We start from the raw sequence: 72,089 nt of genomic DNA, 5'->3' as shown, positions 1-72,089 counted from the left end.
CTTTCCACAGGCTTATTTCTTTAGCAAGGAAAGCAGATGTGACTGCAGAAGTAGGCACAAGGAGGTGGAGGGAAGAGCCATCATTTCATAAGCACATTTTTAATTGCAGCACTTTTTTTTTAAGTTGTCTGATAAACTATTAAAATTTCCTGGTAATCAGTAGTGAATTAGCACTGATATCTTTATTCCTGAAAGAAAAAATATGAATGAAAATTTCGTTTGTGTTTTATATTTAAACAAAGAGTGTGATATTACATAAATTGGAGATTATTTGCCAAATAACCAATTATGTCCATTTTATAATTCTTTTCCTTTGAGAAGTTCACCGTTTAAAAAACATTCTAAACTTTTTCCTGTAGCACTGAGTGTAGTGAAATTTAACAAGCTGTTTATCTTAAACATGCTAGTCATGTGTAACTCATCTCTAGGATATACAATGTTAAATTCACCAGATTCTTTTCTACTTGAGGCTTGGAGTACCTTTTATTCATAATTTTTTTTCTTTTCTAGTGAATGTTTTTATTTCACACAAAAATGTTACCATTAAAATATGGCCTTTCTTTTTCACTAATCAAACCTGATATCTTAACAAAATAAGAACTTTTAAAGTGAATAACTACTGAGAATCCAATTGCTTCCATATCAAAGAGGCAGACTTTGTTATGCAGAAATCCAGTCTATTGTGGATTTATTGGATACCTGTAATTTTGTTAAAGATATAACAAGTTAGTAAGTTGATTACATACATAGCAGCTACAAACTCATCATACTGAACTTTTAGGTATCTGCACATGGGCTTTAGCAAACCTACGAAAGAAAGAGTTTTGATAAAGGAACTATTCTGTTCATATATTTAAAGGCGACTTTTGAATCATTCTCTCTGCTGTTTCTTCATCTCCTCTCAAATACAAGTAAATAAGTTTATTTATATTAGACAGCAAATCAAATAAAGTACCAAAGAAGAGTATGAGCAGCTGAGGAGAGTTGAAAGTTACCCTGCTATGGAAGGTGGGATAACAGACTAATATAAGTGACATTTTGCAGAATGTAATTACATTACTTTTAGTGTTGTACTTACTGCATCAAACATAAAATCATCCTGGATACTTTGTATCAGTTTTTTTAACTCAGGAAGTTTATCATGAAATTAGTATTTGCCTACATAATTTAAAAGTTCCCATTGAGAAAACTTTAACAAAATTTTATTAAACCTTGAAAACATCTCTCCCACCCCAAAAAGACATCATTTAAAAATGGAATGAAAAACACATCTGGTATTGTGTCTTATAGAGCCTCTTGCTCTTGTACTGACCGTTTGTAAAGCTAGTTCATTAAACTGTTATTCTGGGCTATGTTATAAGATAATAGAGCAAATTTAAGGCATCTAAAACAATAATAATGCCTTGATGCAGAGTCAGTGAACTGTGCACTGGGTAGAGGTTCATTGACTATGAGTTATTATGGGTTATCCCCACCACTGGTTTCCCATGCCATTGGGTTCTTATGATAGTACCTGGGCAGACAATTTTCATTGTTTGTTTTCTTTTAAACAGCCAAATCAGAGATGCATTTGTGATGTTTCTAACAAATGCACGTTACAAAATTCATAAAGTGATCATTCCTTAGAACCGTAATATTAGTGAAAGAAAACAAAACAAAAACAAATCCTAACTGCTTTGGTAAAAAGAAAAAGTAGGAATTAGTGATGGATGGGGTGGCTTGGCATGAAATTGCTACTCAATAAATCCCAATGAGTATTGAAGGAGTGGAGAAATAAATACTTAACTACCAATAACTTAAGCAACTTTTTCAAATGCCCTGATGATTCCTCCATATTTTAGGCCCAAAGGGGTTAACTAGGCACCCATCCCATGAAAAGCTGTAATATCTACTCTAGGAGATAGTAAAATGGATAAAGCATAATATAAAACATAATAGTAACTGAATTATCACAATATGTGCATAATTAGTAGTGAAAAGTGGGATGAAAATGCTATGAAAGAGATCCAGATAAAGTGTAAAGATAATTGTTAGTTATATTCCATTGTGACCAATCAGTATCTCCCAAAGAATAACTTTTTTTTTTGAGACAAGGTCTTGCTCTGTCACCCAGGCTGGAGTGCAATGGCGCGATCTCAGCTCGCTGCAACCTTCACCTCCCGGGTTCAAGCGATTCTCCCGCCTCAGCCTCCTGAGTAGCTGGGACCACAGGTGCACACCATCACACCTGGCTAACTTTTGTATTTATGGTAGAGACAGGGTTTCACCATGTTAGCCAGGCTGGTCTAGAACTCTTGACCTCAGGTGATCCACCTGCCTCAGCCTCCCAAAGTGCTGGGATTACAGGCGTGAGCCACTGCGCCCAGCCGAGAATAACTATTAACACACTCTCGTAATAAAACTACTGCTTATTTACTACCACCATGGACTGTCTTCCAGATGCCTGGCACTTTGCTTCTGTTACTTCTGATTTATTAATGCATAATAACCCAGCAAAGAAAGTATTATTATTCTCATTTTATACATGAGAAAATGGGGCATAGAAAGATAAAGAAGGTAATTTTCTGAAAATCACATGGCTAATCAGCTCCAGATCCAGAATTTCAATCTGTACCTCCACTATCTGTGTTCCATTGTCTCACACTCTTGCAAGAGACAAACCTAGTAAGTCCCTGCCTCTGCCTTTCTCTTCTTTTTACAGCCATGGCCCCCTTCACTTGACTCTCAAGAGTTCATTATGCTCTGTCCAACCTCACTCAATTCCCCCACTCTGGAAAGGAGTTTTTTTTTTCTTTTCCAACTTTTTAGTTTTGCCAGTACATGTGCACATTTGGTACATGGGTAAATTGTGTGTTGCTGGAGTTTGGTGTACAAATGGGTTCATCATCCAGGTGGTGAGAACAGTACCCAATAGGTAGTTTTTTTGACTCTTACCCTCCTCCTACTCTCCCCCCGTCAAGTAGGCCCTAGTGTTTCCTTCTTTGTGTCTATGTGTACTCAGTGTTTAGCTCCTACTTATAAGTGAGAACAGGCAGTATTTGGTTTTCTGTTTCTGCATTCATTCATTTAGGATAATGGCCTCTGGCTCCATGCATGTTGCTACAAAGGCCATAATTTCATTCTTTTTTATAGATGCATAGCATTCTATGGTGTATATGTACCACATTTTCTTTATTCAGTCCACCATTGATGAGTATCTAGATTGATTCCATGTCTTTGCTATTGTGAGTCATGCTGCAATGAACATACAGGTGCATGTGTCTTTTTGGCAAAATTATTTATATTCCTTTGGGAATATACCCGGTAATGGAATTGCGGGGTTGAATGGTAGTTCTGTCCTAAGTTCTTTGGGAAATCTCAAAGTGCTTTCCACAGTGGCTGAACTAATTTACATCCCCCTAGCAGTGTATAAGAATTCCCTTTTTTCTGCATCTCACCAACATCTGTCATTTTTTGACTTTTTAATAATAGGCATTCTGACTGGTGTGAAATGGTATCTCATTGTGGTTTTCATTTGCATTTCTCTAGTGATTAGTGATGTTGAGCATTTTTTTCTATGCTTGTTGATCACGTGTATGTCTTCTTTTGAGAAGTGTCTCTTCATGTCCTAGAAAGGAGAGATTTAAGAAACTAACTTGCCGGGCGCGGTGGCTCACACTTGTAATCCCAGCACTTTGGGAGGCCAGGGCAGGTGGATCACAAGGTCATGAATTCAAGACCAGCTTGGCCAAAATGGTGAAACCCCGTCTTTACTAAATATACAAAAATTAGCTGGGCGTGGTGGCGGGCACCTGTAATCCCAGCTACTTGGGAGGTTGAGGCAGGAGAATCACTTGAACCCAGGAGACGGAGGTTGCAGTGAACCGATATCGTGCCACTGCACTCCAGCCTGGGTGACAGAGTGAGATTCTGTCTCAAAAAAAGCAAAAAAAAAAAAAAAAAAAAAACAAGGAAACTAGTTCAGCACTCTGAAACCCAGCTCCAAGTTACCTCCAGTGCTTGTCTGGGAGAAGTAGGTGAGATTTGAGCTTCATCCTTGTGCCTAAAACCCAGTTCCCACATGATAATTTTTGCCCTCTTGTTCAGAGTGCCCAAGTTGCTGCCTGGGAAGCCTAGTAATCTAGGCCTTCTAGGACTGGGTCCCTGGATTGGCCCAGTTATCCCTTTCTTTCTCTGGACTGAAATTCTTCCCTTGAATTCCAACCAGGGGTCTGAGGCACTCCAGCTGATGACAGTTCACTCCTTTTGTGGATACCCTGGTATTGCCTGCATCAATCTCTTGTTGCTGCAGATTCTCTAAGATGAGGCTTCTGATGATGGGACTCCTGTACACCTCCCCATCCTCACCTTCATCACTGCATACCTCAGTCATATGGAACTACTTGCAAATCTCTAAATTTGGCCTGCCATGTTTTTCTGAAGAATTTGGCATAAACTGCTCCCTCTTTCTGGATGCTTTTTCTCACTCTTTCTCCCCCTGTTTTCAATGTCTGCCCTTATTTAGGGCTCAACTCAGCTTAGATAGCACCTCCTCCAGGAAGTTGTCCCATGTTTTCCCAAGGCATTTGGGTTTACGTCTCAGTTTCCTTACTAGGCTAAGAGCAACTTGAGATTGTCATTATTGTATCTCCAGAAACTAAGCCAGTGCCTGACACATTATAGATACTTCACAAGTATTTTTTTTCATTGATATAAAACTACTTACAAGGCAATTTACAAGGACCATAAATATCAAACAAGCAATACTTGGATGATACTGATCTCTAGTTCCTTATTCCTTGATACAGTAATTTCCCCCTTGATGTAATATTTTAATAGACTAGCTGACTCACATGAATCTTTTAGGCAACCATGAGTATTTTAGTTCCAGTACATAAGAATTCTAAGACCTGTTGAGAGAATTATTTCAACTTGTAGTTATTGCAAGGACTAGCAGGGTGCGTTTGTATGACTTACAGATGAAGAAACTGAGACCTAGAAAAGTGTCAGATCTGAGGCCTCAGATAATGGAACATTTGAAATTATGTTCAGGTAATGATTTTACTGAAGTAGAATGTTAACATTTGGGACATGTTTCTTATTAAGATTATTCTTTGTCTATGAGTCTTATGAAAGACAAAGCATTTCTCCCTGGGAATTTTAAAAATTACTTCAGTAGATATGGTCCCAGTGGGGAGTGGGGGAATCTCTTTTCTACATATTGGAAGTAATAAACACCACTTAATTACATTATTGAATAATCTGGAAGGTAGCAGATTTATAGTACCATTGTCTATAGGTCACCTGCCACCACTCTACATCCATAGTGTAGGCTCTTGGTTAGCCATGTAGCTAGCAGTGCTATTCTGAGAAGGGAGAGAATCTTTGTCTGGGAGTAGTGATGACATACCCAGAAGATATAATGAGTATCGCATGTGGAATGGGGACATTACAAAGACCTAGAGCACAGGGTCTGAAACATGGCAGGAGTTTCCTGGCCACATTCTCAAATGATTAGGAACATTTTGTCCTTGTATACTTTGTGGAAATCTACTGTATAGTTACCATTCTTTAAGCACAGTTGTCTTCTTTTAGTGGAAAGAAAGGATTTCTCTGTGACATGTTGAATTTGTGTTCCTTTAGGCTAAACTTGGATATACAAAATGTTTTTTAATTAGACAATTTCTGACTGTGTTATTGGAATGAAAAAGAAGAGAAAGATCAAGCTTTCTGGTCCACCTAGTCTGGCACTAACATTTATCTCACACTCCCTCCTTCAGCAAGCTCTTAGAAATCTAGATTATGCCAAGCACTGTGCTGGGCACTGAAGTATTAAAGATGACTGTAGTTAGCAATGAGCAAGGCATTGTCACTGCTTCCAAAGGGCCTTAGAGCCCTGGGAAGGGGAGTGGAGGGGACTGGTTGCCATTAACCAGGGTGAGTTTTTCTTTTCACCCAGTCTTCCTTTCTGGATTCAGAAAGCAAAAATGGCCCTTCAAGAACAATGCAAGGAACAAAATCCTTTCTTTCACGTAGCTCTCTAATTTTCTTCTTAAATACACTGAAAACTCTCAGCTGGAATCTGCAGCTTCCTGACCATTGGTGAGGGAAGATTAATAAATTGCCACCCTGCCAGGGAACTTGGGCACGTGTGAGTACTTCCCACTCTGCTTGCATTCCCCATGAGACTTCTGGGCTTGTATGAATTCATGTATAGAAGAGACAGACATTTTATTCTTGGATGAACTTGGAAGAGATGAATTAGCATTTTAGGCATTTAAACTATTTTAATAGTTTTAGGCATTTAAACTATTCCTTAGTCCTCTTTAAACTATGAAGGGAAATACATTTTATCCCATGCAAATACATAGCCAACCTTTTTTTATTTAATTGAGTTCATGAGTCAGTCTCCTATTCTATTTTTATTTACTTATTTGGTAGTTTTGAGGAAATTTTTTCTATTTTACTAACCACTTTAAAATCCTTCTTCAGATTAAGATCAATATCTGAGGCTAGAATTTAAACCCCAGAAAAGACAGTGAGTAAAGAATCTTTAATTTATGAAACTGAACAAGTTGACTTATCCAAACATCTCTAGGGCTTTAATGGAGGATATCTATAATTCTCTGAATTGTATTCCTTTCACAGTGATATTTTGTAATTCCATTCTATTACCCTTGCTTAACATTAATGAGATAAAAAGATCACATTATGGCAATTGATGTTCTTCAAATTGAATGCACGTTTCCATGTACAAAGCTGTCTGCTAATTTAAAAAACATAGCATGTAACACAGAATCATGACCATGGTCATCACTCAGCTGGGACCAGATAGCATTTTTTATCTATTCATTGGATTTAACAAGGCATGAGATGGAAGCAGAATACAAACTATGGGTAGATTATCCCGTATCCCTCCTTTTGGCCAATTCTTGGCAATCTCAGCAAGGAAACTGAGGCTTCATGTTTCCATGGAAATAAACCTCAAGGTCAAAGGGGCATATGGAAGGTCAGACAATGACAAAGGAACATCTGAGAGGCCATCTGGATGAGTGACCTGACATAATTAGTCATTAATCCCACTCTGGGGAACAATGGAGCTGGCAGAGAGTGTGTTTGGGCTTTGATCGTGGTCTGGGTGATCTCATGGGGAAGAGGGAAAAAAGCCCCACTTGGTAACTAAGCAGATTACCCTGGCATGCTGTTAACTAAAGAAGGGGTGGCCGCGGAGGCCAGTGGGATATGCATTTTACATATTAGACTACATTTCCCTTTACTTACCACAGGCCCCTCTAGGGCCATGTGGCTTTCGGATTAGCTTCTGGGTAGCATTTTTTACAGTTTACAATGGAAAGAGAGCAAGATTCCCAAAATACGTTGCTTAAAATTCTCAGGCAACAGATGGGAAGATTGCTGAAGAGCCAATGGCATTAGCTAGCTTGGTGTACAGGTGTCAATATTTACTAAGCAAAGTTTGCCAGGGTGCCTTTTGGGACAAAGCAGAGAGAATAGTTAATCAGTAAAACAATAGCAATCAGTCCGTTGTCTGTTTTTAGCAGAATGGTTAGAATTATAAGTTGTCTTAAATGGTAAGAAGTACTCATCAGCATCTGTCTTTCTCTTCAGCTCTTCTTTTTCATGTTTATTAATCTCAGCTGACTTTGATCAGCTACCCCTCACATGTAGCTAGAATCCTTCTATTTGAGGGTTGGTGATGTTTTGGGATTGGTTCTGTGCATTTTTGTAGGATGTAAAAATGCTAGCAGTCTTTATAAATGCCTGTATTTCAGCAACTGCTGAAATCACCCTCTGCCCCCTAGAGATAACTGATTATACCTGCTGTTTAAAGGATGGTGACCAGATGAGGTAGTAAATATATTGGATCAAAGTCTCTTTATTAGAACAGCTTTCTGAATAATGAAATTTAAAAGTCATTGTGAGCTTTTAAATTTTGAAACCAGAATCTGATTAGTCATTTGGGTGTTATGTTATGGAAAACTACACGAGACAGTAGAAAGGGTACTGGGCTGAGAGTCAGGAGATAAGACATGTTCTTTTCCTAACTCTGCAACTAATTTACTGTGCAGTCATTTTTGAGCATTTCTTTATCTGTAAAATGATAAATTACACTATATCAGGAATAGAAACCATATTTTCTCTTGTAATGCCAGTACAAGATGATAGGTTAGTGGCTGCCTGGACATCCACTGATAATTGTGAAAGACTCAGAGGAGTATCTAGGCTTAGTGCTAAAGAGTGGTTAGTAATGTCTGCATTGGTGTGGGAAGAGAAGTGCCAGCATGAGCACTTAATATGTATATCTCCAGATTCGATTACTTTTATATCACCTGCAGTTCTAATTTTAAGAAACTTGGGGAGAGATTATTTATCTAAATACTTTTAAAAACTCTTTAAAGTTGTGGGACACATCACTATTTGTGGTAGTAGCAGTAGAAGCAGCAGCAACAGCATAGGACTCTTGAAGTAGGTAAGATCTGGAAGTCATTGTGCATGCAAAAATCAGATTAGCTTGGTTGACAAAATGTAATTATAGCTCCTCAAGCAGAATGTAAGCATCCAAGTCATAGGGACCATTAATGAAATCAAAATGACAAATCAATGCTGAATGTAACCAATGACAGAAAATATCCCTTAAATAGTGTTATAGACAATTTCCACATGGCCTTGCTTCTTCTGTCCATTAGAAGGTGGGTTTTGGAAGTACATCTCAAACTGGTGATGCAGAATTTTGTCCCTCCTTCTTATCCATTGAATCTGTTATATCAGGGTCTGCTTCTCTTCTGTGACATGTTAATTCACAGGAGTGATTTATTCAAGCATTCTCATTGATGCAAAAGATCTTTTATTTCTCTTCTATGATAAAAGGTACCTTAAATCAGCATACACTACGACTTGAGTAATCATAATAACTTGAGTTATTTATGGTAATATACTAACATCTTTTGTTTATGGAATGTCTACCTGTGAGAATTTTACAAATGGAGTTTCAAGTGTTTTGAAAATTTTAATACTCAGTTTCCACTAAAACCACGAGTCCCCCAACCACGTTCTCCGTTGAGTTCATGAGTTCTAGGAAACCAAGTTGTCTGAAGACAGCCATATTTTGGGAAGAGCTGACTTTTGCTTCTTTGGCTTAAACTTCCTCTAGCTGCTTCAGCTCACTGCTAGAGAAGTTTGTGAATAGGTACTAATGTGCCCAGCATTCCTGATACTCAGAGGGAATCATTTATGAACATCCCTTCCTCATTACAACATAATTATTTTCAGAATAATTAAGAAATAAACAATAACTCATGGCCACAAAATAAACACAATGAAGAGAATTTTGTTCTCATAATTTGATTCTCTTTTTTTATGAAATGGTAAATGGAATATTTCACAATTTTTGTGAGCCAATCAAGAAAGGATTTTAAAGCTTGGTTTTCACTGCTTATCGTTCAAGACTAACACTAGCTATTCGCAAATTTTGTGTGTGTGTGATTAACCTCATTTGCAACAACAACAAAAAAATCAGAGAAGAAAAAAATCCACACAGCTATCCCTGTTTAGTTCATATCTACTATTTAAATGAAAGACTTCGTAGTCTCTTAGGGGTTGCAGACATAAGTTACACAGGCTCAAATAATTTTAACCTGTTATGAACTACTTTCTAAATAACATGTATAGCTGAGTCTCTGTGTGTGTTGTAGTATAGCTGTAAAACTGGGAGCTCTATGTTAACTTCCATGTCAAAAATAATGCCTGTTAAATGAGGAGTAACAAAAAATGTGATCACTTACAGCTTTCACATTAGAATTCAAACAGCAATCACAATAATTGCTTGGAACTTAGAGAACATATTTTGGGAAGAAGCGTTTTATCACTGACATGGGTAAGAATTGTGCACTCATGGTGAAAATAAAAAGTGAACTAATTTTCGGCCAGCTTTATTATTTTTAAAAAAATTCTCTACAATGCAGCCTCTTCCTGCCTGTGTTAAACGCTGTTTTGCCTTTCACCCTTGGTACTCCACTGAGTGTGGGAAAGGACTGCCTGAATCCATCACAGGGAGTTGCATCCCACCACCTTCTTACACAAGTGTAACAGATCCTGAGGGTTCTCGGCCTGATTTGAGAAGATTATGGGGATTTTAAAATGATGAGATGCAAATTGTTTCCCAAGTTATCAGGATATAATTTGTATCAATATCCCCACATCTTCTATTAACGTTTTGTTCCAAAAGCCTCACATGTGATGGAAGGGTAAAGCCAGACATCCCATTTATGTACAGTTCCCACAGTTAACTTTGTCTCTTTCCTAGTACTTTACAGCACAGGTCCACTTTCCCACTTCATAAAACTTCTTCCCAAGACCACTCCCCTTCAGTTCTTAATTTCTACAGGTCTCTCTAACATATTTTCTATTCAGTATTTACAATTTATGATCATTTCTTAGTACATCACCAAACAAATCCAGATTTCTTCTCTACTTTTCAGAGAAGACTTCTCAGACCCTTAGGTAGAATTAATTTCTTCCTTCACTGAGATCCTAAACACTTTGCTCAAACCTCTGTTCTTATTATGCATATCATAATTATTTATTTATATAAATGTTGAACTTCCTCCTTAGAATGTAAACTCTCAAACAGTAAACATTTGTTTTTTTCTCTCTAGTATCTTCTATAGCTGAGCAATAGTCAGTAATCAATAAACTATTGTAAAAATAGTGAACGATTGAATGAAAATTTAAATTGGTGTTCTCTGAGACTAACTCACTGCAATCTTCTTGTCCTGTAGATTTTGTCTAAACATATTTCTATTTTTTTTCTGAAAAAATCATGCCTTGACTTTTATAGGATTTATTTTTATATACAAGTAATATCTTTATTTAATGATCTGTCTTGCTCTTTGCTGTGTCTCTAGTACCTAATACAGTGCCTGGCACCAAGCAGATGCTCAAAAACAGTTATTGAATAGTTGTAAATATGGAGACCAAAAAAGCAAAATAATGCAAGTTACAGATGCTATCAGTGTTTCCTCCAGTTGGACAAACATTTCTATGTTTCTTAGGGAAAACAAAAGAAAAAATTGGTGAGAGGGGTGATTGAGGGAAGATTACAGAGTTGGGAATGTGCTATCAAACTCCAGTGCCCGTGCCAACTGCTTTTCAGTTCTTACCCTCTCCAGTGGAAGCAGGACTCCTGGAACGATCTGTGTGAACCCAGGGAGATTCAACATGACATTTTTGCTTCAGGTCCACTTGGACAGGCCCCACTCTCCAATTCCTGCTACAAACACTTCTTCTGCCAGGCTCCACTGTACTCCCAGGTCCCTCCAGAGCAGAGGGGCTCTGGGAAGCTAACACTATACTGGGCTCACTTTTAAAGGTGAAGCTATCTTGTTGTGTATGTGTGTGTGACCCTCTTTTGAGGTTATTTTTTTGGTGCCCCAATGACTAACAGGTTTTTTTTAAACGTCTTATTTAGGACTTGTCTCCCTTCTTCTGATTTGACTGGTGATCATTTTTTTCTGTCTCTCTCATCAAACATACTTAATCTTCCCCTAAAACCTGATTCTATCTCTTATAGCATATCTTTCACAACAGTCTCCAAGATTTGTTCTTTCTGCTGACCCTACTTATCTTTTGCTACTAATCATGTTTCAGATCTGGGACTGCAAACTGTGTCATTCATCCAGAATACTTATTTTGTTTGAGCCTGAGGGGCTTAATGCCTAGGTGATGGATTGGTAGGTGCAGCAAACCACCATGGCACACGTTTACCTATGTAACAAACCTGCACATCCTGCACATATATCCTAGAACTTAAAATAAATTTAAAAAGAAGACTTTTAATAATTGAGAAAATTTCCAGAAATCTGTAGATTTTGAGTTTCTTCTTAAAATCAGAGTTGGAAATTCTTGGTCTACTTTACCACAGAAAAACAACTAGCTGAGGATCTGTCATTACTGTCATACAGGATGGGCACGCTCCACTTTGCCCCCTGCCCCACCTCTCTGCCTCAGCTTGTGTTGATCATTTATTGTCTAGACCAAGGCATTGGAGAAAGAGTCAACTAAGGATGTACAGGCCATCTTCCCATCACCTTACTACTAACATCTACTCACTTTTAAAGATCTAGATAAAGAATCTCTTACTCAATGACATTGCCCTTCTCTCCTCCAAGCAGAATGTATTCATTCATTCTCAAGCATTTGCCAGGCAATGGGGATTCAGCAGTAAAACATTCAGAAGACAAGACAGAACTAGATATATCACTTTGTCAGTCATTGGCATCAGTTGGTGTTTCAGGCACAGGATAGTGTACTGTCACCAAGAAGTAGAAGTACATAGAGAAGAAAAGAGGAGAAAGGTTTATGCCATCTCTGTTCGTAATTACTGCCTTTCTCATGCCATTTTCATGGTACACAGGAATTATTTTTTTTTACAATCATTTAATTTTTTTCCCCAAGTATTTATTTCAAAATAATTCAGAAGTATGGGATGTGACCGAATAGTATAATGGATATACCCTTCACCTAGATTCACCTAGTTTGCTATGTTTGCTTTCTCTTTCCCTCCATCTCCTCTTTTTCTCTCTCCACCATTTGAAAGTTATTTGTAAATATCACTCTATTTCACCACTAGATACTTCAGAGTGCATCTCTTAATAACAAGGACATTTTCCTTCACAGCCACATTCAGAATATTTAATGTTGAAACAAAACTATTATCTAATATACTTGTTCCTATTTAAATATTCCTCCACTGCCCAATAATTTCTTTTAAAGGTGTTTTTTGATTCAGGATCCAATCAATAGTCACTTGTTGTATTTCGTTGGTATATATCTTTTGTCTTATTTGATCTAGAAAAGTTTCATAGCCTTTTGGGAGGGGGCATAATGGGAGTGTAATATGGTTTGGATATTTGTCCCCTCCAAATCTCATCTGGAAAGGTGATTCCAAATGTTGGAGGTGGGACCTGGTGGGAAGTGTTTGGGCCATGGAGGTAGATCCCTCATGAATAGCTTGGTGCCCTCCCCATAGTAATGAGTGAGTTCTCACTTAGTCCACACGAGATTTGGTTGTTTTAGAGTCTAGGAGTTTCCCCTTCTCCTTCTTGTTCCTTTTCTTGCCTTGTGATATGCCTGCTCCTCTTGGCCTTCTGCCATGACTGTAAGCTTCCTGATGTCTCACCAGAAGCTGAGCAGATGTTGGTGCCATTCTCGTATGGCCTGCAGAACCATGAGCCAAAGGATATCTTTTTTCTTTATAAACCACCGAGTCTCAGGTATTTCTTTATAGTAATTCAAATGGACTGACACAGAGTAGGTTTTGTGGTGTTGACATTTTTAAAGAATTCTGGACAGTTGTTTACAGAATGTGCTTCCATTTGAATTTGTCTGACTTGAATGTTTCTTTATGATTAATTTAGGTTAAACATTTTTTGGCAAGAATATACATAGATGATATTGTATACTCTTTATCACATCACATCAAAGGTACACAATGTCAGTTTTTTCCTATTACTGTTGATGTTAAATTTGGTAATTTAATAATAGAGTGTCCCTCAACTCAATTTTTCCATGTACTGCTCTCAACAAGTTTTCATCCCATAATTCTAGCATCTAATGATGATTCCTAACTGAGTCAATTATTGTTATGATGCTAGATGCCAGTAAATGAATTACTTCCTGTTTCTTTATTTCCCTCTACATTTATTAGCCAACTTTTTAAAAGAATAAAGAAAACTTCTCCTTTTCTCCCTCCCTAAAAGCAAAGGAAAAGAAAAACCCTTTATAAGTATCAGTGTGGACTCATGGAATGTCTTTTTCTTTCTTTCTTTAGACAGGGTTTCACTCTGTCACCCAGGCTGGAGTACAGAGGTATGCTCTATATTCACTGCAGCCTTGACTTCCCGAGCTCAGGTGCTCCTCCCGCCTCAGCTTCCTGAATATGTGGGACCACAGGAACATGCCACCAAGCTCAGCTAATTTTTTGTATTTTTAGTAGAGATGGGGTTTTGCCATGTTGCCCAGAGTGGTCTTGAACTCTTGGGCTCAAGCAATCAGCCTGCTTCAGCCTCCCAAAGTGCTGGTATTACAGGCATGAGTCACCAAGCCCAGTGACTCATGGAATTTTTTAAAACATTGAATGTGTAAAAGTTTATTCCTATCACTCTTCATTTTGACTTTCAGAGGCAATTGCTTATTTATAAGCTGTGTTCCCATTGGCCTGTGAACCTCTTGAATATGAGTCATAGAATATGTCTTGCAGATTTTTTTGCATTACCTAACACACATATGGAACCTATATATATTTATCAAATGATTGAGTTAATATAACTACCAAGTTGTCTATCAAATTTGTTCATGCTTTTAGCAATTAAAGTAATAAGATACTATTTATTATTTTTTATTTGACAAATATGAAAATATGCTAATACTCATTTTTCATATTAACTTTTTTAGGTTTAAAAGGCCACTCATAATAGTCTACTGGAGGATAACTAACATGTACTTAAAGTCTTTAAAATATACATTTTCTTTGACTCAACAATTTCACTTCCAGTGATATAAAGGATGCCATTTTTGAGATATCAAACCAATGTGTTTTGTGGTAATCCCCTTTTAGAGTTGTTTGGCAGCTGCCCTACCCAATGGATCAGAGGAATTCATTGCCATGTGGAAGTGGGTGGGGGGCTGCCAAGAACAAGGGAATCATTGCTTGACTTTAAGTTTCAAAACAGAGGTTATTAAATCCATAGAGAATTAATAGCTTAAAAGCAAATACTTTTGACTTTCAAAAGCCAGGCTTTAATGAGAAATGGGAAGAATTCCATGTTTCAATGAGTCAGAGCTTAAAGGACTGACCACAGAGTAGATGATAAAGCAGAAAAAGATCTGGAAAATTATGCAAGACTTTCCTGGGGCCAGAGAGGAGGACCCAGAGACAAAGGGAGGGGCAGCAAGGAGTCAAACGTGAATGTCCTTTTTTCCACCCTTATGGGTTGAACACCACAGAAAGAGCACATTTTTGAATGGGAAGCCAAGAGCATGTGCTTTGATTCTCATTTGCTACCCCTTCAGGAGAATTGCAGAATGGCCTGCACCAACAGGAGAGTAGAAATGGCAACATGGCTAGCTTAAAGCAGAGAGGGGTCAGGGCTCCATAGGCTGTATGTGGTTGACAAAGAGTCAGAGATTGTCATAGGCCCAGGGAAGAACACTGGGCACAACTGAGAATTAAAGTCTTAATTTTAAAGACTTTGTGTCTTCAAAGGAGTAGAGGTGATACCAGGCAAACAGGCAGCCCAAAGCTGGACTCAGAGGTAAGCATCAGTGTGCCGAGGGTGGGGCAATATCAAGCCACAAGACCTACCCCTGGGAATGGCCCATGCCAGAAAATAGATCAAGGGTTTATCATCTGCAGACTTGGCAAGTGGGGATGCATGACTTCAAACTGGTACAAGAGACCAGAAAGATGGTCTCTATGGATTGTAGAGCTATCTGAATACGTAAGCTACCCCTGTACTCAGACACCATCTTGTAAAGAAGGGAAAGTTTAATATTTGTTGAAAGGCTATGGAATGAAGGAAAAAAATTAAATTACAAAAACATTTATAGTGACATCTTATTTTTGTTAAGAAAAACTACATTTATAAATATGGGTGGAAAAAAGTCTCTGTGTGTGTGTGTATCATATATGTGTATATATACATATATGTATATGTGTATATATACACATATACGCTTGTATATGTGTATATATACATATATGTATATATACACATATACGCTTGTATATGTGTGTATACACATATACATATATGTATATATACACATATATAGATATACACACACATACATACATATACACATGTTAATAATAGTTACTACAGGATGGTGGAAATACAGGTGATCTGAATTTATTTCTTTTTTTTTTTTATTGTACCTTAAGTTCTAGGGTACATGTGCACAACGTGCAGCTTTGTTACATATGTATACATGTGCCATGTTGGTATGCTGCACCCATTAATTCGTCATTTACATTAGGTATATCTCCTAATGCTATCCCTCCCTCCTTCCCCCACCCCACAACAGGCCCTGGTGTGTGATGTTCCTCTTCCTGTGTCCAAGTGTTCTCATTGTTCAATTCCCACCTATGAGTGAGAACATGCGGTGTTTGGTTTTTTGTCCTTGCGATAGTTTTGCTGAGAATGATGGTTTCCAGCTTCATCCATGTCCATACAAAGGACATGAACTCATCCTTTTTTATCGTTGCATAGTATTCCATGGTGTGAATTTATTTCTTTAAATTTATTTGTATCTCCTAGTTTTCTACAATGAATAGGAATTTGTTATGTAATAATTTTTGAAAATAGTATTTTTAGGTTTCTAGTGAATTGCGAATACTTTGAGCATGAATAGTAAACAATTTGGTTTTAAAAATGTGTTTTTGTATACATTATTTTAAAAATATAGGACATTTAGAGTTAAATTTCACATGTATCCTTTACCAAAAACATATTCAATGATTCGATTCTAAATGTGGAGTCATTAAATATTTGGCAATCATATTCTTTATTTTTGAAAAAGATTCAACTTTCTTGCTGAATCGTTGTCCCTATATTTGTTTCTTTGCCCAAGTTCACTTACAGGGCAAACTATAAGATGCTTTTTCTATTGGCAAGCTGGTCACAAGAAGATTATTAAATTTTAGGGTTGGTTAGGACCATCTACTCTGAAGTCCCATACCGAGTGAAATAAATACTTCCTACTTTGTTCCTACATGGAACAAAGTAAATTTAAAAAGTATAGTAAAAAGTATAGTTTAAAAAAAGAACTCTGTTTTTATTACATAAGTGGGAAAATTTCAATTTGTCTCCCTGTCACAAAATTCTTTGTCTTATTGTTAATGGTCCAAGATCAAAGCAAGGTCTGAGAGTAGGCGTTCTGCAGTTGTTTGGGGTTAGGTCAGTTGTAGCAGCTGTTTGCATTTAAAGTTAAGTTTCTGTTCCATATCCTACCCATCCAATCATAAAAGGGTAAATGAGATGAGATTGGCCAGCAATTTATATCTGGGTCAAAACTTAAGAGGATTGTCAATGTACATGGCTCGGGAGCCGGAATATTGTCTACTTTTGAGGTACAGTGCATTTTCATCATGCTATTGAATGGCTTTTGTTTTTGTTGCTTTTTTTGTTTGTTTGGTTATTTGCTTTTTAGGCTTTGTTGTTGTTGTTGTTGTTGTTAAAGTGGATGTGCCTTTAAGCTTTGTTTAGTCTTGGCAATAATAGATCTTTTTGCTTTAAAGAAACAAAGCTTATAAAAAATCTTACAAGGCATTTTGGACATCAAATGGCTCTTACAAATGATTTAATTATAAGTCAATCAAGAACATGTGGATTATATTCTCTTCCTAAATACTCATTGGTTTAACATTGCAGGCAAGCTCTTAGAGTGCTTCAGAATATTTGTTGCTATTTATTGGCTTTCCAAATAGGAATGAAGTGATGGAGAAAATAAAAATTCAGGCCAGGGACTGTGGCTCACACCTGTAATCCTAGCACTTTGGGAGGCCGAGGTGGGCAGATCACAAGGTCAGGAGATCAAGACTATCCTGGCCAACACGGTGAAACCCCGGCTCTACTAAAAATACAAAAATTAACTGGACATGGTGGCGTATGCCTGTAATCCTAGCTACTCGGTAGGCTGCGGCAGGAGAATCACTTGAACCTGGGAGTCAGAGGTTGCAGTGAGCCGGGATCACGCCACTGCACTCCAGCCTGGCGACAGAGAGAGACTCCGTCTCAAAAAATAAAATTAAATTAAAAAAACAAAATTTAGATCCCTTTCTCCAATCACCTCAAACTGTTAGAAGAACAGTTTTTGTATAAGCATTCATTCATAGGCGGAAGTAGTAGTTAATGGAACAAAATTTGGCCAATGACATGCTCTATTTAAAAACGTTCTTTTTGTTAGAGTGGTCAAAACTATAACTTACTCCTTTGTGAAGATAGCTTAACCTAGGGCTTTCTTAGTTAGGGTACATCATGGCATTGCACGTTGGCACATGTTTTTCAGTGATATTGACATGCATTGCTTAAATGAATGAAAATTTTTACTGTATGTAACACATTTTCTAGAAACTATACTTTCTTATACCAGTTCATAGACTGATGCATGTAACCTTGCTCTTGAAAAATGAAATTATATTATCTTTTTGCCATATTTATTGAAAAAGGATTTAATTTTATTTCTATTTTTTTCTTGCTCTTTTTCTTTGAATAGGAACATCAGCTGACCTGTGCCTGAAACTCTTTCTGTATACATTTTCTAAGAAATGTTAAGGTGTGGTAATTGCTAAGGTGGACAATTGCTCAGGTGTGGCATTAGCTCAGTCCATGCATTGATATGTAAACCTATTGGCAAATTCTCTTTTCAAATGACTTAGTCATATAATCATATTGATTTAGCTGATATGGTTATTCTTCTTTCACACTACTGCTAACCAAGAATCAAATTCCCTGCTATAGCCTCCTAGGCCCTGGTCTGGGGCTTTGGCCTCCTTTTGCACCCTTCTCTGTCTCACTGTTCTCCAGCCACTCTAACCTACCTTCTGCTTCTCAAAGGAAAGCAGCAAGCATGCTTCCACCTGCGCTTTCCCAGGCCTCAGCACTGGTGGGCCTCAGAGATGCTTTCCCTGTCCACCTATTCGAAGACACTGCATGTCTACTCTCTTGAAAATTCTCCTTCCATACTTAATTTCCTACATTGAATATGTCACTATTTGGATCATTTTAATGCAGTTATTTTTTTCCTACCAGCTTCCCTTCATTAGAAAATAAGATTTAGTGGAGCTTATTGTCTTGATCAATGATGTGAGAAGGAGGTTGGCACATAGTAGGTTCTAAATCAACATTGTATAATGAAGAAATAATGAACAAACCAATGTTACTTTCATATAACCCTTGCAGAAGTCTGTATATATTTTTTTAAGGAGATGGGTTGCTGTAAAAAAATGGAAAGAATGACTCAAATAAAGAACTTTAATGCTGGGGCTTCTGCTGGAGATTAGGACCCTTAAGTGTGCTCCATGTTTTCCTCTGGTCCAGAGAATTTCACCTCTGGTTGAAGAAAGAACCTTATCCCCACCAAAGGATAGTGCCCAATGGAGAGGAAGCATCTCTAGGACCATTGCTGGAGAGATGGATTAGCAACAGGGAACAAATGGCTATGTCACAGCATAAAGAGAACACTGCTGAAGAGGTGGTGGCCAGGAAAGCCACACTGCATGTTCCTGAAGCTTCTAAGAGATGGAGAGTTGATAATGGGTGAGTGATCTTCATGATCGAATCTACTCAGAAGAAAGGGAAAATAAGAGCTGTCTGGAGTTTTGGTAATTTGTCCTGCAGGGCTTGCCAAGAGAGAAATTATTATAATTTAAAAAATCAATATTATTATTATGCTACCTCTTAATTATAGTCCCCAGGTTGTTGTATTCTGGCAAACTTCATTATATATTTTCAAATAAAACCTGCCCCCACGCTGCTTCCAAGAACCAACTCCCCTTGGGTGCCACAGCTATACTCATCTTCATTTGAGCTCAATATCCTGTTTTTGTAATATAGTCCCCTTCCTCTCATCACTTGAAAACATTTCGAAAGTAAATTGACTTTTTTTTGGTGTGACCTCCTCCTTTCATGTCCCTAAAAGAATTAAAGCTGGGCAGCAAAAATAATATTGCTTACATTTTTACAAAAATTATTATTTACAAAAATTATTATTTGAATGTAGAAGATTTTCAGTCTATGAACTATAAAGTTTTATTTTGTTCCTACTAATTTTAATTTAAGAGATTGAATGTATAATATGATTTAAGTTTTTCAACTGGGAATAATATAGTTAATAATAAACTAATAAATTTATTGCCCCTCAATGAGCGGAGTAATGACTAATGTGTGTGTGTTTGTGTATGTGTGCGTGTGTGTGTGTGTGTATGTGTGTGTTGTCTTTCTTTTGGTTATAGATGAAATAGTTTACAGATGGTGACAATAAGTAAAGGACCAGATCTCTCATTCCTCATTCAGTTCAGTTTAATACAAACCAACAAACATATCAAACAGATGTAACTTAGCCAAATTAAGATTTGGACATTTGAGAGCCTGCCTATGAAAACAAGTGTCGTGATTTTCACGACCATAGGGCATAATTTGGTGATTAAATATGACCTTATTTGGTGGGCAGGAGGTTTCAGTCCAACATAGATCAAGATAAGAATCTAATTTCAGAATAAAGCCAACTAATAAAACTCAAGATGCCATTTTGAGTAATCTAAATTTTTTCAGTCACTTTTCTTTGGATTAGAGTGTTCTAATAGGTAGCATTGCACAAAGAGGAAAGCTTTATGGAAGTGGGGAATATGGCTTTGTTCTAAATGTTTTATTTCTTAAGTTGGAGGGCCATGTAAATGAGGGCAAAAAAGAATTGTTAGGGTCAATGCTGGCAGTGGGGGAGTGATGGTCACAGAAATGAATCGTTTAAAGAAAGGGAAGATATCAAATCTGCATAGATTAAGGGAATAGCTATTATGTGAGCCAAGCCTCCTTTTTCTGATCTCCAGCTTTCCCTGTTCCATCTTTTTTCCAATTCAAAAATGCTAGAAGAGGCAGCACAGGCAGCAGCAGCTCCAACAGATCACAAGCCTGGCACTGCCAGAATCTAGGCCAGTCACAGCTGCAAATCTTCCTTCAGCTTTGGGGTCCCTGGCATTAACTGGCAGCTTTTCTAGGCTCGTGGAGCAGCTAATCAACAGCATAATTCACACAGGGGGAAGAGGGAAGAGGCTCTCTTTCAGGCCATCTCTGTAGACCTTCAAGTCACACAATGTATTTTTAAACAATAGTATAAATGTGGCATATAGACACTATCTAATTCTGAGATGTGTGATGGGTTAAGTGTATTTAACTATGACTTTAAACATATTAGGGCATCAAATTGTCTTGCAGCAACATCTATTATTTCAAAGTAGATTTTTGAGCTCCAGACAATGGCATGCTTGTTTCAAATAATGTTTCCCATTATATTTCCCTACAAAGGTTCCAGAGAGTTTGCTGCAATGAGATTCAAATTACTCACAAGTTTACTAAACAGTTCAAATGAAAATTCTAGTGGGGAACATTGTTATGGATAGGGTAGCAAAAGTAATATTGTTTATGCATCTAATTTTTAGAAAAATAGTTCTCTTGATCTAATTAGAAGGTCTAATAATTAGAACAGGACCAAAAGTTACATCTGAATTGGCAAGGAAAGACCATTTGGAATATGTCAAAAGTCCATTGTTATCTTTTATGAGGAAGGGATATATGTAGGCAATGAGAAATAGTCCTCATGTACTCAGTTTTAGACCTGCTTTGGCATATTCATTCTAACTTTCTTCTCTATTTTAAGGGAAATAAAAGGAGCCTGAAGGTATTGAAGCAAGTACAGAGGAAAAATAAAAAGAAAGAAAAAAAATAACTTTCTAGATGATAGTGGTGAAATTGGTCCTTATTTATTTATTTATTTAGTCTGGAAAGGATTCAAGAGTAACAATTTCTGTCTTCGAGTCACTACATTTCTGTAAAGATTAGCATAAATAAAAGGAGAGTCTTCAAATACAGGGAAAGTTTGGTTAAGGAACACAGAGGGCTCTTCAGGCATTTCTGCCCCATAAGTATGATGGAAGATTGGCTCAGACCCCAATGTTCTCACCAAAATACTTGTTGATTCCAGTAGGGCTCAATAACTCAGGGTCATCTGTGGCATTCATGTCCTGCCTGCACTACTTTCTGTTCTTCCACCATACCCTGTCCTTCCTCTACTCTCACGCTGGCATGGCCCAAACACAATGCAATCTGTTTCCTTATTTACACACATACACACAGACACACACACACTAGCCACTAATGAAAGACCCTTTTGGAAGCAGCAGACTTTATAGAAGCTTTTGGGGAGATAATGGTTTATACCAGAAAACTCAAGCCACATAAACTTAACAATTAGATGTCATAAACACTTTGCCATGCCTCCCAATTCACCCAACTGTTCCTTATTTATACTCTTCTGTTTCTCCCCCACTCTATTTGTTTGTCTTTTCATCACTTCAAATTGCAATTGCATAGCAACTTAATCCCTTTTTTGCTTGCCTTCTGCCAAACCTTGCTGTCATGATTTCACATTTCAACCCAACCAGTTTATCAGGTATTTTCCCAAACAAAAGACAGTTATTTTCTTCAAAGGAATTCTAACACCAACTATTTCAAGGTATTATTATTTTTTTACTTTGCTACAGTTTGAAATAAGATGAACATATTTATATATTAAAGTGATTAAGTGTAAAACAGACTGTCAGATGAGGTGGTGTACATATCAGTTCTAGTAGAACCCTAGATGAAGAGAAATGCATTTATTGATTCAAGAATATTTATGTGCTCAGTTATGTAAAAACTGAAAAGCAAAGAAAGTCCTTGCTGTCAGGGAGTTTACATTCCAGTGGAAGAAGACAAGCAAAAATAACATAAATAAATCAATAAATAGAATATGTCAGGTGGTGATATGTGCTATGGAAAAAATAAAGATGGTGCCTACAGAGTAAACAGAATATAGGTATGATATTTTACACAGCATTCAGCAAAGTCTTGAAGAAAGTAAAGCTGTAAGCCATGCCAATATCTGGGGAGAGATTCTAGGAAGTGGAAATAACAGATACAAAGGCTCTGAGTCAGGGGAGTGTGAGGCTGTTTTTAAAGAACAGCCATATCCAAGTGACCAAAGCAGAGTAGGTGAGAGATAAAATCAAAGACTGTCCAATGCGATGGAGGGCCATTAGGAAATAACTTTAGAGTTTATTCCATGTGAAATAAAAAAAATCATTGTAAGACTTTGTGCAGAGGAGTGCTGTGACATGACTTTTTAAAAAAAATATTGCTGCTATGAAGATACTGAAAGAGATGAAAGTAAGAACAGAAACAGGAACACCAGTTAAAAGATTATTGCAATAATGTAGACAAGATAGATGATATTGGCTTAGACAAGGTCAATAGTAGTATAATCATGAGAAATGATCAAGAGTGATGCCGAGATTTTGAGGTAGATCAAGAATGGAGTTGCCATTTACTGCAGGAGAGGTAGGTTTAAGGAAGAAAATTTAGAGTTCAGTTTTAGACATGTTATGTTTCAGAAGCCTGGAGCAACAAAGAATAGGTGTAAACTGAATACACACTTCCAGAGTTAAGGAGAGTGGTTGATGATCATATAGACCATCATGTAGATGGTATTTAAAGCCATGGTACTGGATGCAATCACATCAAAGTGTGGTTCCAAGGATCGAACACACAAGAAACTCAGAAGATGTGGCTAGTACTGAACTAATCATCCTCATCATCTCACTGAATAATACTGAGAGGTAGACTCTTTGAGAGCCCTTTCAACTTTAACTCTGAATTGCCCTATTTTACAACTGAAGAAATTTATGGCTGAGCCTGGGAAGAATCTCTTAAAGCAGATGTAGAACTTATGATTTCTGAAGGCTTCATTTCCTAGGTCACTTGGAAGCATAAAAGTGATGGGAAAATGGTGACCATGAGTGTGGAGCACCCTCTGCAAGGTTGGCTAAGAAAGTTTAGGGGGGTAGGGCATAGCTAGAGGAGGCTCTTGGGCAGAGAGGCTATTTTTAGGATAATAAGACTTGAAGTATTTAAATGCCAAAGAAAGAATCCATTTTAGAGGAAGTGGGCAATTTAAGGAGAAAGGGTATGATTGGTAATGCATGGCTTCTGAGAGAGGATAAGGGGCCAGATCTAAAGCACAAGTGAAGGAACTGGCTTCAGGAGGCAGAACATCTCCTCTACAGCTAGATTTAAATGACAGAATAATATTCCATTGGATAGAAACACTACCATTTCTCTATTATTAAATGAATCTTCCCCCCTTCCTTCCTTCCTTCCTTCCTTCCTTCCTTCCTTCCTTCCTTCCTTCCTTCTCTCTCTCTTTCTTTCTGTCTCTCTCCCTCCCAGTCTCCCTTATTTCTTTCACTATTACAGGTAATTCTTGTATGAATGTCTCTAGTTACAAGTAGAAAATGAGCATTTAAATCCTATTCCCTAAACACTGATAATAGTTGGGTTTTTACCAATATCATATCACTGTAGTTACAAGGTCTTTTTGTTTAAGGTGCTATTATTTTGGCCTTTCTTATAGTAGTATCCTAACTGATAAATCCTAACTAATTTATACCTAACTTTACTGCAGCATTTTCACAATATATTATATTATGTACTACCCTATAGAAACTTGTCTCCCTACCCCACTGAGAACTGAGTTCCTATCACTGTCCTAGAAATATTATTCTTAGATAACTACTAAATTTTGTCAAAAATTAAAATTAGTGAAATAGGGAAATATAATATGAAACAGTTGACTGCACTTCAAGAAGCATCAAACTGTAGCATTATTATGAAAATTAAATGACAGAAAACAGCACTGAAGTCCTGAAAATTTTTAATTACTATTTAACTAGAATGCAAAGTTGTAGATTTCCTTCAAAAGCCTTATTTGTTCATTTTTAATTTTTAAAATATGATTTTTAATTCATTTAAATGTTACAGAGTCTATTCTGAGTTACACATTTTCTCAGTGCTGGGCACACAAGAATGGATGGTCCCTGCTCTCAGAGTTCAGCTAAAGGACTTAACAAGTAAGCTAAGAAGATAATAGTAAGATAATATACAGTGATGAGTACTACAGTACAGATAGACAAAATTAATTGGAACATATTCATTAGGATATTTTTATAATAAAGGCCAAAATACAGTAGCTTAAACAAATAGAAGTTTATTCTCTCACTGAACAAGACACCCTGAGGCTGTTAATAACTACTCCACAGTGTGGGTGACTCAGGCTCTTTGAGTCCTACTGCTTTGCCAGCCTCATCTGTTGCTTCTATTTTTGTGGTCTGAGATGGCTGTTCAGCCCCCTCTACAATGACTATAATCTGGTGAGCAAGAGGGGAGGTGGGGAAGGGGAGGACTAGAGCCATCCTTCAAATGACCTGAAAGTGGTGTACAGCCCCTGTGATCACGTACAACTGGCAAGAACTTCGTTACACAGCCATACTGGAGAGGCTGAGCGGTGTCATCTTCAGTGGAGTGGTGACGTGCCCAGCTCAGGATAGTGCAACTAAAGGAGAGGTGAACCTCTACCACCCTGGGCAAAAGAGAGGTCCACGAAAGATTTGCAAGAAAAGTGAGGTTTGAGTTGAGAAGTTGTTTTAAGAATAGGGCCTTGGATTTAAATAGTATTTTATTAATAATGAGTGATTTTTCCACACATTATTTGATACAATACTGACAACAGCCCTGATAGGTAATCAGGGCCAATGTGACTAATTTTATATCATAAAATGAGAAACAGAGACTTGGGTTAAAGTGATTGTTCAAGGTCACTTGTCTAATAAGGGATCCTAAAATAAAACCCATGTTTTCTGACTTCTCTAATCCAATGATCTTGCAGGGAAGACAGCAAAATTTGACTAGTATTGAATTAAATTGGTATTTATTAACTTATGCCTTATTTCAAAGGCATTTTCTATTTAGGGACTCTTTGTTGCTTCAGTAATGTATCATCCAATTTAACAGTCTGTAAGAGTAAGTGGAATGATGATAGGAGAAATATAAATTAAGTGTTATTTTCATGAGTTTAATTTATCATACTGAGAAAAACATCTAGACTTTTACAAAAGTCTAGGAGAGGAAGGAAGGGGACCAAGGCCCCTGAGATACTGATGAGGAGTCACCGCCCTTCCTGCCCTGGCTGACTGTTTCTACTTAGTGTGAGTCACTTCATTTGCAAAAGTGACTCTTGACGCCAACTGCTGCCCTTCAGGGAGACTGTGGCTGAGGGAACTAAAGTCTTAGTTTTGCTTTCACACCTTTCACAAGTAGAGACTCAGTGGCAACTGCTCGGCCCAGTATAACACTGGCTGTGACCACCTTCCTTAAACTCTTCATCTTAGTTGTATCTCGGATCTTAAAGCCTTTGCAGCCATCATGTATGCTCTTACATAGGAAGCATAAATTGTGGGGTACTCATTTCATATTACACATCAGTGCATGGCTGGCTTCCTGTTACTTACACTTAGCATGCCTTATGGGTATTATTGTTTGTAAAATAAGAGACAAAATTTTACCCAGTTTCCTAATTAATTTCGTTGCAATAACCAAAAAATAAAAATAGATAAAGCCCTATCCCCGAGTCTATCTTGTGGTGTGCACAGCTCAACCTGTTCTGGAAAAAATCCACAATAATAGCATTAGTCCTGGAACACAAATTCTCCATGTGCCTTTCTTCTTGTGCTTAGGGTTTTACATTTTGGGGTGTTTTTAAGATGATGTATATCAGAGACATTTATTTAAATGAATAGATGGATCTATGAAAATTGATTCAAAACATGATAAAATTAGTCAATGCTGTTATTAATTTATGATGGAGAAGTGATGGGGGAGATGGCAAGGATAGAAAGAGAGGGAGAGTAGGAGATTGAGTAACAGCCAAAACATCTCCTTCCTCTGACACCTTGTACAGTTAAGAAACAGCATACTTCTGAAGTGGGTTTTTCTTTTCCTCAGAATAATTTTGGCACTATGATAATAACACATACCACAACTTTCTTCTCCCTGCTTTTTTTTTTATTGAGAGGGATATAGTATATTTTCATAAGGGAAGTGAAGAGCTGCCAATGCATTGGTACCTCCCATCCCCAGTACAAAGAATCTTCACATAAACCCCATGGACATTCCCTAACTTTTGTTCTCTCCAAAGGATGTGATGAGAAAAGAGAAAATTCCAATCTGGAATAGACACAGGTCTCCTGTCAAAAGAGCTTGAAATCAAATGAAGGCTTTCCCTCTGCTGCACAGTGCTCCTCGTTTCCGTGTGAGTATGTTTGTCGTCCCCTTTGCTTTGGTGTCACACTCTAGGGACTGCTGTGGTCATTATCACCATCATCATCATTGTGGGACATGCTAGACTTCACAGATCCCTTGATCTTTATACCTTGTCCCCAAGGGAGGATATGGTTTTCCTCCTTTTCCATCACTGGCCAACTCTCCTCCCCATGTAATAAATAAGGTCATGAGGCTGGTCAGCAGCTGCTCTCCCTCTATTTGTCACAACTAGTTGGGCTCTTTCTTCTGCCCCATTTGGCTTGAGACCTTTGCTCACCCCTCACTTCCTTTCTTATCCTAGTTCTCTGCTTCAAACCCTTTTGGCTAATATTAAAATTCCCCCAACTCCTGTAGTCTTTTAAAATTTTCCCTAACTCAAAGCTTAGAAAAAAAAAAGATTTTTAAATCAAATTTGCTAAAGTTGGTGATAATGGAAGTATTTTTCAGAAAAATAAAAAACTTTTGGAACCACATTTTTTTTCATCATCTGTCTATTTTCTAATGATTTTTAAAAAATAAACCAGAAGGCCAAAAATTTTAAGGCAATTAACCAGTTAGTTATGTCTTGCATCTGGAAATGGGAATATTTAGTTTGATTGCCAGATGTCCCCATGTGGATCAGCTGAGTGATCATTTACAACGGGGAATTATAAATTACTAATTTATGAATTTGTGTTATTATCCAGATGTAGCCCTCAAAATTTCTCCTTAGTTAATAGAATGAACTTTGATAGCTTATAGGCTTTTATGCACTTACAGAAGTGTATCAAATAATTGTAAATAGAAACATTTTTCTTTTTATTTAAGGTAGAAATAAAATGTTGATCAAATAAGGTTATTTTACTTCTGTTACACCCTCAAATCTTATTATCCTCTGTATTTGCCTTAAATTTAACTTACACGTTGGCTTCTCAGATGAAGTGTTTTTTATAGAGTTACACACATACAAACACACACACACACACACACACGGAGAGAGAGAGAGAGAGAGAGGAAGAGGGAGAGGGAAAGGCAGAGAGAGAGGAAGAGGCAGAGGGAGAGGGAAGGAGAATAACTGCAAAATTCTCTGCAGGTAAAATAGATTGCTATTTGTGGGGAAACAGATGTCTGAAGAAGGCAGGTACTTGATGTTCTCTGCAGCCTGTTTCTCATGCTCTCAGAGAAAATCTTCTCATGGTTGCTTGATCTTATCATCTAGGACTCAGCTCAGACTTTACATGTTCGTGAGGTCTTCCCTCTTTTAGATGCGCCCATCTAAAAGAGTCCCAGGTTCCCCTGCCCTCAAATGCTTTCTGAAATCATTCTGATTCCTTTTCTTCATGATCCTGGTTTCATTCTGACAATATCTTGCTTATTGTTCAATTACTTATTTGTGGACTGTTTCCCCCAACTACAGTGTAAGCTTCCCTTAATTATCTATTTTGTCACCACTGTGTCCTGAGTGCCTTATCTGACACCCAGGAAAGTTAAGAAGTATTGAATGAATATGTGAAGAATTGATGTCAAGGTCACAGAGAAAAAATACAGAGCTGGTACAAAAAAAAGGGCACTTCCCGGGCAAATGACCCTGGAAAATTCTTTACAAGCCATGCTGTTTTGTGTCATAATAGCAAAAATTTCAGCTTCTTTATCTGCAATCACTGCCTTTAAAGGAAAAAGGGAGAACCTTTAAGATTGTTATTCCTGAAAAGACAGAGAGAAAAATACCTTAAAAGTAAAATTAAATGGGAAAGAATAAGAACATGAAGGAAAGAAAAGACATACTTTAAGGAGATCTTAAGAAAATATTTAATAAATAAAAATTGCATATATTCAAGGTATACAATGGGATGAATTAATTACATATACATTGTATAATTATTACCACAACAAAATTAATTAACACATACATCACCACCCATAGTTACCATTGTGTGTGTGTGGCAGGGGGGCAGTATATGTGTGTGTGCGTGTGCGTGTGTGACTTTTCTAGTAAAGATTACTTTTATCCTTTGAAGTGAGATCAGTGATTTTCAATATGGGGGACTTTATTTTGAGGCAGATCCTCAGAGATCATAATTGAAGTCCTACAACCAGAAGGACCTTTGCATCTCCTCATCAAGTCTGTACATCTCTTTGGAGGGCCAGGGAGGCCTTCACACTTGGGCAGAGATGGTCACTGTTGCCCCTTCTCTGTTGCTTTCTCAATATCCCTGCCCTTTTCTTAGACCAGCACGTGGACATGGGGGCGGGGCAGTAGCAGCTCAGGAACCAGCTGAGCTGCATTTGCTCCACGTGGATAGGAAGTAGGAGAAGTCTGGGGTCCAACCTGAAGGAGGCCTAGAAATCAGAGAAAGTTGGTGAGAGAGTACAGCTTGCTTTTAATTCCCCTGTTCACAGGTTTTTGTATCAAGTCTGGAGCTGAAGCTAGGAGTCAGCCAGGGGATTACATACAGAATGAGACAAGAGACCAGGTTCATTATGAGGGAAGAGAAGAGAAAGGGTAAAGGTTCCTGGGCTCAGAACCAAAAAATAAAAACAAAAGAGGACAGCAAATTTACTTTCAAATCAGCCTTATTTTTAAGCTCTGAAGTTCATCAGACAAGGGAGAACTCATCTTCTCAGAATAACTCTATTCTATTCAAGAAAAAATAGACATCAGCTTTTAAAAACCCACAATCTTTAATACAGAAACAGTTATATAATACTTGACTATAAAATTCAAGACAGTCATTAGACGATAGACAGATCTGAGACAGACTTGGCCTTCATGCTCCTGGGGTGCCCGTTCTGAAGGACAGTGAGAAAAAAGACCCAGAAACTCACAAGTTAACACTTTTGATAGGCCCAGAAATTGCAGATCTCATAAACATCTCTCCAGGAGTGCTGTTTTGGGTGAGGAAAAAAGAGATGGGGAGGGAATTGGGGGAAAGATATCTCTGCTAATTTCTCTCTGCTTTTCTCTTTTGCTGATTTGTTAAATTATAAGCTGGATACATTTAAGCAAAGCAAATATAAATAGAGAATACTGCACCTGAAATCTTGGAACTGCCCAAGGAATCATGGGGTTTAGTTGCTAGTTCTAAGAGATAATCAATGGGGCTTGGTTTTTGATCTTTATAACTATCCTGCCTCAGAAGGAACAGGTCCATCAAAAGTCTCCTCACTTTACAAATCATTCTGAAAGTGGCAAAACTATGGAGACAACAAAAAGATCAGTGATTGCCAAGGGTTGAAGGTAGCAGAAAAGGATGCATAAGCAAAACACAGAGGAGTTTTAGGGCAGTGAAACTACTCTGAATAGTCATGTAATGGTGGATGCCAGTCATTACACATTTGCCCAAACCTATAGAACGCACAACACCAAGAGTGAACCCTAATATAATCTATGGACTTTGGGCAATTATGATGTGCAGTGTTATCAGTTTTAACGAATGTATGACCCTGGTGGAGGATGTTGATATGGGGCAGGCTATGCATGTGGGAGGAGGACAAGAAGCGTATGGGAAATCTCCATACCTTCCTCTTAATTTTGCTGCGAATCTGAAACTGTTCTAATAAAATAATACCTTTTTAAAAATTTAATAAAGCACTATGGTTGCATGGGATTTTTTATATGGGAGAAGCTGGCTGAAGGGCACACAGACTCTCTCTGTACTATTTTAGCTACTGCTTGTCAGTCCACAGATATTTCAAAATAAAAGTTTAGAGACCATAAATATCTGTTTTCTAAGACAGAGACTCCATAACAATAAATTTATTTGGATTCCAAACAGATATGAAAACACTTACAATAGCAATCTCATGTACTATGAGATTGCTAGGTTGAACTACTAGGTTGAACACAGTAGAGAATCTCCAACCCCAGGTACCTATTAAGAGATGTTTATACTACACAGTATTGGCGTACTAAGCTGTGGTACTGGAACATGGCACCCCAAGTACTGTGTTTAAATGATGGATATATGATAGCCATTTTCACGGCTTTATTTCTCCAACATGAAATTGCCACTTAGCTTTCATAAAGATTTTAATGAAAAAAATTAAGAACATAATGAAATAGTCTGCAAACAAACCATCAGACTAGTTGGAATAACAGCCTATGATAGGTCCACTGTGTTAGCGTTACATGAGAAGGGCTAAAAGCAAATAACTAAAATTATTTCTAAACTCCCATGAGATGCTGATTGACCAGCAAAATGTGACCAAATTATTAATCCACCCCCTTTAGCTTCTAAATTGTCCCAAATTTTAGCTCTTTAGACTCAACTTTTTGAACAAAAGATCAGATTTTAAAAATGTGAAAATAGAAAGCAAACACTTAATAATTTGAGTTGTTTCAACTACAGTTGAGAATGAAATAATGTAGATTATGCAATTAGGTTTCAACCTGACCAACATACAAGAGAGGTTTCTTTTTATAAGCTGGGGAAGAAAATAAAAAAAAAACTTTCAAGAAATTAATTATGCTTTACTTACCTTTGACACATTAGTTTTTCTTCAGAAAATGTCTCCTACAATTTTCTTTATAGGACTCATTGACTTTCTGGAGACATCCTTTTTTTTTCAACAGATACTTGTTTTTAGTGAGGAACAGCCAAAACCAAGCAAACAAAAATTGAGTGATTAAGCAAATGCTTTGCTGTAGATAACACCTCATTAAGAAAATGATAATATATCAGATATCAAGATCCTTTGGTGGATTAGTGTTATGAATATTATAAAACATATGTGAATTTATACATAGGATAAAGTAGAGTGTCTGAAAGCTAAATATTCCCACCAGGTAAATAATACATGTGAAGTTGGATAATGCAAACAAATTCTAAATATGCATAAAACATAACCAACTAAATACATATTTACTTAAGAGGCCCTGTAGAAATTTATACTAGATAGTTCACTAATATTCATATAATATTAGTATGGAACCTATTAAAGGGCATTTGGTCACACATACCAATCATGCAAAGACTATGAATGACTATTATATATGAGCTAATGTTAGTTTTTCACAACGGAATGTGAGAGCCCAAGAGAGATAATTAGACGTTATAGTAGGAGGAGGTGACTGGAGCATTATCTTACCAAATAACTGATATTTATGGCAACATGATAAAGTTATGAGCACATTTGTGCTCACAGCCAAATAATTAGAATTTCAATCAATGTAGCAATCTTGGAGCTACCGATTAAAAAATTATTTGGGAGTAAGGTCGAAAGAACCATAATATGCACATAATGATACCTTCATTAAAGGAAACTTGCTTTCTTTCTTTCAAACGTTGCATATGTAATTAAATTTAAAATTCATTCACTCATTCATTTATTCATTCACTGAACGACAGTGAGCAAAATGATAGAAACCTCTGAACTTATGAGGAAAATAGTAAGACATATAATATGTACCAAATGTCAGGTAGAGAAAAATAAGTGAGAAGGAAAAGTGAAAAGCAGATAGTTTACAATTAAAATAGGGTATCAAGAGGGTGGACATTCAGTAGACAAAGAAGGACTAAGCCATGCAGACTTCTGGGGGAACAGTGTTCTGGGGACAGCGAGTTCAAAGGCTTTCAGTGGGAAGAGGCCTGACATGCTTCAGGAAAGGTACACTGGCCACTGGTGCTGTGGGAGAATTGAGGAGACCCAGAGGTCCGAGGGGCAAAGGGAGGCCATGCGGTGTAGTGACTGGCGGACCACTTTAAAGACTTTACCTTTCACAGTGAGATGCGGGAGCACGTTATCTTCATGAAAAGTAGCAGATGAGAAGCAAGTTAGCTGGAGGGAAGGATTGCTGTGAGGGCTGCAGAACATGGCTGGTTACTCTGTTTTTCTTCTGTTGGAAAGCTTGAGCAGAATTATTCTTATTGATCCCAAGCCCATTTTCATGTAAGTGAGTGAAAAAAGGAAAGCAGGGTCCAGTCGAGAGGCTTGAGTTCTATTCCCAGCCAGGATGCTGATACGCGTCTCCTCCTTCCCTGCAGGCCCAGCATCCTCTGGCTCCTCCTTTATCTTGAGACAGCAGAATAGTAGGTGTGGGTGGACTTAATCTCCTTCCTCTTGTGGCTTTTTGGTATTTATTTTTTCAATTAATTAATGTTTAAGTTGACAAATAAAAATTGCATATATTTATCAGACACAACATATTGTTTTGAAATACGTACACATTGTGGAATGGCTAAATCAAGCCAATTACCATATGTATGACCTCACATAATTATTTTTTGTGGTGAAAACACTTTAAAAATCTCCTTTCTTACCATTTTTTGATATACCAAGGTAACAAATGCTGCTTATGCATCTTTAAATTTACATAGCACTACAATGCACTAACACCCAGTGAACTGCAAAAAAAAAAAAAAAATATATATATATATATATATATACACACACACACTTACAGTAGTATTATTAGTCACCAAAATGGAGAGGGGAAACTACAATTGTAAGAATGTGCAAGTGTTCTCATTAAGGCAATATTAACCCAGATAAGCACTTAATACCTGTCCTCTCAAATGCCTTACAGCTCTGGAATGCCCATTGTGAAACAAAACGGTACACAGTATTTCCTAAATTCTCACACACGCTTCATTTTCTGACTTGGCTGGGAAACGAGAAAATCTGGCCATGGGCAATGTGCCCTCCTTCCCTTGTCTGACCCAAACATAAAGCAGTTACATCTACTGGCAGGCTAGCTGTGGCCTTTGCCCTTTCCTCTAAAGTGCCCAGTTGAGGATTGACTTCGACAAGATCCAGTGCTGACAGCAACCCTGTACTATGTATTTCCCCAGTAATATAGATGCCTTTTTGAAAGGTCAGTCCCCCTACAATAGGGATTCCTGTGGCTGGAGCCAGTGTAGAGTCAAATACATCAATATCAAAACTCAGATGGACAGACCTTTGTCTTTTGCCAATCAGCAGATCAAATTTCTGTTGCATGACCTTCTGGGTGCCAAATGGATCAATGTCTCTCATGGAAAAATACTAGATATCATTGTTCTTTTAAAAAAATGTTCCAGAGGGTCCACATCTCCTAGATCAGAATACGCTATACTTGGGGAAGAGACACAAGGTTTGTCCAGGGAAATCCTGGAAGTTCTGGTAACTTTCCCTGTAGTTCTCTGAGGAGAAAAGAAACTGATAGTCCATGGAGATTTCCTGATGAAGTGGTAAGGGGTGTACTGATGTCTGTTGGGCATCAACCCAAGTGACACAAAGGTCTGGGCAGTTCCAGGCATGGCCACTAATGGTACTAATTGCCAGGCTGGGGTCTCCTCTCACCGTGACGCAGCTATAGCCAGACAACACTGCTCTGCTAACCAACTCAGCCAGTTGCTGGTTGGCTGGGCCACTGAGCACAGATTCACTGTAGGGTTGTTGAAGAGCTCATCTGTGGGGACTGGAGTAAAACTAAACTTTCCAAAGTCTTTTAGGCAGCAGCCCAAATTGGAGACCCTTTTCATCAATCCAACTTTTCTTCTGGCAGCTGGACCATGTTCCACTCCTTTTCTTTTCTATCCCTACAAGAACGGGGCTCCTATCACAACCAGACTTCTTCAGGACAGAATGCACTTGTGTCTGGAGGAGACAAGTTTCTTAGGGACTTGGCTGGCAGTGTGGGGAATCACTGGGGCAGAGGCAGAGCTCAGTGCAGCTGGAAGCTTCCAGTCTCAGCAATTTTCAAGAATACAATATATTGTTATTAACTATAGTGGCCATAATTTTTAAATTCTGACTTCCCACACACAAACACTAACAGACAGCAGGCAAATACACCAGGCAGGTCAAATTTCTCAACCCAGAAACATTTAGCAGATTTTATTTTAATGAAACAGAATTTTTAAAGAGATTTTATACTTCATTAAATTTGATTTACTGTGCACTTTCGCTCCCTCTGCTGGTTGTGAAGACTGTGGAAAACCACAATGCATTGCCCTGCCAGTAGACTTAGAGAGCAACCTGACATAGTGTAGCCTTGACTGGTTAATCTAGAGAAGGAATGAAGTCAAGCAAGCAGTGAGCACTAGCTGTACCACTAACACAGGGACATCTCACTCTCTGCCCTGGCCATGATGGAGCTGTGAGGGATCACGCACTGCAGCCCCTATTGTGCAGATGAAGAGGGTGAATTCCAGATATTCGAGGCCTTCCTCAGCTCCAGATCCATGTGTAATTTAGGGCTCAGGGCCAGGAGTCTTGTGTGTAACTTGGAGAAATGTTCCTAGTGCGTGTAAACTTCATGGACAGAACTTCGTGGATAAGTGAGATTGAGCTGTTACTGAAGAGTTAATGTAGCTTTAGATGCAGCACCCCTTTCTTGTGAGCTGATTGCAAGTGTCAGGTGTCAACTGGTGGGAGGCGCTTATCTCAAATTCTTAACAGACAGAAAATGTTCATTTCTTCATGTGATAGAAGAACAGTAAAATTCCAGCTTAAAGTTGTTACAGCTTACTCTCTGACCTCATTAAATGGCTACTCTGCTTGGATTTTTTAAATGTGGTTGCATAAATTAAAAACTGAGTCTTAAAACCTTCCTTGAGTTTTAATGCCTTTCCTTTGTGAAACCATGAGGGAAGCCACCACCAACAAAGCATGTTTTCCCATGTTCCTGTGCGTGCCTGATGTCACCTGGGGTCTATGCCAAGTCAAACAAAAGAAGTTTGGAAATAGTTTGTGAAGAAATTAACTTGTATACTTAAGTATATTTAAGTAGGTCAAACATCTCCTACTCCCCCACATTCCATGACTAATGTCCCAAATAAAAGTATATTCATTTTACATGCACCACATTTCCCAGAAAAAAGCAGCAAATACAAGACATTTATCTGTCAGGGTGAATGCACAAGGTTCTGCTCATTTTTGCAGGAGGCAGGGAGCTGGAGGAGCTGCTGTCACCATCCTCTGACTCTCAGATGACGTAAGAGTTGTTTGGTGCAGATGTTAGAGGAGAACAAAATGCCTGGACCTTGTCTCTTGAGAATGCTGTGGCTGTAGGACTGAAGAAGTTGGACTTGTACTTTGGTCTTCCTCTTTGTATGACAGTTATTTACGCACTATCCTTTTTGCCTTTTTTGATGATAAGTTCATTAAAGGCTGATACAATGTCTTATTGCTTACAGCATCTAGCATATACTAGTTGCTAAAAAGAGGTTTGTTAAATAAAGATTTATATACTAGGTTCTGAATAAATGTTAAGTGAAAAAATTTAAAAGGTAATTCATTTGTGACTTTTCCAAAGCATTTCCAAACTATTACCTGGACACCATTCTCACTTAACGTGATGAATTAGAAAAGCATCCAAATTGTTTATCCCTTTAAAAATATTTTTTATCAGTGAGTTGCAAAACTGTTTCTTAAAACGTATTTCTAGGTAAGTAATTTCTGAAAGGTTCCAACCATTAAGATTTAGTGTGAGGGGGGAGGGATAGCATTAGGAGATATACCTAATGCTAAATGGCGAGTTAATGGGTGCAGCACACCAACATGGCACATGTATACATATGTAACAAATCTGCACATTGTGCACTTGTACCCTAAAACTTAAAGTATAATAATAATAAAAAAAGATTTAGTGTGTGCTCATTATTAGTATAAATTTTTGAAAAGAAAAATCTATTTGCTATACATTTAACACTAAAGAACTAATAAACATAATGTGTGGATAGCTGTATGAAATTTTGAAGCAAATGTTAGATCTAATTCCTCTTAATAAAAAGAAAGAATCATGTTTAGTTGATAAAATACAGCACTTTCATGGTTCTCTAGCAAGTCAAAGGGCTTGTCCATTTTCTTGACATTGTATTTACTTAAATGAGTTTATCTAAAGGGAGAGAGCAAGGTTGCAGGCAGCTTAGAACAATGTAGTAATTGTCACTAATTAAGTGCCCTCAGCTGTGTCTATACTGGGCCACTGTTTACTTGCTTTATACATACTCAGCTGCAGGTAGCCACACTAAAAATTCCTCCACTTGTTATCGCCCCTTGCTGTTTTAATTTTTATGTGGTGAAATATTGACAAACATGTCATGCTTGACTCTCACACTTTTTCTATGAATGGGTAAATTAAGGATACAACTATTATCTCTATTTTGAATTTTCTGTCTAGAAGGTAGTTCAGAGTAGATGGATGTTGGCACTTGCTCGTGAACTGGACTGATTAAATGATTCTGAAAAATAGAAATTCAGAATGATTGTTCTTGGAATGGTGCTAGGCTAGTATCCATCCATCAACATACTCTCAAACATGCTCTTTATAACCATTACAAGCAATTCCCAAAGCTGGCTGGGAGTTCAGCAAAGTTAACCTTTGTAGACCTGACCCGTGACTGGGATCTACAAAGCGCCATACTTGAACCACCATAGCTTTCAGCCATAGATAATAATATATAGATAATAGTTAATTTTTGCCACCTTGAACAGCATTCTCAAGCTTTCTTTGCCTTAGTTGCCATGTTTATAAAAAGATAATGAAAGACTAAACAAGTGCTTCTCAAACTCTAACATGCACAGGAATTTCCTGGGCATCATACTAAATTTAGATTTGGATTCAAAGGTCTGCAAAGAGAGTCCGCACTGGTTCCCAGGTGCTCATCCAAGACTGCACATTGAGTGCCAAGGGGCTAGTTGATCTCTATTGAGCCCTCAGCCCTGATATTCTCTCATAAAGCCTTTGCTTGTGAAATATACTTTATCCTAAATTATGTGATAATTCATTGATTTTTGATTATCATGCCATGAAGCTCTTATAATGTCAGTGAACAAGAATAATGAATGAAGGTATAAATTGAACCATTGGACTATTTTAGAGGTTTTAAAATTCCTAAGTGTACAATAATAATAACTGTAGGAATTAGATGCCAAGACTGTGTGTTCATGATTTTATCATGAAATACTAAACAGCAAAAGTAGATGGCATGTTCTGTCCATTATTATTATCAGCACCACTTCAAAACTTTATAGGACCACATGAAATATCCATTAGTGCTAGCTATTTCATTTTCTTCAGTGTATATAAATACACAGCCTGAGAACAGAATGAACTTTCAAATATTTATTTGCAAAATATTACCTAGATTTTATTTTGATGCATTGTTTTTCTTCAAGATATCTCAGAATTCTGGGCACCTCCTTAAAATTATCTTTACTTTTGCCTTCTGGCCACATTTCTCCCATCTACCACAATACCACTCCACCCCAAGACCAAATTAAGTAGAATCTTATGGTAAAGATATCTACTTCTGCTGTCTTTTTTATTTAATTCAATTGTACAGGTAGGTTTTTTTAAAAACAGCAGAAATACATTAAGAATTTAAAAGGCTCTATGTTCTCTTATTTCTTGGGATGTTATTTTAGCATCTGCACTCAATTTCAAAATCAGCTTGACTATTTCACATTTCTAGGGTTTTATAAATCTTGAACAGCATACCTCTTCATCACTTGGTTTCATTGCACCAATTGCTAAGCAATAATATGCAAGATTTTAACAAAAATATTTATGTCACATTTTTTCTTTAAGAGATTAAATGTAGTACAAGCAAGTATTTAAAAAACAGTGATTGTTTCAAATGTTGTTCAAAGCATAATGTGAAGGGCCAGAGTAAGGGTTTATGCAGATAATGCATTCATGATTGAACTATTTGTATATTAAATATGATGTTAGGTTATAAATTAACTTAAGCTCTTGAAATTTATAGACGAATTCAAAAATGTAAATCTGCTCAGAAAAGGCTATTTATCTCATTCGTTTGTATGGTAATTGAAGGTTCATAATGAAATAATCTGATGCACAGAGCCCAGCTAAATTAGCCTGCCCGTAATGTACTATCTTGAAGTGACTTCACATTTTCATTAGAGCCTTTCTAATTTCTAAAGCAAAATTAATGCAATTAGTGATCAAATCAATACATATTGATCATGAGTTTCTTCAATATGGCATGAACATATTAGGTCAAAAAGAAATGGCTTTTTAAGATCATAGAATAAATATAAGAAATTTAAGTTGTGAATAAGACAGCATTGTGCTACTTTCTATTGTAGCTACTATTTATAAGAAAGTGGCAATATTATTTTTATCATTGTTTGGATGAAATTCAACATAATGCGCTACATCCCTGTCCCTTCCCCCCAACATATTAATAGGGTATTCATTGTCCATATGGATTTTTCTCTCCATAAATATCCAAAAGCAATTTTTTTTCCTCATGGTGCAGAATTTCAGATGACTAATTACTCAAAAGCATTTCTTTCTTTTCACATGGAAATGTAAGCAAGATTCCAGAGAGGAGCCCACCCCCCAAACCCTCAGCCCAGTAAATGTACCTTTGATGGAGTGGGCTGCGGTTAAATGTATGCAGGAAAGACTTGAAGCCCAGAATAAAAAATCAAAACGCATTTGTGGAAATCAACGGACTGTTGCTTTTCTACATACTAATCAGCTTATTTCACAGTGAAATAAAATGATACTTCTAAGAGAGAGAGAAAAAAAGACCCAATCTTAAAAGCACCCCCCTCACCCCCAGCTAAATGGATTCTGAGATGTGGTTCAACTGGTGTCTATTCCTGAGGTGTGAGGGGAAACTATGATAAACTGTCTTAACTGCTCAGCTTCTTAAGAGCAGATCATGTAGATTCTAGGGGAAAATGTTGAGTAAACCCAAAAGAAAAGATCATATTGTTGAGTCAAGTCTGCCTTTGAGATCCTGCAAAAGCTAAGCTGAGGAGAGAGACCAAAGACACAAGACTGTGGTTTGCAGTTATGGCCTGCTAGTTTGCTTTTCTGTCTTGAGGACATGTGAGGGCATGAGCTACTTTTCCTAACTCATATTTCATGACTGTATTTTCAGAAGCTTTATGGCATGTAAATAAATTCCCTTACTGTCTGTGATAAATTTCAATTGCTTTCTTTAAAAAAAAGGTAATTAATTTAAAGTTTTTCTTGCAATTTTCACACCATATGAACATAAATAAAGCTTTTCATGGTGTATAAATTTATAAACTGTAATGACTCAAAAGAATGGCCGTGACAGGTGTACATTCTATTTTGTCTACAGACTGGTCCCCTTTACTTGAAAGTGATGTCACAGATTTTGAATTCAGACATTTATTCACCGATATGAAACTCTTCGGTGCTTCTGGTGAAGCAACCTGGTGGAACTGACTTAATATCATGACTAATCTCACAGTTTCTGAAATTAGCACATCATTGATGAAAATAATAGATTTATATTTGCAAAACCATTAAAAAATTCCCCTGAGGGAGTTAGTATATGTGTTTACAGGTGTTTCTAGATTGCTACTTAGAACGGTGTTGCCAAGCAATGCAGCATTCACTTGTCACTGGTCACATGTGATGCTTTGGCAAAAATGAATTCCATGGATAAATATAAAGTTGGGAAGACTGTTATTTTGTGGGAAATATACAATGTACATTAGCATAATGAGGCTCTCAGAAATCCTGCAAGAAAGATGACTACTTAACACTAGTTAGCTCAACATTTCCCAAATTGATTGAGTTATTCAATCTTTTGGTTTTCTTCTTCTAACATATCTACTTTGGGATACTCTGATTTTGATTTGGTGAGTGACAGGGAAATCACAAAGTCTGAATTTTGGGGATATGCTAAATGGCAATAACCACTTCACATTTGATTTTAGTCATCAGGAAAGAGCCGACAAATCCGGTTCATCAACATACTTCTCTCCCTGCCATTATTGTTCCTTAGCCTGAGCTATTTCAATCAAATCAAACCACTAAGACTGATAATAACTGATACTATTATCACCTATTGAAGAATCTCCTACTTCCTGGCTGGGCGCAGTGGCTCACACCTGAAATCCCATCACTTTCAGAGGCCAAGGTGGGAGGATTGGTTGAGGCCAGCAGTTTGAGACCAACCTAGTCAACATAACGAGACCCTGTCCCTACAAAAAAAAAAAAAAAAGAAAAGAAAATTACCCAGGCATGGTGGTGCGCACCTATGGTCCCAGTGTGCACCTATGGTCCCTTTTACTTGGGAGGCAGAGGTGGGAGCGTTGCTTGAGCCCAGGAGGTCAGGGTTATAGTGAGCTGTGTTCAGAAAACTGCACTTCATCCTGGGAGGCAGAGTGAGACTACATCTCCAAAAAATAAAAAATAAGAAATAAAAATCTCCCTTTTCCAGAGGAAAAACTAAAATAGCTCTTTCAAAAAAGTAAATAAACAAATAAATAACACATAGTCTTCATAAAGAAGACAGATAGCACAAGGAAGAAAAAATACTTGTAATAATCCCTTCATTGTAAATATCCTGATGCATATTTTTCTGGCCTTTTTATATGTATATAACCATTTACAAAATTGGATTTGGTATTTATTTCTCATAACCTATTTATTTTCACTCAATGATACATAGTGAAAATGTTTCCGTGTCAATAAATCTATAACATCATTGCTTTTCATTGTATGCATGTGTCATATATTTTAAAAGGCTAAAAAGATGGCAGCCTTTTAGTCACTAAAGATCGGTATGTTTAATGGCTTTGGTGTATTTATTCTTGGTAGGTGTATGGCAGGGACAGGCCCTGTGCATGCATCACTGCTGTGCTGAAGGGGTGGAGAGGGAAGGGAGGTCTGTTTTTCCTGGAGGTCAATCTCCTCTACAGAGAGAAATCAAGGAGCAAACAGAAGCTGAGGATGCTGCCTGTGTCTGCCAATCCCTTCTCCCTTCCTCCTCCCACAATTCATCTTCCCCAAACACCTTCTCCCCTGAGTTGTCTTCCTGTAAGTGGGGTCTTTCTGCAAGGTTGGGAGCTCTGATTTGGAGGTGATGTTTGCTGTAGAGCTAGTCCCTGCTGGGTAGAACAACTGCTGCTCTCCCCTCATGCTTCGTCTGGGAAGCACAGTCAGAACCTCCGCCCATCGGGACCTCTGTGGTGATTGGAGAGTCAGCCAAACTCACCAGGCAGCTAAAGATGCTCTAGAGATGCCTCATGGCTAACATCTTTTCAGAGGGGCAGCTGAGTACCCTGAATTGTCCCCTGGTTTCTGGTCAAGCTATGGCAGCCTGAGGTTTGCTACTATGGACCCTGATCTTACAATAGACTTAATAGAAGCTAAGGATGGTGCTAATTTTTTTTTCATATTATATTTGAAATTATTCCTGTGGACATGCTGTGCATACTTAGGCCAAAGGTTGCAAGAATGCCTGCCAAAAAATAGGGTCACATGTAACTAGATTTTCTAAGGAAATGGAAACCACAATTCATTATCTTCTTCTAAGATTTCTTTGAAGGCCCCAGTCTGAGCTAAATGCTCCCTTATTTACATTTCCTGACTATTCTGCACATTCCTGTGACTTCTATCACCCTATAGTTGTTTGCCTGTCTGTCACTGCACAGGCACGTGAGGACCTGAAGGATAAGCTGCCGTGTCTTACCGGATTTATTTATTTTTTAATTTTTAAAATCAAGCAGAGACCCTAGACACTAAGTGTGGAACCAAAAACTTGGGCTCTTTTTCCAGATTGAGAAGTGGTTAAAAGCATGGACTCTGAAGTCCAACTGCCCAGGTTCAAGTCTCAGTTCTCTGTGACCTTGGGCAAGTTATTCAATCTCTCTGGGTTTCTTTATCTTAAAATGTGGATAACAGTAGTACTTGCTTCATAGGGCTATTCTGCGTAATAATGGGTTGATTTTTCTATAATGCATTTAGAATAATTCATGACATTTAGTAAGTATTATATGGCTATTAATTTAATTATAATTTGGTCATATCAAATTGCTTCCCAAGCCTCTTTTCCTCACAGGTATAAGTGAGATATATTGGCAGTGATTAGCACAGTGCCTGGGACATTGTGCTACAGGCTCAGTGGATACTTCCTGGGTCAGATTGATAATCCATCGTGTGAGCCTATGAAAGTTCTAAATGGGGCAAGCATGAAGTACACTAAGGGTGTGCACTATAGCCACTTCTTGGGCCTGCTATGCTCCCTGTTTATGGCACATCTGTGGTGGCCATACAGTTAGCTAAGTTAAGTTATACTACTTCTGGTTGTTTTGTTGTTGTTTTTGTTTTTGTTTGGCATGAAGGTAGATAAGAGTATGTATGCTTGTAATACTCATATTAAAATAGTAGGGAATGCCCAATCCTGTATTTCCCCAATGCTTCCACTCATGCGCATGACTTTGTATAGTGTAAATGAGAAAAAAAATCATAGCTGAGTCTTCAGATTGGAGATTGGAAGGAGATCCATTTTTAATGGCATTGAAATAAGAAGTGAACCTAAATTCACCATTGCTTATTTATGGCTGTAGTTATTTCTCTCTAGTACATCCCAGAGGGTTACTTTCTGTTGTTAATTGGAACTTCTAAGCCATTTTTATTTACAAAGTGTTTTACAGTCATTGGTATTGATGACTTATAATTCCCCCATGAGTTAGGTGTCAGGATGAGGCATTGACACAGGCTCCACACTCAGGAAGCTGAGACGTGAGGGTGGATAAATCTGCCCCCTCCCACATGGCAGCCATGGGGTCCCGGTTTGCTTTGTTTTGGCTTGTCGGATTCATATTACCTTCTCCATGTGCACGATAGCCGTTACAAGCGGACTCCTGGATACAGGGTCTTTTGAGGAAGGACTGAAAGAGAGTGACACTGAATCCACTTAGCAATTTTTTCGTCTCTCTGTTTGCCATTACAATGAGTTTTCCTTGCAACTGTATGTCTTTCGGCACACTTATTTTGTTTTTTTAAAGAAGTAAGACAAATAACTGCCTGTTTATTGTTAAATTTGTAGTGCCAGTCATGACAAGCATAAGGATAGTAACACTTTTGCCAGCAGGGTGCTTATCTGTTTTACTAGTTCAGAAGGACTTGATTGATGCGAAAGACTAAGGTCTCAGTAAAGACAATTTAGCCATTTCCATACAGTTTATGCTTGTGTTAGTTGTATCCTGCAGGGGAGTCCCCAGGGGTGGCTTCTTTGACCTTCCCTCTAAAAGGTAACACGTAGAGATTCCTAAAGGAACCATCGTCTAACAAGACTAATGACGACTCCCATGCCTATTATCATTCAGAGACAGGGAAGGAGGCTTTAGAAATGCAGTACCACATTCCTCCCTTGATGTTTCACATGATCTATTAAAGCGTTATGTGGCAGATAAATTAATCATTAAAAACTTACAGTTAAGTCTTTACAAATAATAACCAGGTGTACCTTGATTATCTTTGATCTCAATATATATATTTTCTGTCACTAAACAGATGATACATAGCAGTTTGTTTTACTGACAATGAGTTTGAGAGACTCAAGGAAAAAAAAGCTAATTTCCTCCAGCATTCTTTCTTTTTCTTTTCATTTCTTTCTTTCTTTTTTTCCATTTTTCAAGTTAGAAGAGCTAAAACGAAGTTATTCATTCGGTAATAGCTCATGACAGCCAGGATCACCTTTTCATCTTGCTTTGCTGGAGTGTGAGTATGAAGCATCTTCACTGTTTATTATTCCAGCTATCCTCCCATTTGATTTATTTCTCCCATTCACTGCTACTTAGTATTTAAAAGTTCTGACCAGGGGACATGCTCCACATCTTGTGTGCATTAGGTGCTCCATGATACACTGGATTCCACTTAATGCCACCACTTTGGATTGAGGTGGATTTCTTTTTTTTTTTTTTTCTAATGTGCTTTTTGTCACTAACCACTTCCAGGGCTAACATTTTCTACATTCCAAAAAGAAAAGAAAAAAGATGATAACATGAAATAATGCAGTTACAACAATCAGATATATGCCAGACAAATGAAAATTCATGACAACACAAAGCAGGATTTGTACCATAAATGATTTCTTCATTCTCTGTTAAGAAAAATACTTAAATGTTTTAATATACTACTGGTGAAACTTAGGTTAATAAAAATTGTTTGGGTAAGTGACAGATTCAGGAGCAGCACCAGGAATGTGGTGGTGGAGATAAATGCAACCAGAGAGGGAAAAGTACTCCCCAGCAGACAGTAGACTTCTTAAAGAAGTTGAAAGAAGAAAAGAATGAAGTGTGGTTGAAATCTTTGTTTATGTCGCAGATATTTACAATCTATCTACAATCTACTCCATTAAGTAATGATGTGTTTTTATTATGTCAGTCTAGGAAGGTAACAACTTTAATTTGTCATTTCAAAATTAAATGTGTGATTTTCCTTTGTATTTTGCTCAATAGTATAAGGACTGTGTTATGGCTAGGTATTAAAATATGGGGATTACTTGGGAGCAGAAATCAAGATTATTTTTTCTGGTTTGTTGAATTCCTTATATGTAAAAAAAAGTCTTTGTTCTGAGCAGTTGGTGATGATAATATGAATTTTTACTTTTTAAAAATTCTTACTAAAAACAAAGTTCTTATTGAAAAGTATTAATTGGGGCCAGGTGCAGTGGCTCACACCTGTAACCCCAGCACTTTGGGAGGCCGAGGTGGGTGGATCACGAGGTCAGGAGATCGAGACCATCCTGGCTAACACGGTAAAACCCCGTCTCTACTAAAAATACAAAAAATTAGCCGGGCGTGGTGACGGGCGCCTGTAGTCCCAGCTACTCGGGAGGCTGAGGCAGGAGAATGGCGTGAACCCAGGAGGGGGAGCTTGCAGTGAGCAGAGATCGCGCCACTGCACTCCAGCCTGGGCGACAGAGCGAGACTCTGTCTCAAAAAAAAAAAAAAAAAAAAAAGACAAGTATTGATTGGAAACAAAGATAACTACATCTTCTTGAAATGCCAGTTATAACTAACTCACTCTAGAGCCGACAATGTCTCAGGGTTGTTGACATAACTAATTTTTTTCTTTGAAAGAAAAATAATTCTTGGAGAAAGTAATAGCTATTATTTGTTATGATAATAGATAAAATGTATTAAGCATCTTTTATATGTCAACTGATTTAACTCCTTTTATTATCATGATGTCAAAGTCTAGTAGGCATTATTTTTCCCTGTTTGCAGATAAAACAAAAACAGAGGCAAAGAGAGATGATGTATATTTCTCTGGAACATATGGCTAGTAAGGGGTCAAGCAATGGTGGGTGGGATAATATATTTCCCCTGCTGAACCAATTACAAGATTTCAATGATGTAAGTTTTTCTCTTTCCTTTCTTGGTAAGACTGACAGACCATCTAATGACACTTCAACATTGTATGATGCTGAAACCAAGGTCCAGAGATGTTAAGCAATTTGCCTGGAGTCACACAGCAAGTTAGTGGTGAATAGGGAAAGCTCTTCTGAACCCTACTATGTCATCTGAATTGAGCCAGTTTGGCAGCCTACACTGGACAAGAGTAGGGCCAGGAGTGAATGGATTGTACTCAGAGAGCAGGAGAAAAGGGGAATGGTTAAATAAAAATGACTGTCTTTTCAACTAAAAGTGTGACACATTTGGGAGAGGAATAAAGAGCATGAGTCAGGACCACTGCAGGCACATTTATGGGGCAACTGATGTTTTTCTTGGGTATGATCCTCACCTCCTACCACTACCTTCTTGTCCTTTTTTGCACTATCTGGTGACCTGAATTAAGATTAATTATGTTTATGCTGTCTGAACTACAGTATTCCTATAAAATCATTCACTTAAAAGTATTAGTGCTGTAATAATCCCTTCCTGGAGATTTAAAGAAACTGATAAAATGAATATTGGATGCTGATCTTTTAAGCACTGTAGCATTTAGGGAGAGGAAATAATTTGACATAAGAGGAGTTTCCCAGAATTCTTCAATTCAGATTAAGTAAAAACTAATGTTTGTACCTATTTATAAATATGCCTGACCCTAAAAGGTAATACTTTTTTTAAAGAACATTTACAATATGAATAATATTACATATTTACTTAAAGACTACCCACCATTGAGATGCCCCACGATGGTCTGATTTTTTAAAAACCCAACTCCATCTTAGACTGTTATCCAATATGGTGGCCCTTCCATTATTCAAATCCCTGAAGATAAAATGGAAGCGTGGAGAAGTTATTCTTCAATAGTAAAATCAAGGCAGACATGGAACCTTTCTAATTCCCATTTGCATGACCCATTATGCTGATTTATTTATTATTAGATTTTATGGATAAGAGTAGATGCTGGGAATATGTAACTCTCAGACTTCAGACTATACAATCACTTTGAGTTCTTAGACTTCTGGACCAGTTTGACTAAACTCTATTTTTCTAAGTTATTTTTCCTCTAAATAAGTGGGTCTTCACGTGGAGAACACAGACTTGTAAGCAAAATTTTTATTTTTATATCCCTTCCTGTTTTCCCTAAATTAAGCAAAGAGAAAAATGGAGGATTTCTACCCAAAAAGGGAAGTAATTTATCCCTACCACAGGAATAAGATTGCCAGATTTAGCAAAGAAAAATATAGGACACCCATTTACATTTGAATTTTAGATAAAGAATGAATAATTTTTTAGTATAAGAATGTCCTATGAAATATTTGGGTGTCCAGTATTTTAACTGGCAATTCTACTTAAGGACTCAATCCACTTCCCTTAGAAAAGAGGTGTCAGCATTGTTCCAGCAACCTGTGGGTCCCTGTGGAAACTGTTGCCTCATCAGGATAGTAGAAGAACATCACTTTTGCCAGCAGCTCTTGGTATATGCAGTAATAACAGCACTGTCCCAGTGTTTGTCCTGTTGTCTTGAGCTTCGCTGGAGACATGGCCTTTGGGTCTTTTTTGTTTATGGTGTCAAATTGGTGTAGGAAATGTGGCCTTGTGTGCCGGAACTGGACCACTGAGAAAGAGGTAATCCTTTTATATTATGTTGATGAAAGCCACTCATATTTTAAGCATGGCATTAATGACTATTTCAAATTGCTGCATTGTAATCCAGTTACATTAGCTGGATTATATTTAAGGCCTGCTGGCTTCATCTAATTTAAGGCAGAGTTCACTGACCAAATAAATAAGTTTTATAACAAAGAGGCATTTGTTTTAGGGCTCCCTGCATAGTATCCCAAAAGGGACTTTCCTAGGTATCCTTCTATGGCAATCAAGGTAAAATTATTTGTCCTTTCTCAGTCTTGGCTTTCTTACCACCTTTATATGAAGTATAGGTATGGTGATGCCTTTTGGAGGACTAAGATTTAACTGAATGATGTTATAACTAGAGCTATAATGATAGTATAAACTATAATTGTTTAGCAAGTAGTTAAATTAAAATTGGTGCTGATATTTTAAAAATGGTAAAGCAGTTCTGAGAATAATAATTTTATTCCCAACTCTGGCTATGATTATTTTAAAATGTAACCTAGAAAAAGGCACAAGCCATTTATAATATTTCAAATGTGAAAAGTGAAAAAAAAAACCCAAAACATCACCTTCATTTATTATTTAAAAAATATGGTGAGTGATTTTAGCCAAGAAGAAATGAACACAGATTGTGATGAACATGCTTAACATGTACTTTGAATAAGAAAATCAATACATTAAATGACATGTTAGAAGCATTAAACAAAGGAGAAAAGCCAAAGAACTATATTGAAAGGCATGTTTTCCAGCATAGCTGTTTTCAATTGCTAAACGTTCTTCTCCTGTAGCATATGAAGGGCGCCTAGTGACCCCTAGCTGAGGAATCCATATAGCTCTGCACCCTTCCCCCACCTGACAGACAGCTGATGTCCTAGGCACGCCTCTGCCCCTGCACTCTATTAACTCTTGGGATAGAGCAGCTCTCTATGCAGCAAAACACAGTTCCAGCAGTCTATGTCTTTCGTGTGTTTTAACAATCAAAACTCACTTCTCTCTCTCTCTAACGATTTGTTTCTCTCCAGTACTTATATCCAAAAGGAAGATGCTCGCAGTCGTAAAGCGGTCCATAGTCTCTAACAACACAGTGGTGAGGCATGCATTGCTCCCTGGAAATCAAGTGCACTGTAAGTCATGGCCTGGAAAACTGACCCAGTGTGTACCTGCATCTTTTCCACCAGTGGCTTCCCACATGGCCATTGTTCTCTTAATTTGTTAGAAATTAAGACAAGTATCTATATGGAAAAGGCTTTTTTTTTTTAATCTTGCAAGAAAATGCATCAAGATGGATATTTTTAGATGAGGGACTATAGCTGATTATTTTAATTGTATTTGCTATAATTTTTAAAATGTGCTCAAATAAATATAACTTTTGTAGGTAAAATAATTGAGTAAACTTTATCTAACAAAGAAAAAGGAATTTTGATGTTTTTATAATTTGAGTCCTTGCCTTTCAGTACATTTCAGGAGTTCAGTAAAATCTGAGTTTATGTCTTAAGCTATTACCAAAGTCTAAGGAAAACAGGATTCAGGGCCATCACTGGGAAAAGCTAAAACTGAAATGTCCTGAAGATATCTCATTGTTACTTTTGTGAGCTTTCATGGTAAAATCAACTCAGTCACATTACTGTATAGCAGTGGTTTCTATACTTCAGAGAACTAAAGAAGGAGACTACAGCTTAAGTTGTAGAAGCCCTCTACCCTTGAAGCTCTGAATGTAAGATGCAAATGGACATGCATCTTGAATTAAGGGAATAGTGTTTGGCTCTAACCTACCTGGGCTTAGCTGGCATATAGCAAATCATGCAGCAGCTGAAAGCTAATGTAAAAGTTACTTTAGAGCCTACAAAAACAGACTGCGTAAATGAAATGCAAAATGATCCACGGTGATGGATTGTCTGAATATGTATGTATCCATTCTCCTTTTCTACTTCAGTACTGTGGAATCTCTCTGGTGAGGGCAGGGACCACATGTATTTTGTGTAATATCCCCTAGAAGTGCCTGACACATAGTAGGCATTCACTGAATTTCTCTTGAATGAATGAGCTGTGAGGCTGACTCAAAATTAAAGCATCAGATATGATCAGAAGCTAATTAAATGAGCAAGCACACACTATGACCTCTAGCACAATGCCCAGGACAAGAGCAGGTGGGCACACAGTAAGTGCTAGATGATGTCTTTCCTATAGACCTTGGTATTTTCTGCTTTCTATGAAGTTGTGTACTTTACTATACAGGGATAATTTACCAAATGGTAACATTTCTGCCTTTGTGGATATTAATAAGTAATTGTTTTAAGAAATAAATTTTTTAAAGATTCTAGAATCAAATAAGATTGGGGAATGCTGATTACACTATTCCACCATTAGAATTTTTCTACTTAACTAAATATTTGAGAAGTACAACAGTAAAGCAACTTCCTTAACCTTTTTGAAAACATGTTTTTATCTTTATGAAGGTTTTGTATACACAATACTTCTACAATATGTGTTATGAAAAATAGCAATCCTTCACCCCAGCTTCTCATTTCCTTCTTCCCCAAGGCACTGATTGATTCTGTTGTCATTTATTTCAATGCCTCTAAATAGCCATAAACAATTGCTTACACTCCCACTTTTTTTGTTTTAGGCACTATATATTGACTTCCGACAATGAAAGTATTTGGAGAAGGGCTCAGGCAGTGTCACAAGCATCAAGCAGTGCAGGCTGGAACTCACAGGCAAAAGAATGGGCAGAATACATGGAGACCCCAGCCTGCAGACCCTTGGCATCACATAGAGAGGTGTACTTGGGCCAGGTTTGTACTCTAGGAGAGGAATGCCTCTGTAGCCTCTGTTGCTTTCTTTGCATATAGGGTTGGGGAAGGCAGGCAATGTGACAATAAGGCTTTTACATACATAAAAGTGGTGTTGCCAGTGGAGACCAACACCTTGCAGCTTGATACCAGCTGCCTAGGGGAGTGGCAAACCAGTTCTGATAGACCCTGTGGAGAGAGGAGCACTGGTCCCATTGGCTTGTTGCCAGGTAACCAGAGAAGAGAAGTGCTGGCTCACTAGTGGGCAATCCTATAGGACTCTTTCACTCTACTGCCCCCACTTCCAATGCCCTATCCTCCTAGTAGAGTTTTTTTTTTTTTAAATACGTCTGATTAGATTAGTATTCAGTTGCTCAATATCATGACCACTTGAAATGCTAGAGTTTTTTTTTTTAAATACGTTTGATTAGATTAGTATTCAGTTGCTCAATATCATGACCACTTGAAATGCTATTCATGGTTGAACCATATAGTATCCTTTGATAAATTTATCTTTCAGTACAACTTTTTATTTTCCCTGGAATTATTTTATCGTTTTATGTTTGCAAAGTTCTCTATGTACCTGTCACTAATTTATACACAAACTCTCTCTCAATCATATGGATCTCTTCTTAATATGTTCAAACACATTAAGCATTCCTGCAGTTTTATTTTCCTGAAATACCTTCTCCAGAGTCTTCAGACCTGCTCTGTCTGAATTTCTTGCCCTCAATGCCTGTTGCACACTTGTACTCTGGTTTCTCACTGTTGAAGTGGCCTCTCTTGGTACCCTACCCAGATCCCCTTATAGGGTTGGGGCACATGCCCTCCCACTGATGTGAACGCTAATGCCTCAAAGATGCCCTCTTCTTCAGGAATGACTTTCAGCCCAATGAGAGTAACCTCAACCAGAAGGTTACACCTTTCCCACTGGGACCTCTCCAGAGTCAATGGTGGATTGACACAAAAGTACAAAAGTTGGGTCTCCTTGCCTCTAGGTGGTACCATCTCTGTGGTGCAATTTATGCCCCAAAGCTGCCTGTGAGACCAGGCTGAGATATCCTCCAGCTGAGTTGACATCTTTGCTTGCCTCCTTCCCCTTTCCTATTCTGCTCCCCACTGTCTCTCTCTCTCTCTCTCTGCTGAAAGTGATCCCTCTGTAAATAACAAGCACATGAATTCCTAATTCAGTCTCTGCTTCTAGGATACTTGACCTAAGACAACCACGACCCTAAGGTTTATTTTCACATCTTTTGAGTTGACTCTCTCTTTCTGGATCTAGGTCTTTCTCTTTCTTGGTGTATTTTCCTGGGTAAAAGACATCTTTTGTTAACTTCTTGAGCACGTGGGAAATTAAATTTTTAGTTAGTAAATGACATAAAACATTTTTATTCTACTCTTACACGGGATAAATCATTTTACTTTGTGTAGCATTTTATATTGGAAATAATTTTGCATCAGAATTTTGGAGATAGGACTTCATTACTTCAAGTGTTCATTGCTGTTGTTGAGAAGTCTGGTGAATTTCTGACTCCTGAACTTTGTGTTATCTTTTTTTTCCCCTCACTGTACATTCTTAGGGTCTGTTTTCTTCTCTAGCGTTCTGAAATTTCTCAGTGATATGGATTGATATGAGTCTATTTTGATTTATTGCATAGAGTACAAAATGGGCTTGAATCGGCAACTTACGTACTTCAATTCTGGGAAATTTTAAGAAATTATTTATTTGAAGACTTTCCACCCTTAGTTTTGTCTGTTCTCTGTTTTTATAATCCCTATTATTTGGATGTTGGAATTCTTGAATTAATTATTTTTAAAAATATTTTTCTCTTATTTATCATTTCTTTGTGTTTTTCTCTACTTTCTGGAAGATATTTTTCAATTTTATTCTCTACTCCTCACTGAATTTTTCATTTCTGTAAGCATATTTTTAACCTTTAACAACTCACAAAATTTATATATATGTATATATATGTGTATATATATATATGTATATATATGTGTATATATATATATGTATATATATGTGTATATATATATATATATACATATATATTTTGAGATGGAGTTTTGCTCTTGTTATACAGGCTGGAGTGCAATGGTGAGATGTCAGCTCACTGCAATCTCCGCCTGCCAGGTTCAAGCAATTCTCCTACCTCAACCTCCTGAGTAGCTGGGATTACACGTACCCACCACCATGCCCAGCTTATTTTTGTATTTTTAGTGTAGACAGGGTTTCACCATGTTGGCCAGGCTGGTCTCAAACTCCTGACCTCGTGGTCCACCCACCTCGGTCTCCCAAAGTGCTGGGATTACAGGCGTGATCCACCATGCCCAGACTAAAATTGTTTTTGTTTGTTTGTTTGTTTTTGTTTTTTAAAAGAGGCAAAAAATGAACAACCCCCCCTACAAAAATTTATATAGCTTTTTAAAACCAATAATTATCTCAGTTCTATTTTTATGGTGTCTTTATCTTGTTTCACAGACCCAATATTTTATCTTATTTATTTAAAGATTTAATAATTCTTGGATTTTTTTTCTTGCATAGTTTCTATTTTCTCCAAGTTGCTTTCTTGCTGTTATCTCTTTTATAAAAGATACTCTTTTCTGTTGTTATCATTACAGTTGGTGTGGTCTCTGTCCTTATGATAGTTCAAGAATCCCTCAGATTTTTGGTAATTCTTGGTTGACTTCTTAATTTTAAGAGTGAGGCGCTGAAAAGCTGTTTGTTAATTCCATGTGCTTGGCCAGAGTTCTTCAACTATATGCCTCTTTGTATGGTTGTTAGGCTATGCTGTTTCATGTGGGAAACATCTTACATTATTGTACTGGTTAAAATGTGTGTTCAGTTTTGGGTAACAGAGAATTGAAAGAAGAGAAGCTTAAACAAGAAAGACACTTACTTCCATTCAATGTAAATCTGGGCTAGTAGAGTGCTTTGGAGTGTCCAGGATTCAGACATCTTCTGTCTTGCTGCTCCACAGTCTCTAGGATATTTCTGTGCCAAGAAGCCTTGGCACCATGTCTACATTCTAGCTAATAAGAAGAAGGAAGGAAGGATATATATCCCACCTTTTGAAGTTATACATACAGCATTTGCTTACATCCCATTGGCTAGAAATATTGGCCACATCTCCTGGCAAGGGAGGTTGGGAAATGTGTCCATTTTTTTTTTTTACAATATGCATATAGCCATATGCTTAATAAAAAATTATATTATTACAGAAGAAGGGAAAAACAGATATTGGGAGACACCTAGAAAGCTCTGCCAGTCATGCCTTTAGGGGATTTCTCTCAGTCTGGTTACATCCCCCAGAAAATATTCTTCCAAAACCCTGCCTGGAAAGCTACAAGTCTGGATGCCAGAATTCTGAGAATTAAATGGGACACAAAAGCTTAGTTAGTGGTAGTGCTAGTAGTGGGGACTGTGTTTCATTGTTTAGTTGTATACTTTTACTTCATGATGCCACTTGTTCTCTAGTCCAAAGACCAGCTCTCCAGAAATAACTCAGTTTTCTGTTGGGAGTGGAGAGCAAGTTGATTGAAACGTTGAACAGTGATGTTTCTAGAGTCGGGAGGAGGTCTGGGAGTCTAATATCCAAACAGTCCTTGTGTTTTCAGTCCATCCTAGTTCCAGAAGTAGTTGCTCCTAATTCCTAAGGACAGTAGAAATTGGATTGCTTCTCAGAGTTTCCCACTCCTTGACTTGGGATTCCTTTTTTTTTTTAAGTCTCCTAAGTGATTAACCATTCATCCATCTGCGTTATAGCTTCCAGTATTTTGTTTTTGTTGACTCTTCACCAGTTCTATTAGTCCTGTTGAGTTATGATTTTTTAAAAATCCTCTTGCGTTTGTTTCAGTGAGAAGGAATGGAGACAAATGAATAGGTTCAACCCATCATCTTTAATTCAAACTCTGAACTATTTTTTAATACCTTTTGCTTTAGCACCTCACTTCTTTTATTGTTGAAACACATTTCCAATGGAAAATACAATATTGATAGGATCATGATGGTGATGATAATAATAGCCAAATGCACTTAGTTCTTACTTTTTTGTTGTTTTGTATAAATTTAAGGGGTATGAATGCAATTGTTACACGCATATATTAGTGAAGTCTTGGCTTTTAGTGTATCCATCACCCAAATAACATACACTGTATCCATTAAGTAATGACTCATCACTATCCTCTCTTCCACCCTTCTAGTTCTCCAATGTCTATTATTCCACACTCTATGTCTACGTGTACACCTTATTTCGCTCCCACTTATAAGTGAGAATATGCAGCATTTGGCTTTCTGTTTCTGAATCGTTTCACTTAAATGGCCTCCAGTTTCAGCCACATTGCTGCAAAAGACATGATATAGTTCTTTTTTATGGCTAAATAGTATTCCATTGTGTATATATACTACATTTTCTTTATCCAATCATTTAGTGATTGACACTTAGGCTGATTCCACATCTTTGTTATTATGATAGTGCTGCAATAAGTATACTGGGTTTTTTTTTTTTGTTAATTTTTAGGGCATACCATTTATATGTGCTCTTAGATCCAGGCACATGAGGCTCTCACACAAAGCCCCAAGCTCAAGGGGTCTTGTACTTTTGGAATGCCTACTTTAACCATTTCTGTGGTGGTTACTTTTTATGTGTCAACTTGACTGGGTTAAGGGATGCCCAGTAAAACATAATTTCTGGGTATGTCTATGAGGGTGTTTCTGGAAGACATTAGCATTTGAATCAGCAGACTGAGTAAAGAAAATCCACCCTCACCATTGTGGGCAGGCACCATCCAATCCATTGAGGGCCCAGGTAGAACAAAATGGTTGAGGAATAGCAAATTAATTCTCTCTTCTGGAGCTGAGATATCCGTCTTCTTCTGCTTTTGGACATCAGCACTCCCCCAGTTCTCAGGCCTTTAACTTCAAACTGAGAGTTATACCATTGGTTCCTCTGGTTATCAGGCCCTTGAACGAAGGCAAAATCATGCTTTCCTGGTTCTTTGGCTTGCAGATGGCACATCATGGAACTTCTTGGCCTCAATAATCAGGTGAGCCAATTGCCATATCATATTATCTTATTCTATCTATCTATCTATCTATCTATCTATCTATCTATCTATCTATCTATCTATCTATCTTTCTATCTATCTATCTGTCTATCTATCTATCTATCTTTCTATATATCTATCTATCTTTCTATCTATCTATCTAACCTATTGGTTCTGTTTCTCTAGAAAACCCTGGCTAACATAATTTCTTTTCTTTTCTTTTTTTTTTTCTTGAGATAGAGTCTTGCTCTGTCTCCCAGGCTGGAGTGCAGTGGCGTGATCTTAGCTCACTGCAACCTCTGCCTCCCGGGTTCAAGCGATTCTCCTGCCTCAGCCTCCTGAGTAGCTGGGACTACAGGCAAGTGCCACCATACCTGGCTAAGGCTAATATAGTTATAAGGCTTTCTGTGGGGCTTGGGATTAACCAGGGCTGGCAATGCCACCCAGACAGAGTACTCCAAGCCCTAATTAGAACCATATAGGCCCTGGTTCTTGTTTCTTTTCTTTAGGGTACTCTCTGACCTCTACCCCTTGTGTGGCATTGACCAGATGCCTTGGGAAGCTCTGAAACTCATATCAGTCATCCCAAGGCCTGGTAGCCAGCCTGGTTCCAGTGGTCCACCCTGATAGACTGAGCCCTCCCACTGTCTGATGCAGAATTCTTTCACAAAAGCATGTGAGATTGGGTTATAAGAATGAGGCTCACATGCTTATTTTGGGTGACTCTCACTCAGTCAGAGTAAGGATGAAGTCTTTTATACTGCTTGGGGAATGCACAAATACGTAAGTTCCTTTTCTCTACTATAATTAAATCTTCATTGACAAATCACTGGATCTCATTTGGCCCTGTGAAGATTCTTCATCCTGTGTCTAATTGAACAAGAGTCACCCCAAATGCAAGTCTTACCTAGGTTATACCAGAAAATGTGAAGACATTCACTTTATGACTATGTTAAACTTACCATTTGGAAATTGATAGTGTCAAAGTAGATTAACATATCTTTCAACTATGTCTCCTCTCAAATGCTTTAGGATGCAATCACTGCATTCCTAGAAAGTAATCTATCTCAGTATCAGCTGTACCTCTGACTTTACACACTGCTATCAGCAGTAGGAGGGGTCCTGTGGGCAGTGAGTAAAGTGGTTCCTATACACATATATAGGGCTGTGCTGGTGATTTTAGCTGGTTCTGATCATTGGGTGCCTTGTTCTGCCCCAGACTTCATATATTTTGAATATCAACCCTTGTTACTTCATTTAACTTTGTTTTATTGTGCTTATTGCACTGATATAACTGAAAGTTAAATTGATAAAGTACTTTCCCTAAATTTGCAAGCTGAGAAGTAAATGGCAGAGTAGGGGTGTTGTCCAAAGTCTATCTCATTCTAGAATTTGTTTCCCAGACTATCGCATCTCAGATTGGAAAACTCTCATGCAGAGTTTAGGCATTCCTCCCTATGCCCCAAGAACCCATTGCACTTTTTAGTACTCTCTACCCTAATTAAAGTAGTTAGATTATTGTACTATACTTGTATTATAAATATGCTGGTAACTTCATGTAGCTGCAGTGTCTAAAAGAGAGAATAAAATGAAATGGTAAAAAGCTTATAGTGTGGAGCAGTAAAGAAGTTTTTAGGCTTTTATTCACACCAAACTGAACACAAACTTCAGGAAGTTACTTCAGCTTTCTAAGTGTCAATTTCCTCATCTGTAAGAGGAGAATACTTATAGCTATTTTGGTAATTAGTTAAGGGTATTAAATAAGATTACATAGATAAACCATAGTGACTATACATAGAAGGTACTAAATGAATGTATCTTGTTTTTCCCCAGCTCCCAACACACACATTTAAGCGTATGGATAATTCTGGTGTACAGCTCTCTCTAGGGAGAACAAACTCTGTCAACGTATATCCTTGAGTCTGATCAGAGATATAAAAGAAAGAATCAGGCACATAAATAAATGTATGTTGTAGATTTTTATCTTTGATTACTTAATTTTGCAAAATAGTTTAATCTCATGATAGACAATTTTATAGAAAAATTTGTTTAGTATAACCTAGGCTTCAGTAACTATTTTTTAGTTTTCAGGGCTTGGAACAAGCCAAAAATACATATCACAAAATACTTGTTAAAGTGAGCTCAACACTTTACAAAAAGGAAAGCAAAAGCAAAAAGGATGAATTTTTTAAATGCATATAATTTTGTAGATCCACTTTTGGGAATCTTTTGAACATGAAAAACACAATGAGGTCAAAAGTTATTTTTTATGGTAAGTTGGTGAGTTTGCAAAAGTGAAGTTGGAGAGGTTTTTGACATCCAAGAGCCAAGATTTGTAGACAGCAGCTGGCTAGTATTATCCTCACATTTCCAAGCACAATAGACATGTAGAAATGAGGTAGTTTCTGAATACTAATCTTGGGAGAAAACCAACCAAAAATTCTGCTGCTCATCATTGTTATCTGAATTGTCTTTTTCTCTTTCCTGCCACTGCTTTCCATTTGCAGGACATACTATCCTGGTCACTAGCCCTATGGGAGAGGTTTTGCACATTCATGCCCCACCTGCTTTCCACACTGGATGTGAAGGTCGATTCTTCATGGAGCTCTTTGCCATGTGTGGAGAGGACAGAGTGATAGCTGTGTGATCCCATCTGGGAAAACTGTTGCTGAATGTTTACTTTATGAAAAATAGCCTTGTAGTGTTGGATGGCAAAAACTGGCAGAGACCATTTTTGGCTATTCAGAGAACTAAATTACATGAAGTCTTAGCCCTTTTCCATGGGAAAAAAAAACCCCTGCACATTTATATTTTTTAATAACGCTTCTCCATTCTTAGAATGGAAGCCTTCACAGAAGTCATGGCCACCCTACTCCACCCCCAGAGGTAAAAACATTCACATATTCATATTCATGATGATTAAATCCCAACTTTTATACATTTTCTCATTAATCATTTCATAAAGGAAATATAAAATTGAACATTAAAATCTTACTGACAAGATGCTTGTTACTAGCTGTGCATGCCTTGAAAAAAAATAGAAATTAAATTATAAATCAAGTCAACTTTTAAAGTCACAATGGAATCGTGCATGTTTGAAATGTATGCACAAGCTCAATAGACTCTGCCCATAATGTTGTCTAGCAAAGATAAGAATCAGAGAAAAAACTGAAAACTGTTTATTGTGTGCAGTCGCTGAACACATATATACCTTCAAACAGGATGGCAGATGTGGAACAGCTGCTCATTATCCATATTGGAAGAGGGAATCTATCTTTGAAATTATTTATAACCTGCTTCATGTTTAAGTCTACTATTTTTCTTTGGGGTAAATAAAATTAAGCATTCATGAACATAATTTTAAAATATATGTTATTTGCAACAAAAACACTCACATATCAGATTATCAAAATGCTTCACACTTTAATCATAGCCATATTCATGAAGGTCCTATTACACACAGTAATGATAGCAAACACTTACCAAATGCTTACCGTACGTATCAGGCTTCACTCTAAACATTTTAAACTCATTTGATCCTCACAACTACTTTAAGAGAAAGGTGCTATTCTCATTCTTGTTTTACAAATTTTAGAAAGGTCATTAACTTGCCCAACATCACATAGCTAATAAATGGTGTTGCCAGGATTCAAATACCAGCATTCTGACTCCAGAATCAGCATTTGGCTAAACTGTCACATTGTGTACTATTGTTCATAAAACAAATGTAGACTATTTCAAGTTTTTATGTTATGTAGTGTGAGAAAACTGTTACCTTGGAAGAGAAACTTTCTAAGCAACAGTATTACCAGTCAGGATAGGCTTGGCTAAACTGTGGCAATAAAATGGCACAATAACATTACATGTCCAAGGTGGGTCTGTACCTCAGGTTTTTTTTTTTTTTTTTTTTTTTTTTTTTGGCAGAAGAGAGGACGTGGAAGTGGCACATCAACTCTTAAAAAATGCCTTAGCACAGAAGTCTCACATTTCACTTCCACTCATGTTTCATTGGATGAAAATAGTCAATTGGCCTCGCCTAACCACAAGGCTCTTGAGAAATGTGAGCAAAGAGTAGACAGATTAGAAAAAGGCAGTTGAGACCAAAGAAGAATAAAAAGGTTGTAAGGAAGCATTTAGCTGCTCTAAATGTATATGTCACAAACTCTTAGATTACAGGAATTTAGTAGACATGGTATGTCCAAACTTCAAGAAAACATTTGCCAACAGTGTCAAGTAGACTGATAGAGAGACAATGATTGGAAAGCATTGTAGTTAAAGAACAAGGATAGCCTTTGGGGAGGTCAGCTGGACACTTAACAGCCCCTTACAGGGGCCTTGGCCTGATCCTCAGCTCTTATGTCCAGAAACACCAGATGGCTGGCACATCTGAAAGTATAGTTCTCCCAAAGACAGACTAAGTATAATCCTACTGATAAGTGTAATGTTTAGATCAGATTACCAATATTATTAATTTGTAATGAGAATGATAAAGGTGAGCAGTCTTCTTATTTCAACTGACATAAATTCTGCATGTGTGGAATAAATTTATAGGAAGTCAAAAAATATATGACAAAAGCAAAAAGAGTGAGCTAGATTATTTGAATTATAATTGGCTTGAAGCTAGGAGAACCCTTCGCTATGCCAGACTACAAAGGTAGGTCCATGTGTAAACACTGGTGAGAATGACATCTCGAACTCAGCCAAGCCTATTTTCACTTGATCTGCTTGTCACTTCAGCTAGCAAGCAGAGCAAAGGTCTTGTAGGCTGAAATGGATCAGCTGAATCTAACACGAGAGACCTATTGGTTGTATATTCCAGATCCTTTACCTGGGCTCCAGACTTCAACTACACAAAGGCAGAGCAGGGATATATGGAGATTATAAATGCTCGCTGGTATGTCTTTGCTCTTTTATATTTTCCAGGCTCTCTTGCATTTAAGTTTGCCATTCACTGGTTCTGATAGTGGAATGTGAGTGGAAGTGACATGTGTCACTTCTGAGATGAGGTGGTTAAAGATCAGGTGTGCCTTTCTTCATGTTCTCTTCCTCCTTTCTGCCAGCAGGATGATGCCAGGAGACTGCGAAGTGGCGAGATGGTGAAGCCACAAGTTTAAAGCAGCGGGATTGCTCAGTCACCTCTTTGAAGTGAGCAACCTAAATCTCATCAGACTGGGATGTGAGCAAGAATAAGTCTTGATTCTCTCAAGCCATTAAGATCTTGAAGTTGTTTGTTTACTTCTGAAATACGTTTAGGGATTTTAGTTGGCAGTAAATTTACATGGATCAACTAGAAAGATGCTTTCTATCCTTGACTTCTCAGCAATATTTAACTGCAAGCCCCCTTTCCTAATAGAAACATCCAATTCCTTTTGCTTCTGTGGCCCAGCATCCTCCAGGTTTTCCTCCTATCCTGCTAGCTGCTCCTTTCTCTGCCTTTCTTTGTATCCTCTTCCAAAGGGCTATTAATTGTTGAGTTTCTTTTGGTTCAGTCTTCTGGCCTTTCCTCTTTTCATTTTTTTTTTCATATGATTTAGATTACCATCTATATGTGAGAAGACTTGGAAATTTATATCACTACCTTAAATGTTCTTCTGCACTCCACACACATAATCCAACTTCCTAATTGATATTTTCTCATGGACTTTTCAATGACTCTTCATACAAACCTGCACTCATAATTTATCTTTCCAAATCTGGCCCTCTTCAATGTTTCCCACCTCAGTGAATGGCACACCACCTATCCAGTCACATCAGACAGAAACCAAAAGTCCAGCAATCCTTCCTCAACCCTGTCCACTCTTCTCCCACCTTAGCTGATCCATTACCAAGTCTTATCAATTTCCCTCCTAAATATTTATCAAATGCATTCTCTCCCTGCTGGCTCCACCAACAATCCTGCCATTATCTCTTACCCAGGCTCCTGCAATAGCCTTTTTACTAATCTATGTGCATATGCTCTGGTGTCTCTTCAATCCTGATCCATTCTTCATAGTAATATTTAAAAATTAAAAACTTGTCTTTTTCCTATTTAAAGTTCCTCAATAGTTTTTCCATTTGTTGTGTTAGGCTAATGATAAAACATGATTTTGACGATCCTGCACATTCTGGCACCTTCTACCTCTCTGGCTCACCTCACCTCCTGCAGACTCCACGGTTCTTTGCTCCATTCATACTGGACTTCCTTCCATCCCTCAAACTTTCATCAGGTTTTCTCCTGTGACTCCCACTGCACATGTCCTGACACGCTTCTTTCTCTTCTTAACCTATCAAGTCTACCTTTCCTTCAGCTTCTGCTCAAGAAAAAAGCCATTTTGATCTCCTGATTAGTTCAAATCTTCCTATAACAGGTTTTCATAAGACTGTACACTTTTCATTAGGACTTGTCACGGGTGCAATTTTACATCTATTTGTGTGATTACTTAATACCTCTCAGTATCCTCCACTAAACAATAAGCTCTAAGCTCTAAAGAAGTAGGGACATGTTGTCTTTTGTTCGTTTTTATCTCCAGCTTCTAATACAGTGCCGGACATAGATGAGGCTCTCCCAGTAAGTATTTGCCAAAGGGAGAATGGCAGGAAGATGGGAAAGAAGGGAGGAAATAAAGTAGAAAGAAGATGAGTCCATATCTTCTCTATATTTGCCAATTTGCTCCTGGAGCATTGGATTAAGATCTGGGTGCCATATTTTGAGGTAAAAACGAGGTGGAATATATTCAGAAGAAAGGAATCAGAAAGATCAGGAGAGGCAAAGTTGGGATTGATGCATCAATTGGATGCTAATGGTAATTGGATGCTTTTTTCAATTTCTTCCAACCAAAAGATTCTATTTCAAAGAAACATATTATGTACAACTTCATGTTGTGAAATAATTTACATAATTCCTCTTTCACAAATTAAGGCATTTAAAAAGAAAACACTTTCAAGTTTGTAAATAATCTTCAAAATAGTTTACTGAGAAAAAATGCATGAAAAATTTCTGCAGTGTCTCTGGGCACTTATTTTGATTGACTGGTGCAGGCACTTTTAGCCCCCTTTTTCCTGCTTTCTATTTCTATTCTAATACAATGGAATTATCTTTTTGCAATAAATTTCATGAGTAGTCTACTGTGAAGATATATGTTCTAATCAAAGGAGATATAGCTTATAATGATTGTCAAAATCATTCTTTTATATTATGTAGAATTACTGCCTGATTACTTCTAAGTGTGATTTTTTGGCTTTTGATACTATTGTATATGTACATGAAATTTAGAGTTATGGATTAAAGAATATATAACCAGATTAGCTGCAAACTATGAACATTAATAAAAGAGACTAACAAAATTATAAAACTATCTACTATGGCTATTTATTGAAAATTACAAATTTCCTAAAAGTTGCTGATATTTGTAATGTATCATAAGCAATAGTTTTGACTTCCACAATTTTTTTCATTTGTGCTTCTCTTTTGTAAAAATACAAATTTTGTTTATTAATATCTTTCTTTAGACCAAAACAAATCATTCAGTGAAGGAGGAATTTATGTCAGTTTCTGGAAAAAGTATGAAGATTAATCCCTTCATTAGTCAAGGAGGAATTATAACTGATTTCTTCATTTTCTTCTGCATTACTTCAAGCACTTCTCTTTTATACTTCAGAAATCCATGATGCCAAATATATACTTCTCACAAATTATAAACCTTTGAATTACATCCCCGAGGAGTTTTCTGTTTGTTTGTTTCAACACCAATAAAAACAGAGAATTGAATTACATATTTCTGAATTAGGGAAGGATATTAATAATTTCAAAAGAAGGCATTGCATTCTGCAGCATTTAGTTAGCCACAGTGGAACAATGTTAAACTGGATCTGCCTCATTCGGTAACCAAGCGCTCAGACGGTGACCATCTTAAGGGAGCCAAGCTCTAGGGTAGAGGCTATTGGAGTCTTGTGGCCATGATGTTGGAAGGAGAGGAAGGCACCCACTCTGTTTAGGAAAGAGGCCTGGGTTGGAGCAACACTCACAAGGACATAGTCAAGGAACAATTCTTAGAAATCACATAGGATTGACCCCCAGCTCCAAACCCCAAGTAGGTAAAGGCCAAGGATAAGACAAATGGAAGAACTGAACCTTAGTTGCTGGTAAAATCTCATGGGATTGTCTTAGAACAGAATCCAGATAAACTCCACTGCTGAGGCAGACAAAAAGTTAGATGGAGCTAGCACCACAGAGTGGAGAACAAAATTGCTTCAAATGAACCCTAAATAAATGGAAGGAACTTACAGAGTCCTCAGATCACGTTGACAGTATGGTCATACGTGTATTCCAAAAGTTAATGATTTAAAAAAACACACACATACTTTGCCTCAGTTACATTCATGTATCTTATGAAAACATTCTGCAAAATAACGATAATAAAAAATTATTTGGCTAACTATGTCAGACTCTTCCCCATTTTTGCATATCTAGCCATTGGCAGCATCTATGCAGAACAGGGAATGAAAATTTCAGGTTGCTAAAAAACATTTCTAAAATCTCTTCTGAGAAATATTTTTTAAATGCACTTTGTCATCTTATCTGAATAAATACATTTATAAACATCGTTACCAGGTAGCAAGAGGTGATTCTGTCCAATGTTTGCAGAGATTTTATGGTTGGCAAATATGGTGTGAAATTTGCAAAGATATGGGCTATGAGTGTGTTTACATTGGATAAGTAAAAAAGCCCAGCTTACCCGGTGAGCTTTATTAATGTAGACAGTCAATTTGAATAACATAGGCCCCAAAGTTTGCTTTTTCTTATCAAAACTTTTAGGTCAAAACTATTGAGAGAATGTTTCATCTCACACCTCTCTTTCATTTTTATGGGAAGAGGTTTCAAATTTATGAAACACCAAATATTTACTACTTGACAAGATTAAAAGAAATTCCATTTGAAAATATTTGCTGTCAGCATACTCTATGATTTTTAAAAAATTTACTAATGAGGCTTTAAAAAAATAACCTTGGATCTCACAGACTTGAAGCAGTTATATTCTTTGCAGTAACTCTTGGGAAGTCGCACATGTAATTAAACACTGAGTCTAAATCTCTAATCACTTGGTTTTGACAACTTCTGTTTAGTGTGTTCTGCCAACAGCATATTAATTAGATGCAACCCAGTGGCTTCAGGTCATTTCAGGAAAGCAAACAGAGCTCCAGGGATTACATGCTAAAACTCAACTATCTTCTTGGCTATTTTGTAAAATAAAGAAAGTGGAGACCTACAGTAATTCTCATAAAGACCAGCTATATGGGGAAAAAGAAGAGGTTTTGGACACATGTATTACCAAGATTATATGTCTTTATTAATTGTTTACTTTGCCAGCTTAGACCTATTCAGAGTACTCTGCAGAGTAATCTGCTGAGTTCCAAAGGAAAACATAAAGGACTAAATAAACTTAAATCTTACGAAATAGTTTATATGGAGAGTACACTGCTAAATAATAGAAGCAAGTGTGGAAAACATTTGTGCACCACACCAAGGATTTGGACCTAAGTCACTTAGAGGGGAATTATCTTATCATCTGTCCTAGTCATATCAGTGTTTAGTTGAGAGTAGTTGTCCTCCCAAAAGATTGATAATAAAATAATATGTCTCATCTTTATTATTATAGTAATAAAAATCACTGGACAAAAATCAGTATTCATCTACAATGTTGACTTGAATCATAACATTATTAAAATCCTTACATATATCAAAATAAAGTCATACCAACAGGCATTATATAATTATAATATTGATTTAAAAATCACTAGGGAAAATGAATCTCTTTAGTATATTTTAGATTTTTGTTCTTAGAATTTTAGAGAAAAATGTTCCCTGACCTTTTAAATAATTTCCCTGTCAGAAACATTAATTTTCTTCTATATTCAGTGCTGGGCCAGGATGTGGACGCTTTTGCTTTTCCCAACATGTGGTATTGCCTTTGGAGTAAAATTTAAATGGGACCAAGGTATTTCTGCTCCTGGCCCTACAGCTCCTGGCTCCAGGTCTGCAGCCTCTGGGTTTTCCTCCGCACGTTTTGCAGTTCCTTGAAAAGAAGCTTCCCTTCAAAAGCATTATTAAGATAGACTTTACTGAATACCTTGAGGAGAGAAAAAGGAGATTTGCTTTGCAAACTCATAGAAAACAACATAAAAATTATATATATATAAAATATCTCCCAAGCTCCTTTCTCAGACACCCCCAACTCTTCTCTCTAATCATTCTGGCTAGTTTTCACTCTTCTTTCCTTTTGGATCTTCTCCTGGAAACTTCAAATCACTCCCCCATGTTTTGTGCAGAACCATTCAACTCTGCCCGTCTTCCATGCCAACATGGTATACTCAAATCCAGCATGTAGGGCTCAGAGGGACAAGTCCCACAAGCTTTGTAGGATGATTAATTAACCCATAGGGATCTCATCTTCCACACTAAGAAGTTTGTCCAAATGGTTTCTTTTTCTAAAAATATATGATGTTCTCCCTAGGAGAAATTTTGTAGAATAAAAAATTCTCCATTTCTTTTAATAATACTATCATTTTTCTGATTGAGCAATCCCAATATCCTTTAACTACACAGTAAGAAAGGACAAGGAATAGGATAATGCAGAAAGATATCCATCAGCTCTCCGGAGAATTTGCTCCTAAAATAAACTCCAGGCAATTATAATATCAAAGTATACATTGCCACATATGTTTTGGTCAATCTAAAAGACCTGATTCTAAATACATATTTTTGTTTGAGAATGACCTTTAATTACTCATCATCACTTCTCCACTACACCCCCTAAGAGTAAATCCAGTTTTTAGATTGAAAAGCCTTAGGAAGTTTTATATCTCATAAGTTTATATTAAGGGGATCTAAATTATTTAAAAGAGCAGATTCAGCCAATGAAAGAGCTTCTATTCAAAGATAAATGCTCTTTTCTTACAATATCAAAGAAATTTGGATTTGCAAATGTAGTTATTAAAGATGTCACTGTGTGTTTAAGAAGTAACTTGCAAAACTAAACAAGCATTGGCTTAGAAACCTAAGAAGGGCCTTGGTGAGGTGATGAGGAGTTGGGTAAGGGTGGTGTGGGGTGAGTGAAAATGACGCCCATTTGATTTTCTAGTTGTATGTTGCGATGGATGTTAACTTGACAAGAGAAAGGACTGGCTGCTCATAGTAACAGATCCAGGTCTGACTATACCTCCATTTCTAACCTGTAATGTTGGTGAGTTATGTAATCTTTCTAAGTTCCAACTTTCTAATCTGTAAAAAGGAAATAACAAATCCTGCCTCAGGGCATTACTGTGAGCATTAATTATGTGAGAGTTTTACACATGGAAAGACATCAAGACAGTGCCATTGGATTTTCACAGATGCAGAGTGATCAGGGTCTTACTGGTTTTTTTGGTGAGCCTCTTCTTCCTCCTAGTCTCAACCCAGTGTGTCTCTCTGTCAGTTCCTGAAATCATCTGTGCTCAGCACTGAGCAACCTTCTATGGAGATTACTTTGACCCAATATTTCTCAAAAATGTGCAGGGTTAGTTCTAGGGCCACCTTTTCCATAGGCACTAGGCACATTTACTCTTGTAGACCTCTGCCTCCAAAAAATATTAAAAATTATGTTTTGCAAATGTGTTGGTATAAAGATAAATGTAATTCAGGCTTGATTCATTTTTATATATTCATTATTCTATAACATTCACTTTTCTTTCTGATTTTTAAAAGAACTTAGCACTTTTTTGTGTGCCCCTAAAAGTATATTGGGCCCTAGGCAGGGTGCTTACTGTGCCTAATTCCTTTTTTTTAAAAAAAAATTATTTACATTTTATTTTTTGAGACTGAATCTTGCTCTGTCACCAGGTTGGAGTGCAGTGGCGCGATCTCGGCTCACTGCAACCTCCGCCTCCTGGGTTCAAGCAATTCCCCTGCCTCAGCCTCCTGAGTAGCTGGGACTACAGGCAAGTGCCACCACACCCGACTAATTTTTTGTATTTTAGTCGAGACGGGGTTTCACCATGTTGGCCAGGACAGTCTAGATCTCCTGACCTGGTGATCTGCCTGCCTCTGCCTCCCAAAGAGCTGGGATTACAGGCGTGAGCCACCACTCCTGGCCACTCTGCCTAATTCCTGTCAGAGTCTCCAACTTTTCATTTGTAGTACTTTTTCTTAATATTTAAGAAAAATTCTCAATCCCCTCTCCTCTTTTGCTCTTCGTTGCACACATTAATTTTCTCTAATCTTTCTTCATAGATTCATTTCTTTTATCCTTTTATCATCTTGGTTTCCCTCTTTTGGATCCCTTTGGATTTTAGCCAAGGTATTGATGTTTCTTTTTGGTAAGCAGAAAATTATACATGATACCCTGGGCCACCTGATGGAGGCTATAGTGAATAAAATGATTTGTTTCCTCTTAGACATGTGAAGCTCTACTTTTTGAACTTTTCTAAGGGCATTTGTGCTTTTTAATTTTTATTTGTTTTTAGTAGCTATTAGGGCATATTTAATTTCTTCTGAACTCTTACCCCCAGATTTTACTGCTCTCCAAATGTCATTGTTTCATTTGTTCCTTTTTGACTTCATACACGAAATATTCCCAAACCAATAATAAATCAAACATTTAGCCAAGGAGATTGAACACACCATCACCTGTCTCCAAAGTGTAACTGTTAAAAGAAAGGAACAACCCGAGGGACCCAGATTTTAAGAGGGCTTACAACAGAGTGGCTCTCGAAATATGACACAATTCGCCTTTCAGTGGTACTTGGTGATCACTTACTAAAAACGTTCACTTCACATTGATCTAGAAGTCATTTATACTAGTTTTCATTATATCTCATTTACTAGTTTATATTTTATTTGATTCCCAGTTTTAAAAATGTAGGTGTGTAGAAAAAAAAAATACATGGTTTATCTCCCTGCCACCCCAGTTTTACTAATGAGCATTGGATTCAAGTTCTTAAAAAACTAACTTTTTATTTATACTCTGCCTTATTTCACAGAAAAGACTTGAGGAGGTCTATAAAGATGCATACATTTTGGTAATATAAAATACATTTAAATAAATTGGGGGAAAATCAAAGAGAACATAGGGAAATAAGTTGGAAACAGATATGATGATGTATGCCATCCGTGCACACACTCTTGCTGGAAGCAGGTCATAATTGGACTCCAAGCTGAGTTTTTGAATTCTAAGTAAGCCAAACAATGTAGACCTCATTTTTTCCACCTAAAAACTGGTGAGAAAAAATGTTTACCAGATACTTACTTAGGATAAATAGAAATAATATCAAATAATTTTTAAATGGGTATGACTCCTTTAAAGGAAAGACAAAGGCTTATATTGTAAGACTCCCGCTGCTTTCTACCGCCCCTCTGTCCCCCGCCCACCACCACCAACCTTCCCATCCTCAAGATCTAATTTCTCAGTAACAGAAGGAAGTGTCAATTATATACAGAAATTCTCATCTGCTTTTAAAAAATTATTAGGGCCATCAAGTTGTGCACTGCCAAACTCTAGGGAGTACTATTCACAGACTACATGCTAGAAATTTTAAAAATTAGGAAACACAACATAAAAATTGAAAAAAACTCTTATAAAGAATATAAGAAGAGCATAAACTGTATCTTAATTACACAGAGATAACACCTGTTAACACTTTGTTTCCTTCCAGTTTTATTTTTATAGGACAAATTCCTAAAAGAGAATTTCTTGTGTCAAAAGATATGAGATGTTGAAAACTCCTGAGACATTTTGCCCAATTACCCTCTGATCCGTAGTGTATACGAATGGCTATTTCAGTACACCTTTGTTATTTTATGGCCTCATTTCCTCATTTATTACATGAAGATAATATTACCTTATATTAATGATATTAATATACCACCTCGGGTTCCTCATTCATACAACGAAGATAATAATACCTAGCTATAACCTTATTTCCTCACAGGATTGTTACAAGTGTTAAATAAGTTAGTAGTATATAAAGTACTTAAGGCAATGTCATACACAGTTTTGCTATTATTATTTGCAAATATGGTAAGTAAAAGCAGTTTATTTTATTTTGTTTTTAGTTATTAAGAATATGGAATGTATTTTTATATATTTATTAAACATTTTTATTTCTTCTTTCATGAATTGTCTATTCACATCTTTAGCACAACTTCCCAATGAGTGTTTGGTTATTATTTATGTACTCTTTATATACTAAGGATATTAACCCTGTGTCTGGCATAAATGTCTTAAATATTTCCCTCAGTTCTTTGTCATTTAATTTTGGGTTTTTTTTTTTTTTTTTTACATACAGACATTTAAGTTTGTTATTAAATCAAATAACTAACCTGTACGTACAGGGTTTTTTCTTTTTTCTTTTTATATTTAGGAAGTGTATTATTTTTCTGTGGCTGATATAACATATTACCACAAACTGGGTGACTTAAAATAACAGAAATTTATCTCTCATGCTTCTTAAAGCTAGAAGTCCAAAATCAAGATCTTGGTAGGGTTGGTTCCTTCTGGGGGCTGTGAGAGAGAAACTTTTCCATGCTTCTCTCCTAGCGTTTGGTGCTGTCGGCCATCCTTGACATTCCTTGGCTTGTAAATTCATCACTCCAGTTTCTGCCTCCACTTTTACACGGTCTTCTCCCCTGTATATCTGCAACTCTGTGCCCAAATTTCCCTCTTCTTATAAGGACACCAGTCATATTGGAGTTAGGACACATATCTATCCAATATAACCTCATCTTAGTCTCTGCAGATGTAATCTGCCGAGACCAAATGATGTCGCATTCACAAGTACAGGTAGACATAAATTTTTAGAAATAATATCAAATTATTCAACCCAGTATAGGAAGTAATTTTATATTCCAAAACCACGACAGTATTCAGCTATATGTTCTTTTATATATGTGTTTATTTATTTTTACATTAAATTCTTTAATGTATCTGGATCTCCAATGTTTTCTGATATAATTAGTAATTAATTAATTAGACTGAAGTACATTACCTTGAAATTTAAGAGTCTTCCCATTTCTTTCAAGCAGTAAGGTAAAGGTAAAATACCAAATGTACCAGTTAAGCCAAACCTTAGAAGTTTCATACACAGAGAAAAAATAAGAAAATATTTTAAAAGGGCAATTTGATGACCTAGAACTTGCCTAATATTACCTGTTGCAAAATAGGTACTCATTATTTTGGAAATCTTCATATTTACTAGATAATTCTCATGAATTTACTGATATAATTCCAAGGATTTATATCATTTTATACAGATGAAATTATGCCCTAATTTATCAGGTGCTGCTCAGCTAAACAGAATATATTTGTATCAGAGAAAGCCCTGCAGCATTTTTTTTTTTTTTTTTTTTTTGGTCCTTGATTACCCCATCTATTTGCTTTCATGTCACATTTTCTCCGAGATCTAGCTTTCAGATGTATGAACGCTCCACCCGGTGCTTTGACTTTATTCATTTCCATATTTATCCCTCCTCATCCTGGAGTGGTTGTACTGACAGGACCCTGTTTGTTCGCCATATACTTTTCCAATAGTCACATTTGATTCTTTAGTGATTATCAATTATATTAGCTTTCAACAAGTTTCCTTCTTGGGTTGCCTTGCTGTCTATGTAATGTTACAGTCTGCAATGCCTTGTGCTTTGATTTTCCACAATAGTAAAGAACACATATATTTTGGCCACTAAGACTATGATCCTCTCTATCCTGCCTGAAATATCTATGCATAGACTGATATGCTAATTTATCCCATAACACTTATCTCTTTTCTGGAGATCTCTGTACTTCTACTAAAGATTTTAGGTGGCCCTATATACCACTAAAAACTACTGCACTGAAGGCATTTTATCTACTGCAATATTTTCTGTGTTGTGTAAATGCCACTTAATGTAAAGTTTAAGCTGTTCTTTAAATTGATATGTACATCTTATATTAATCCACCCAAAAGTGAAGTTGGAAAAATTGTTTTCAATCAGTTGCTAAAGATGCAGGAATAAAAATATTCCTTCTGGATATGAACTTCTGGGTGCTGGGAGGAAATAAAACAAATCAATAGACTAATACTAAATCAAGGAAATATCAAAACAATGCAATAAAAATTATTTTTTGGCAGAATGAATCACCATATCTATAGCTTGTATCTCATATACAGCTCAGTTTAGAATGTAAGTGGCTAACCAACATCAGGACACATGGTCATTAGAACTCATTGGGTGTTATTTTATAGATGAATATATATAAATATTGTTATCATTGAACACAAAGTATACACAAGCATGCTAGGCCCCATACTATTTTGTGTCTGCAAGGCCACCGCAAAATTGTCCCAGATGGAAATGTTATCATGAACTCTCTGGGCTTCCCTTAGTTTTTCTACATAATTGTTATCATCAAATAGTCCTAAGATCTACTGGGGGTGTTTCCTTTGAAACATACTTTTATTGGACCACAACTATAGTTGCTAATAGAGAACTTTGCTTCTGTGTGAGTCAAGAGGTCCTAACTAGAATATTTAGCCAAGAGTTGTTAACAGATGTTAACAGGTTTCT

At 37.2% G+C, this 72,089-nt stretch overlaps 1 pseudogene; it reads right to left on the bottom strand.

Annotated features, from left to right (window-relative positions):
- Window positions 1-33,511: 33,511 nt before the first annotated feature.
- On the bottom strand, window positions 33,512-48,893 carry LOC129039091 (arginase-2, mitochondrial-like; annotated as a pseudogene).
- Window positions 48,894-72,089: the final 23,196 nt, after the last annotated feature.

This window comes from Pongo pygmaeus, chromosome 5 (genome assembly GCF_028885625.2).
Source record: "Pongo pygmaeus isolate AG05252 chromosome 5, NHGRI_mPonPyg2-v2.0_pri, whole genome shotgun sequence".
NCBI classification, from domain to species: Eukaryota; Metazoa; Chordata; class Mammalia; order Primates; family Hominidae; genus Pongo; species Pongo pygmaeus.
This window is presented reverse-complemented; position numbering and strand designations above follow the sequence as displayed.